This window comes from Oryx dammah, unplaced genomic scaffold (assembly GCF_014754425.2).
Source record: "Oryx dammah isolate SB20612 unplaced genomic scaffold, SCBI_Odam_1.1 HiC_scaffold_27, whole genome shotgun sequence".
In the NCBI taxonomy this organism is placed as follows: domain Eukaryota; kingdom Metazoa; phylum Chordata; class Mammalia; order Artiodactyla; family Bovidae; genus Oryx; species Oryx dammah.
The window spans coordinates 115618993-115691081 of record NW_024070211.1 but is presented as its reverse complement, the minus strand read 5'-3'; the positions used below and the strand labels follow the sequence as shown (position 1 = coordinate 115691081).

General features: G+C 39.8%; 1 long non-coding RNA gene across 1 annotated transcript; it reads right to left on the bottom strand.

Moving 5' to 3' along the window:
- Positions 1–17285: 17285 nt before the first annotated feature.
- On the bottom strand, positions 17286–23173 carry LOC120854512. The gene is made up of 3 exons (XR_005719002.1): positions 22926–23173; positions 20705–20867; positions 17286–17548 (listed from the first exon to the last, which is right to left on the bottom strand). It is a non-coding gene; the product is annotated as an uncharacterized LOC120854512 (long non-coding RNA).
- Between the last annotated feature and the right edge of the window lie 48916 nt (positions 23174–72089).

Below are 72089 nucleotides of genomic sequence, written 5' to 3'. Positions count from 1 at the left end.
CACTAGGCTCCTCTGTCCGTGGGAATCTCCAGGCAAGAATACTGGAATGGGTTGCCATGCCTTCCTCTAGGGGATCTTCCCAACCCAGGGACTGAACCCATATCTCATGTCTCCTGCATTGCTGGCAGGTTCTTTACCACTAGCACCACCTGGGAAGTCCTAAATGTATGGTGAAAGAGGAAGTTGCTCAGTCATGTCCAATTTTTTGCAACCCCTTTAGTCTATGGAATTCTCCAGACCAGAATACTGGAGCGGGTAGCCCTTCCCTTCTCCAGGGGATCTTCCCAACCCAGGGATCGAACCCAGATCTTCTGCATTGCAGGTGGATTCTTTACCAGCTGGGCCACAAGGAAACCCTAAATGTATGGTTCAGTTTGGTTCAGTTCAGTCGCTCAGTTGTGTCCGACTCTTTGCAACCCCATGAATTGCAGCATGCCAGACCTCCCTGTCCATCACCATCTCCTGGAGTTCACTCAGACTCACATCCATTGAGTCAGTGATGCCATCCAGCCATCTCATCCTCTGTCATCCCCTTCTCCTCAGGCCCCCAATCCCTCCCAGCATCAGAGTCTTTTCCAATGAATCAACTCTTTGCATGTATGGTAGTCCCGTGTAAATATAACTCACAATGAAAATGTAGAAATAAATCATGTAAAGCAGCTTGTCAAATGGAAAATTTTAGAGATGAGAGCAAAATGATCCTCCAAAGCAGAAATGGGTCAATATGCCTGCCACTGATAGTTGGCAGGAAAAGTTCTGTCTGGCACGTCTGTACCTTGTTTGGAGACATTTGGTAATCGAGACTCTTGAGAGTCCTTTGGACTGCAAGGAGATCCAACCAGTCCATTCTGAAGGAGATCAGCCCTGGGATTTCTTTGGAGGGAATGATGCTAAAGCTGAAGCTCCAGTGCTTTGGGCACCTCATGTGAAGAGTTGACTCATTGGAAAAGACTTTGATGCTGGGAGGGATTGGGGGCAGGAAAAGAAGGGGACGACAGAGGATGAGATGGCTGGATGGCATCACCGACTCGATGGACGTGAATCTGAGTGAACTCCGGGAGTTGGTGATGGACAGGGAGGCCTGGCGTGCTGCGATTCATGGGGTTGCAAAGAGTTGGACACGACTGAGCAACTGAACTGAACTGAACTGAATTGAACATTATTAATTCCTCACAGTTGACAGCCACAAAAGCACTGAGAATCTTAAAGCCACTAAGTGTATGATTACAATGCAAACAATAAACTTTTTTTAAGTGAAATGGCTAACACAAAGTCGAAATGCTGAGAAAAAAAAAATACCTTGTTCATAGGTAGGGAACGAAACTTGGACAGGAAGGATAATTCCGAAGGACAGCTTGTGGAGAGGTATGTGCCTCAGTGTAGATGAGTGCTGCTAAGAGATCGATGGAACAGGAGACATGTTTGTCTGGTCTGTTAGAGTGATTTTCCACCCTCACTGCATATTTGAATCACCCAAGGAACTTTTAGAAAACACAGATTCCAAAGGCACATCCTGATCAACTAAATCAGAAGCTCTAGTGGCACAGGCATCAGCAATTTTTAAAGCTCCCATTTAATCCCAGTGTGTAGTCAAGGTGGGCCATAGCAAAGGGGCTCCGGTTCTAGCATCAGAATCATCTGGAGGGCTTACAGAGTGATGGTTTGCTGGGCATACTCCCTCCAGAGTTCCTGGTTCACCAGCTGAGGGGCGAAGGCTAACAATGTGCATTCCTAACAGTTTTCCAGGTGCTGCTGCTGCTGCTGTTTAGAAGTCACACTTTGAGAATCACTACACTATTCTCTTCTTCCAGTCTTTTCATTAAAATTGGATCATGTGATGCTTATTTTTTTTTAATTTTCAGTGATAAATGGTAAGAATACACAATTTAAATTTTTCTTCAAGACCATGTGAGGCTTACAATCTTTGGATTCATCCTGTATGAAAGTTTGTTGGCTTTCATGTGGAATCTTGTCAAGTAAGCCCTAAAGCATTAAAAATCCAATTAAAGATGAAATGATGGGATTGTGGCTGCTTGATAGAGGGGAGATTGAACCATATGTGTGAGTGAAGAATACAAAGGAAAATATACATTTTGATGGTTGGATATCATAGCATCTTTTCAGGATATGTACACAGATATGTTTGATCTGATTAAGTAAAGTGGAATGTTTAGAAATAAGACATTTTGACTAATATTCCAATTAACTGTGTATAGATCAGAATTTGGGGGTGGGGTGAGAGGAGAAATCCTCATTTGGAATTTTTTGAAAGAGAAAAAAATGTGCTCATCCAATTTCTTATCTTTGAGATTCATAAAATAAAATTATTCTTTTAGAACTGTAAAACTTACATTTGGGTTAATTAAGGTCTAGTAAATGTGGAGATCAGCTTAGTTGTTACTTATTTAGTTTGCTTTTCAGCATAAGATTAATCTGCTAATTACCAAATAATGACTTCATTTTGGGGGCATAACAAAGATGAACAGGAAAGGTTACAACCATCTTAGTTATATAGAAAAGGCATGTGGATCCTTTTTATTATTTAAACATGTTTTCCTGTTTCATATGTTTAATGTAAAAATATCCTGTTGGTGTCAGTTTTTGCTTGAACACATTTTTCTTTTAAGAGTGTATTTTTCAGTAAAGCTGTGGGAGATTTTTCTTCTCTGGTATTTAAAGTAAGATAAAGTTAAGCTGATTTCTTTCCCTGACTATCCCCTTCCCCCTCCAAAGGCTTAATAACTGCAATCCTAAGATTTATGGTGAGTGAAAAAGAAAAATAAGTAAATTATCTGACTGAGGAGTCATTCTTCCTCTCTCTGGCCATACAGACTATTTTAAATGCTGCTAGCAGCAGTCTAATTAAAATAATTTCTGTCATAAGTCTGTGAAATATGCCGCCACAGCCCAGCTCAATGTTCTCGAGCAGGAATGACAAATCTCTGCTTAATTGGTACTTAATATGGTAGTGCAGGATTAGTAATTCTCCAGGATAAAAGGAGATAACAAATAGAAATCTCTTGCTTGGGGCAGGGAGCCTTGGAAGACAAACAGACCAAATAGTGCTTCCCCCCAAAACTGTTCCGATCAAGGGTTGTTATTTTGCCTATCACTTATGAAATAACAGATAATTAATGCACATTTTATGGCTAACTCTAAGTCCTAATTAAATACAACTATGTACAAAGAATGTGAACAGCCTGACTTCCAAAGACCAAAATAAATACTGGCAGAATTATAGTGACTGCTGCAGCCTTATTATCTTATCTTGAGGATAACCACCTTGGCAGAAGCATAAGCTACTTCTGAGGTACAGCCATTAAGCTGAGATTCATAATGAATTTTAGAAAAATTGGGAAAGATAGAAAAGTAGAAGGAGGAAAACTATTCATATTCTCATTGCTAATAAGTGGGATAAAAGTCGGGAGCACTCCTAGTAACTTGATGTATTTCCTTCCTCTGTGTGTGTGTGTGTTTTTTCCCAGTGCATACTTTTTATGCCTTACTTCTTCAAACTATTGCAGGCCATCTTATGCTTTGCTTTTTTCACTTAATATTAAATAGAAACATATACATATGTTTTTAATGAATGCTTTTAACATTCACTTTTAATGTCTGCACAGTTTTCTACCAAGTAGGTGATAGTAGCTATTACCTATCTTGTGTTGACTATCTGCCAGCGCTATCTTAAGGGCTTTATATGTATTGTCATTAAAGCAACAACAGTCCTATGATTCAAGTCCTTTCTTCATCTGCATTTTGTAGATGCAGCTACTGATGCACAGAATACTGTGTTATTTGGTTCAAGGCTACATCAAGTGGTTAGCAGAGGTAGGATTTGAACAAGGGCAATCTGACAACAAAAACAATGTTTTTAAAAAATGTAAAAGCCATTCTTAGCTTACTAACCATAGAAAGACAGGCCATGGGGCAGATTTGGCCCATAAGCCAACTCTAGCTCTAGATTAAAAGTGAGTTGAACTTCAGTTTGGACGAGTAGGAATTAAGGTAATTAATGTTAAAAACTTTTTGACATTGGGAGAAAACAAATGATTGATTTGATTGAATGAATTATTTTCAGTTCAATTTGTAATATTAATATTATAAATAAACTACGTGTGTGTACTTATTTATAACAGCAATTGAAATGACTAAAGTATTTATGTTTTCATCAAAACTGAAAACTGAGTCATTGGGATAAGTCAACTCAAGGCCAAAATGAATTTATTCTTGGTAAATCTCACAAAGTTGATAGAAAGTCACAAGTTGTGATTTAATCATCAATTTATGCCTTTTGAGGGGCCACATAAAATTCTGGTGTCTTCTGTTCATTTTTTTATGGCAGTGGTTCTCCAAGAGTTGCCCTGAAACCAGTGGCATTGTCCTATTAGAAATGCAAATTCTAGGACTTCATGGCATAAGTACTAAATCAAAAACTCAGGGTGGAGCATATTCAAGTTTGAGAACCACTGTTTTAGGGAAATCCAGTTGCAAACAGATCCTTTTTGAGAACAAAGCTCTGTGTATATGTGCGTGTGCGCATGTGCGTGTGTGCACAAGCGTGCTCATTATTTGTGTCTGAGTCTTTGCAGTCCTGTGGACTGTAGCCTGCCAGGCTCCTTCGTCCATGGGATTTTCCAGGCAAGAATACTGGAGTGGGTTGCCATTTCCTCCTCCACAAGATCTTCCTGACCCAGGGATTGAACCTATGTCTCCTGCATTGGCAAGTGGATTTTTTTTTTTTACCACTGTGCCACCTGGGAAGCCCCACCCATATGCACACCTATGCACAAACAAAACAAATTATCTGTGAGCTAACAATAGCCCATGATAACATACTAATAGCCCATAATACTATATTGGGAAAGATCCCCTGGAAGAAGGCACGGAAGTCTACTCCAGTATTCTTGCCTGGAGAATCCTATGGACAGGGGAGCCTGGTGGGCTACATGGGGTCACAGGGAGTCGGACACAACTGAAGTGACTGCAAGCATGATACTAGATTATGATACGTTATAGAAACACCACGTAGACAAGTCACAAAAATCAAAATGAGCAAATTTTAGAGTTGCGTACATATCTTATGCAGAGATATGAATAAATCGATGCTGTCATGCCTATCTTCTTATATGACACTGTATTGATTTTGTCACAGCTATTTCCTGGTTCATTACTTAAGCATGCTATTCTTTATATTAATAACATTAGGAGATTTAAGACTTAAATGTCTGAAAACTTCCTTTTAAATTGAATGTCCTCAATTATTGAGGATACTACACCTGAAAATTTAATTGACAAGTTTATTATAATAAAAAGCATCATTTTAAAATGTCATTCTCAAGATTTAGGTTCTGGGTAAGATGGAGAAAGCAGACTCCTCCCTAGCCTCCCTCTGAATGCAGCTATAAAACCTGGACAGAATGTGTGTAGTAGTTATTTGAGGATGCTGAGAAGTAAATAATAGCCAATTGGAGAAGAAAACCAAAATCCAAAGTACAACTGAACTTGTGTCATTTTACCATTAGTTTTTCTCTGTTTTATGGCCCTGGAGGGAGGCCCAGGACATGGCAGAGCCCAAATTTCTGACTGGGTGCCTCAAAAGGGGAGTCCCAGGAAACCAAAAAGCACCAGGGAGATTGTTGAGAGGGAGGGAGTTCATAACTGCAACCAAATAAAGTAATTTATTGACTCCAAGACTCTAAAAGTTGAATATAAGTAGATCTCATCCTAATCAACATATAAAAGACTTTGAAAAAGTAAACATATAGACTTATATTCAAATCTCAGACTTACCACTGGCTGGTGCACACATGGGACAGATCTTAATAGCACTGGGCCTTAAAAACTGAACTGTGAATGGGGACCATAATCCAGAAAAATCAGCCTGGAACTTGTAGCCTGAACATAATTTGGTCAATGTGCTTCTTGAAACAAAAATACCAATATGCTCAATAGGTTTTAAACAAGACTCAGAGTCTCATTCAGTTCAGTTCAGTTCAGTCATTCAGTCGTGTCTGACCCTTTTCGACCCCATGAATCGCAGCACGCCAGGCCTCCCTGTCTATCACCAACTCCCGGAGTTCACTCAGATTCACGTCCATCGAGTCAGTGATGCCATCCAGCCATCTCATCCTCTGTCGTCCCCTTCTCCTCCTGCCCCCAATCCCTCCCAGCATCAGAGTCTTTTCCAATGAGTCAGCTCTTCACATGAGGTGGCCAAAGTACTGGAGTTTCAGCTTTAGCATCAGTCCTTCCAAAGAGCACCCAGAACTGATCTCCTTCAGAATGGACTGGTTGGATCTCCTTGCAGTCCAAGGGACTCTCAAGAGTCTTCTCCAACACCACAGTTCAAAAGCATCAATTCTTCAGTGTTCAGCCTTCTTCACAGTCCAACTCTCACATCCATACGTGACCACAGGAAAAACCATAGCCTTGACTAGATGGACCTTAGTCGGCAAAGTAATGTCTCTGCTTTTGAATATGCTATCTAGGTTGGTCATAACTTTTCTTCCAAGGAGTAAGCGTCTTTTAATTTCATAGTACAATATTAAAAATTTTTCTGAATCCAATCTAAAATTACCATGGAAAGAACCAGGAAAACTCGATTCACATGGGAAAAAACAATCAACAAATATTAATGCCAAGATAACACATTCACATTATCTAATATGGACGTGAGTCTGAGTGAACTCCAGGAGTTGGTGACGGACAGGGAGGCCTGCATGCTGCAATTCATGGGGTCACAAAGAGTCGGACACGACTGAGCGACTGAACTGAACTGAATTGAATTTAAAGCGGCTATTATTTAAATGTTTCAACAAGCAATGACAAACTCTCTTAAAGCAAAGAGAAAAATAGAAAGCTTCAGAAGAAAAACAGAAAATTTTAAAAAGAACCCAATGAAAATTTTAGCACTAAAAGTATGGCAACTGAAATTTTAAAAACTCACTGGATGAACTCAATAGCAGAATGGTGTCACAGACAAAGGAAAGGGTCTATGAGTGTAAATTTGATCAATAGAAATTATACAAACCCAACAACAAAGAGAATTTAAGATTTAAAAAATTAACAGAGACATAAGTGTCAGTGATAAAATAATAAAAAGCAAATATTTGTGTCAATTGAGTCTCGGAAGAAGAGGATGGGGGTGGAGATACTAAAAACAACAACAGAAAGAATTGCAAAAATAATGACTGAAAACTCACCAAATTTGGTGAAAGACATAAACCTAAACACTCAAGAAGCTCAGTGAAAAAAAAAGAAAAAGAAGCTCCGTGAATTCTCAAAAGGACAAATTCAAAGAAATCTCATCCCAAGATATATAATAATCAAACTGCTGAAAACTCAAAGCAAAGAAAAATTCTTGAAAGTAGACAGAAAGACAGCATATTATCTATAAAAGAATAAGGATTCTCATTATTGCAGATTTTTCATCAAAAGCCATGGAGATGAGTGGGAAGTGGCACAATAATTTTCAAGCGCTGAAAGGAAAGAACTATCAACATAGAATTCTATATCTAGAGAAAATATCCTTTAGGATGAAGGTGAAATAAACATTCTTAGACAAAGGTATAGTAAGATAATTTATTGCCAAAGGAATAAATTTCCTTTCATTTTCAGAAAGAAAAGAAATGATATTAGAGGGAAACTTGAAACACCAGGAATGAAAGAAATATATCAGAAATGGAATGTATCTGGGTATGTAAGTAAAATAGACTGTTCTCCTCTTGAGTTCTTTAAAAAATGTTTGATGGTTGAAAGGAAAAATTATAACATTGTCTGACAGGCCTGTCAATGTGGGCATATGACAACTATAACGCCTAAGGGGGGAATATAAAAGGATCGATATGGTGGTAAGTTTTTTACATTCCACTTGAAATGGTAAAGTCGTGAGTCTAAGATTATGAAAAGTTGTGCCTATACTGTAACTCTTAGAGTAACTACTAAAAACCTATACAAAGAGATGTAGTTAAAAACATAATAAAGATGGGATACTAAAAAATGATTCAAATAATCCAAAGAAAGCAGAAAAGGGGAAACAGATGAATTAAACACTGATAATAAAAAATAAAATGATAGACCTAAACCTAACTATATCAATAATTACATTAAATGTAAATGGTCTGCACATACCAATCAAAAAACAGAGATTATCAGAAGGAAGTTTGTTTTTTTTTTTTTTTTAAATCATGCCCCTCCACTATGTGCTTTCTACAAGATACTCACTTCACACATAATGATAGAGCTAGATTAAAAGTAAAAAGATATGTCACATATAAATAGTAAATGGAAAAAGTAAAATAATAAATGGAAAACGCTACCAAAACACAAATTAAGATACCACTTCCATCTACTTTTCCTGGGAAAATAGCTGCCTTTCAAGAACCCTGACACTACAATATTAAGTAAACTCATTTGATTTACTTAAGTGAAATTGTTTTCAGTGATCATCAGCTCTGCTTAAGCTGTTTCTTATTTTCAAGTGGGCTAATTACAAGCTTAATTAGGAACTAATGAATCTTTCCTCTGTCATTTCAAAGGGAGACTCACACCTTTCATGGATGTTTCTGTGTAGTGAGAAACACCACAAAATACAAAGATTGATTTTAAATTCTAAGACAAAATCACCCTGAATATTCACGTATAAATGTTTAAATGAGGGAAACACAGAGTCCTCAAACTTGCATGTGGCTCTAAGTGTTTACTGAACATTCGTAAATACATCAGATTTGTACATGAGCTCCCAGATAGACATGCATATGCAGGCAGGTCACAGCTCCTTGGAAAACCACCCATGTTCTCTTCCTCAGTTATAGTATGTAACACATATGGTTCCTGTCAGCAGCACTCATTTAGAGAGATAAAAATCCTACAACAGCTAAGTTCAGCCTCTCTCCAGTGGCCTTTTCCTTTGATTTTCAAGATATCAAGTGACTATTCACTAAACCCTATAATTGCCAACCTTACCCAGTTCCACCTCTAATAGAAGAAGGAAAGAAATGGCCTGTTTAAAAAAATTTTGTTCCAATACATTGCGTAATTAACCTATCTTAATTCTTTCTGGTAGTAGCCTTCTTGTTAACATTTTGAAGAAAGAAAAGGCAGTTGAAAGATACTTGAGTTGATTAACTGCATATAAAAATTGAAAACTAGGGGCATATAACAATTTTTATTGTTAATATACAGTATTAATATATTTGGTATCTTAGTAATAAATGGCTGCAGAAGTTTCTTTCTTGAAAAAACTTTTGAAGATATGAAGCTAGCATCGTTTTCTTCAAAGCTGGCCTGAATTCAGCTTTAAACATTGTTTTCCTTCTTTTTTGTTCTTCCTGTCCTTAACTTTTCTTCTGCAATGTGAAAATACAAGGCAGATGTCTTCATCTCCCTGGAATGCTTTTAACCTTAATGAAGGGTTGTAATAAATCAGTACTTTTCAACCTGTTTTCTATCATCAACACATACATACTTTTTGAGATATTAGTCTCCACAGAGATTATTAGAAATAATTAGGACAAGTTAGAACTTAGTTATTATTTCGTTAATGGACATATCATTGCTATTTGTTAACTACCTCTAATATGCAGAAAGTTATCTTGTTCATATGTCTAGAAACTGCAGTTATTGGGCAAGATCTTTTCTAAGTCATTAATAATTTATTTTTATGCTAGAATATGTGTGGAATATGTATGCATATTTATGTGCACACACAGATATACATACTTCTAAAAGATCATTAAAGTTTAATTGGGTGATTTTTGAAAGTTACATGTATAGATCATATCAATTTATAAATAAACTAAGAAATGAAGAATCTTTTTTACTTTAAGACTTTCATGATTGCTATAAAATTAGAATGTGCCTTTTCTTGGCCAGATAAGGTATTGCATTATTTCACATTTTCTATTTTTCATTTATTCAGGAGCCACAAATGTCAATTTCTTCAATAAACAAAATTCAGCACTCTGAACTCCTCTCATTAATACACAGAAGAAAAATAACCTGCAAAACTGCAGTTTAAAAAGTGGGAGGTAGTATAAATAACATCATAAAATGTGACATCTTGGTGACCTATTTTAAATGGATGAAATTTGGTGATAGCAAAACAAATCACTACTTTCCAAGATCACATGAATTAAGATGCAGCTAGGATTACTGCTAAAACCCTCAGCTAACAATGACTGAATCTGAAAATGTGATAGATTTAAATAAGCTTCCCAGTGTACTAAGCTAAGATAAATTTAACTGATGGTGACATCCATAAGAAAATTTTATAAGGCAAACTTAACTACCTATCTTGATTCCCAAACGTTTAAAAAAAAGCTGTTCTGACTTCCAATGAATCAAACCTACTCATTCACCTTTCAAGAGGCTATAAAGTTTCATGCCTGAAACTCTGGTTCAGAAATTATGAGATTTAAGTTATGGGCTTCCTTCTCCATAGAGGAGAAGTAGGCCACCCAATTCTGTGCAAAGAATTCACCTAATTTTTCTGCCATTTTATGTTTTCCTCTCACTTGGGTGATCAGATCATACAAGCTTTTTTAATATATTTGAGTCCACAGGATGATGGAGTCTGAAGACTCAGCTTCCAATGTCAGCTCCACTACTTGGACGACATTAAGAAAATCACTTGCCTTGCCAAATCTCGGTTTTGTTATTTACAAAATGACGCTCAAGGTATTTTGAGCATGTGTGTGTGAGATTGCTTTGAACAGAACAGCAAAGTGATATTCAGCTTTCCAGGCAAGCTGTGCTGGATATTGTAGATCCTGTTGGTGGCTTGATCTTTGTTAACCTTATCCTTAGCATTGCTAACTGCTCTTTCACTTTCCAGTTCCTTCCAACACAGCATAATTCTGGTCACAATTCCAGGTGGAACTCTATGGGACCTCAAAATGAATCAGTTTGAGAAACGGGTCCAGAGAGGAAGCCAAGATCCCTCAAGAAAACAGGATTTGAATCTAGGTCTTTAAACCACTGGTGCAACCCTATTCCATTCTCTTTTATTCACGAATCCAGTCATTCCACATTTATTAAGCATTTATTATGTGCTGGGTACAGGACTACTCTAATTTCTCTTTCAAATAATAGCCTCTAAAAGCATTAGAACATCTTTCAGTGCTGCTGTCTATGGCTGAGTTAAGATTCTGGTTATGATTTAATCATTATTGAACAATTACTAAATCATAATACTTTTCTGTTGCTGTTATTATTGTCACTGTTACTAAGGAAGCCTTCCTTTAAGTGTATGCTTAGAAAGCTATCCAGGGTAGGGCTCAGATAAAAGCAGGTCTGCTCTGGGTGACACAAGAGTAAACCAGCCCCAGACCTCCTAAGACACTGCAGTCAAATGCCTGGAGTTTTAATCGTATTGGATTCTGAGAACCATGGCATTGCATGATACTCTTGCTTGGGTCTGACTTAGAGGTTTCATCTCAAGATAGAGTATGCAAGTATTTATTACTATTTCAAGAAGCCAGAGAAGCTTAGTTCCATCAAAAAAAAAAAAAAGGTTAAACTGCTTTCTTTTCATCATTTCTTGAATATAGTGGATGAGAATTTTGCATTTCCTTGTTTGAGAAGATGCTTCCTTTGGGTATCCATATTAAAAAAAAAAAAAAAAAGAAAACAAAACATGTTGCTTTGGGCTTCTCTGGTGGCCAGCAGTAAAGCATCCACCTGTGATGCAGGAGACATGGGTTCAAACCCTGAGTCGAGAAGATTCCCTGGAGAAGGAAACGGCAACCCATTCTAGTATACTTGCCCAGAGGATCCCATGGACAGAGGAGTCTGGTGGACCACAGTCCATGGGGTCTCAAACAGTCTGACATGACTGAGTAACTAACATTTCCACACTTTTCTTTGCATATCCATATGTTACATTGGTTCTGACTGGCTACAATTCTCAAATATGGAGGTCTGTTTCCTGTTCTGAGCCACTCTTTCCTCTTCTTTCAATAAATGATTTTGGTCTTTAGGAAAAAAAAAAAAAAAACTTGTAACTGCAGATGAGTGAAGTTGTTCATTGGCCTGGTTACAGTCTGTCATACCATGCCAATGATATTAACAAACTCATCCTCAGAGTGTATTTTGTAGCTCCAAAGTCTTCCTTTCTCTCAGGAGCATCAGTTTTGATAAAGTTCCCCCATCACTATAAATACACCATCAGTGAAGACTATTGAGTTGGAAACAACAGGGCTAATTATGGTGAGCAAGTCCAAATACTAAAAATACATGCTAATAAATCTTCTGATGGAGTCTGAAACAGCTGTATTTGTCTAGATTAAGAAGAGGTATATGACATGCAATAAACTGACTGTTTTGAATTAAGGAATTTTAGCAAAAGGTTACATTTAGAACACAGGATAACTTAGTGGCACCAATTTATTTTATAAAGAATAAATGTAACAGAAGAAAACCTTGTTTTGAGTAATTGAGTTTGGAATGCCCATCAAGCCAATCCAATTTTTGTGCATTTACACTCAACTCATAGGCTAAATGGCTTCTAGTTTTCTCTAGGATCAATGCGTGACATCTTCGGTTTACATATGCCTTGGACTAAGCCTATTTCTGTCAACCACTCTGGAGGTATACAGCCAACATATAGGTTCATGTTTGGGTTATGAAATATATTTTGCTGTAATCATATCTATTCGCTAGATGTTTTCTTATGAGAGATCCACTTTCTTCTTTGTCATCAGTGGACCACATCAGCTTCAACTGACTTAATCTCCAAGATTTTTCAAACTAAATTACCTACTTTGCTTGTTCATAAGAAGTAAAGAAAGGAAAATAGTATTTCTGCTCCATGTGAGTCTACAAGTAAATTATACAGAATTAAAGCGGTTGTCCCTGTGGTTTATTTTGTATACACAACTGGATACATAATAAAAAGAAGAGTTGGTGCTTTTAACCAACACTATTTTTATCCAAAATAAATTCATCTTATTTGAACAAGTGATTTTTTTTTTACTGTGTTTGAGGTAGATCCCTACAAGTTTATGTTTTCCTATTTTGTTCATATACAATATATGTGAGAAATAAAAATGATTGATCACTTATTTCCTAAAAATTAAAAGCTGGGATCTCTCTTTAAAGATGAAGTAGTTCTTTAATACAATAGTCCCCAGCCTTTTTGGGACCAGGGACTGGTTTCATGGAAGATAAGTTTTCCATGGACCAGGGGTGGAGGGGATAGTTTCAGGGTGACTCAAGTGCATTGCATTGAGTTAATAAATTATTAACATTATTTATTTCATCAGCTCCACCTCAGATCATCTGGCATTAATTAGATTCTGGAGGCTGGAGACCTCCACTTTAAGAGTTAAGGGCAGTTATCATTCTTCCAAGAGTCCAACTCAACTTATAAAGTCTTTCTCTGTCGTATTAAGGACTGTAATCATGCTAGCTTACTAGAGCAAGCTACTGTTGACCACAGGTGAGGAACTGGGGGAGATCTTGTACATTTACACTCAATCCATAGGCTAAATGGCTTCCAATTTTCTCTAGGATCAATGCGTGACATCTTGGGTTTACATATGCCTTGCCAAGGGGGAGACCCAAGACACCATGGAAAGGACACACTGAGCAGGGTAGAACTAAGAACTCAACAGGACTTTTTTTTTACTGGTTAGTTTCCTTTCTTACCCTCTAATATAGCATTCCAAATGCTGATAAATCATGAAAATGAATAGAAATAAGAAGCATAGCTTTTCCCCCTCGCTCCCAAGTGTTTGGGAAATATACTGCCTAATTGTTCTTCCAGAAAGGTACCAATTTACAGTCATACAATATGGCATTTCTGATCCTTCTTTTGTGTAGTTTTGGTGAGCTCTTTTTTTTTTTCACCAGCAAAGCAGAGCCTCTCTGTGTCCATGTGTCCAGTGAACAAAGGATGAGCTGAGACAGTTGATCAGTCACCTGTCCATTCATTTCCACCTCTACCTCAGGCTGCATATTTTGCTCTATTGCACTTTGGTAAGGGTGTCACAAAGGAGAGAGAAATGGTAGGGAGGAGGATGAGGAAAGATGCAAACACACTGTCTGAAACCTAAGTCTTTAGGATATAGTATCAAAAATATTTAATAAGATGGATTCTGTGATATATTAAGTGACAAGAGTAGGTTACATTAAAAAGTATGTGTGTATAAAATAAATATTGGAAGAATCACTACTAAAATGTTAACAGCATATATCTCTATATTGTGATATTCTGGGTTATTCATATATTTCCAGATGTTCTATAATAATTATTAATTACTTTAGATAATAAGAAAATATTTTTAAATATTGGAAAAAGAAAAGTGTCCTGAAGGAGATGAAATGATTTTGTAGAAATTGAATGAATGATTAATTATTTAGAAATCTGCATCATACCTTCACATTTTAAGTGCAATCCAAAATAAAACATGATTTCTTTGTAGAAAGCCATAATTGTTTCTTTAGGAAAACTGTCTTCAACTTGGCAATTTAGTAGCCTACCCATTCTCATGTTTTACTTTTATTCTTTTTTCCCCCCTAAACAAAGTTCAGATTTATAGCACCTGCTGTTGCTTTTAATGTAGTAGTTGTACCTAATTTCTGGAGCACAGTGAAATTCCACCATTCTCCGTTCCTCATTTTGCCTTCAGCAATAAGCAGTCTGGGAGACATAAAGCCAAGATATTTTCTAAGGGCAGGTAGCAGACACTTGTACTAAATATGAAATACCAAAGCCACCCTAAGCGAAAAGGGCGTTTACTAAAAAGGTTGCAAGTAAGCACCAGATAATTTTAAGCAGCTCAGACCCGGCAACTTTCAAAGTTGGAAATAAGCCCTTAAGTCAACGAGATCTTTGAAAAGTTATCAGGAACCATCCTCCACAAAGAACCACCAAATGTCCATCTGGAAAAGATGTGAATTTGACCTTTTTGAATGAACAGCATGAGATTTAAAAACACACACACACACAAGAATAATACAGAATTTTATTTTCTCTTGCCAAAACCTGGCAGGCATTGTAAAAAGCTGGTTCAAAGCATGGGCTGTGGAGCCCACACCTGAACACTAGCTATGTGAGCTCAGGAAAGCTCTTGATCCTACTGTGCCTCCGTTTCCTCAGCTGTTGAAGAGACACTCAAGTGCTCTAATCTCATAGGGTTAGATAAAGGGGAAATAAAGCAATTTCTTTACTTTGTAAATGTTTGACAGATGGAAAGCAAAATATAAGCATTACTTAAAAAAATCATTTCATTTTATAATTTTCATTTAGTTCAGTCCCATAACCAGTAAAGGGAAGCATCTTCTTACGACTTCCAAGAATTGCAAGAAATTAAAAAAACAAAAAGAATGGAAAAAAATTCTTTAGAAATGTTTAGAAAACAGAGGCATATTCCAAAAATCTATCTCAAATTCATAGATATGGACCCAGCTTATTTTTGGCTGCCATCCATAGCTTCCATTCATAATCGCAATTCATAAATTCTCAACTGCTCTTTGCTTCAAATTACATTCCTACATAGCTCTCTATCCTGGAATGTATATATATATGATACAGATAACTGACTGCCTCTGTAGAATGGAATAATGTGGGGCAGTCATATACAGTGCTTGAAAAAACTTCCCTTTAAAACAGAAAGGGCTTGTGTTTCCTTATTTTTTTAAAACCTACTCAATTAGCAATGCTTTCTCCATTTCCTGGTAATTGCACTGTAGTCACAGGGATGTATGTATCATGAACAATTCTGAAAAAGTTTCGATGTGGCAGAGAAATCCTACTTCATCTTAATCTCTATGTCCACCTTTTCTAATACTTCATCAAGTCACCATCACCTAAAGGAATAATTAACATCTTAGGATGTCCTGAGTTCTGCTCCACTGAGCACAGTATAATAGGTTGCTAACAATATTAGTGTGCAACCTGAATCACGTACTCTGTTAACCACCCTTGCCAAGAATCAAAAATGTAGCTGTGATATTGACATTATGCCCATTGCTCATTGTAAGTCCGTGCTATGACCACTAGATTCCAGATAATATTATTAGCATATATTATAATAGCAAAAAGAAACATTGGTTGGCCAAATAATACAATAAATAAATTTTTGAATGTGAAAAAAGTAAAATGCAATTTACCACAAACAAAACTAGCTTATGCAAAATATTAATGGGCCCATCAATCCGTTAACTAATTGTTCAAGTATTATAGACACTTAGGCACATAAGCTCCACTGAAATAATTCCAATTCTTTTCATTAAAAAAAAATGCTCCCATGACAGTTTACTAAGAAAACACCTCCACTGCAAACGTTCTAAAGAAAGAAATGGTATCAGGCTTTTTAAATTAATTAATATATCTTTGGATTATACTTTGGGAGTCGCTCGCGGCTCAGCTGGTAAAGAATCTGCCTGCAACGCAGAAGACCTGGGTTCGATCTCTGGGTTGGGAAGATCCTCTGGAGAAGGGCATGGCAACCCACTCCAGTATTCTTGCCTGGAGAACACCATGGACAGAGGAGCCTGGGAGGCTACAGTCTGTGGGGTCGCAAAGAGTCAGACACTTTGAGCAACTAATGCTTTCACTTTCACACTGCATTTTAAGAAGGAGACATGTATATTCAGTCAGTCAGTCAGTCAGTCAGTCAGGCAGTTCAGTCGCTCAGTCGTGTCCGACTCCTTGCGACCCCATGAATCATAGCATGCCAGGCCTCCCTGTCCATCACCAACTCCCGGAGTTCACTCAGACTCACGTCCATCGAGTCGGTGATGCCATCCAGCCATCTCATCCTCTGTCGTCCCCTTCTCCTCCTGCCCCCAATCCCTCCCAGCATCAGAGTCTTTTCCAATGAGTCAACTCTTTGCATGAGGTGGCCAAAGTACTGGAGTTTCAGCTTCAGCATCATTCCTTCCAAAGAAATCCCAGGGCTGATCTCCTTCAGAATGGACTGGTTGGATCTCCTTGCAGTCCAAGGGACTCTCAAGAGTCTTCTCCAACACCACAGTTCAAAAGCATCAATTCTTTGGTTCAATATAGCATAAAACAAATAATACTGAAATGAAAATCCTTACTGACCACACGAATACAATTATTTACTACTATTGTCAAAATCCTAATGGTGGAACTGAGGCAAAGGAACAAGAAGGAGCAAGAAGAAGAAGGTCTTAGAATTAGGCTCCATGAGGACAGGGGTGTTGGTTTGTGTTTTCTTTTCTGCTAGGTACAGAATACGTTTTCAACTTTTGTTGGATGAATGGTTGGATGAATTAAGAAAAATTAGACAATAATACCACAAACACCCTTTACATTACTTACAGTTGTGTGGTTGTGTGAGTGAACTGCAGATGAACACAGGCCCTGTGAGGAGGCAAAGCTCTTTGCCAAGTGTGTCCCAACAAGCCTTGTTCCTGTCGAGCACTATCATTTAGCAACCGACAGTGGCTGCTGCTGCTGCTAAGTCGCTTCAGTCGTGTCCGATTCTGTGAGACCCCATAGACGCCAGCCCACCAGGAGGAACTCCTTATTCCCTGGCTTTGTTTCTTATGGCACTTAGGATATCTTGGCCACTACCTAGGAATTACACACAAAGTAAAATTCTGATGCTTAGTGATGAATTTGTCAACAGGAAAAAAAAAATTATTGTTTATATAAATCACAAAATTGGACCAAGGCCTTGAAAAGGTTAAAGTTCCAGGATGAATGGCAACTGTCCAAGCAATTCTACATTCTTAAGTATACTTGAGAAAGATCGGATTCTAGTACAATATCACTATAAAATCCAAGTATTTGGGGTACTTTCTTGAAAGCTTTTGACAAAACAGTCTCTATCCCTGAGATCCATAAAAATATATATGTAAATATATAAAATGTCAACCATAAGTTTTATTGTTGTATGGTATGTTTTTTTTTTCACTTTTTCAATCTTTCACTTTTATTTTCCTTTATACTACTGATGTAAACATATTTAAACTTTATACATGTTGATATGTCTTATTTTTTGTCCTTTGCATTACTAATATTACTGTGCTATATTCCTGACAGTTCTGTTATTTCCTAATATTTTAAAGAGTATGGCCATGAGCATGAGCCTGAGCTGGTGATATGGTTTCATTTGTTCTTTGTAGCCTTACATCATTATTTGATACATAAATCAAAAACAGGACTTTGGTCTTCACACTAGATTGCAGGCACTATAACAGAACTAAAAAGGAAACACCAGATTTTCAGAATTTGAGTTATGGCAAATGTCATAACCCCACTCCAGGCAAGGTTTTTGTTTTTTTGCATGTGTTGCTTTTGTTTGTTTGTCTCTGGCTACAATGCTCCTACTGTATAAAGTTATTTAAAATATTATAAAATAGATTTAACAGATGACCTCCATTAAAATAGTTCACCAGCCATCACTGGAATCAAGGCTTAATATTTTGAAGGTTTTCTATTTTAATTCTTTGATACAATGATTTTTCAAGCATTTGCTACATGCCCTTCACATTACGCTAGGTCCTGTTAAAGATGCAAAAGAAATATATTATATAACTTACATCAGATGAAATAATTAACGAGCATTATAAGACCAAGAGTCAAGTGCTAAAATGTATACTGTGAGCTGTACATGGGAAACCAGGCAGATCAGGGGTGAGTGTAAGACCAGCTGGGAAATGATGGAGGGAGCTAGAGTTGAGAGGGTCCTGAAAACAGGAGAGAACACTGTATCTGAGGTACTGAACTGCATATGCAAAAAAGGTGGTAGTGGGAAAATCAAACAAAATAAATCAGAGTATAATTTCCTTTTTGGAAATTCCAAAATGACCTATTAGCTACCATTTATTAAATATTTGTTAAGTACCAGGCTGACTTGACTTATACCATTTAATTTAAAACTTAAAAACATAGCATAAGATTCTATTATTATTCCCATTTGCCAGATTAGGAAGCTGAGATTTAAGTGCAAGTTGGGCTTCCCTGGTGGCTCAGGTGGTAAAGAATCTGCCTGCAATGCAGAAAACTCGGGTTCAATCCCTGGTCGGGAAGATCCCCTGGAGAAGGGAATGGCAACCCTCTCCAGTGTTCTTGCCTGGAGAATTCCACGGACAGAGGAGCCTGGCAGGCTACAGTCCATGGAGTCACCAAGAGTCAGACACGACTGAGCAACTAACACACTTTAATCTGCCACATAGCTCGTAATCTGCCACATAGCTCGTAAGTAGGGAAATCAGAAGTGAACTAAGGCAATGCAACCCCTAAACCAGATTTTGTACGTTCCATTGATTCACAGGTTTCTAAATGCAATGGCGCAGGTAAGGGAGATAGACAGGCTTAGGCTAATGTTGGCGACAGGAGTTTCGCTGTGGGCAAACTAGCGACTTGCAACACTATTTTCAGGACTATGAAATACTTTACGTTCTGAAGACAATTTTCCATTTCCTAAAATAAGCACATGTTCAACAACGATGCAGTCGTGATATCTCTTTGATCATAGAATCTGCTGTTATCACAAAGTTCAAGGGAAGCATTCCAATTCTACCTAAGAAGTCGGCCAAAAAAAGTTGAACCCTGGGCAAGTCACTTAGCCTTTCCTGATTTCAGTTTCCTCATCTTAAATGAGGGAGAAGGACTTGGTGATCTCTAGGGTCCATTTTAAAATTCTGCAAGCGTTTTATACATGTCACTAACAATTTCAGACAAACTTTAGAGTTTCAGAAATGGAAATGTCAGCTGAATAATGAGTAGCAGATGCCACGTGGAAATTCTGTCATGATCGTTCTTAGAAAGTAAGCCTTCTTTGTTTCATTAGCAACACAGGAAGGCAAGTACTCCAAAGATTTCCTTTAACAACTTGGAAGTCTTTATACAAATAAAGACAAATATAACTTAGTTATAGTGCATGAAAAAATAGGAAATGTGTATTTAATATCAATTTTTTGTCATAAAAACACCATAGCCTCATACCTTAATTAATCTAAATATTCAAGAGGATGAAATACATTTTACAAAGAATGCTGGAGGCCAATGGTATCATTAGTTAATTGATCTCTTGCTAAGACAAGTGATGAATCAACCTAAAATATCTATTTCCTGACTGTTCACGTTTAAACAACATCATTTCCTAGGGAAAAACATGCAAATGAAACACCTCCTAATTTAACAGGAACAGTCTCAAAATACATCTACAGGTGAATTCCTAAGCAGGTGAATTCATACCATATAATGACTTTAATTTCCTAAACCCCAGCATTTTCATGTCCTATGATAAAAGTGACAAGTGAAAGGCTCATTTTTTTTTTCATTTGCTCTTTAGATTAACTTCATGATTTTATCTTTGTCTGTTTGTGATTGTTCTCACAAAGTAAGCTTTTCTCCACGTATGTTTTTCAGAGAGTTTTTAAGATTTTTTATTTAAGCTATAATTTACAAACAGTAAATAGCACAAAGCTCAAGTAAACATACAGCCCAATCATTTTTTAACATATTATATACCATGTTAACCACTGCCTAGATTAAGATATAAAACATTTTCATCACCTAGAGCGTTCCCTTGTGCACCTTTCTAGTCAATAACCCTCTTTGCACTGCAGCTAGAATTCTGATTTTTATTTCTATAGACTAGCTTTGCCTGTCCTTGAAATTCATCTCAATAGAATCACATATTATGGACTCTTTTGTATCTGGCTTCTTTCATATAATGCGACACATTTAGATTCATCTTTGCTGTGTGGGTATCGGTACCTCATTCCTTTTTATTGATGAGTGTAGGGAAAGAAGGCAGTTTGCTTATCCATTCACCTGTTGATGGACATTAGGGTTGCCTGGGCTGGACTGCCATGAGTAAAGCTGTGATGCACATCTTTGTGCAAGTCTTCTCATGGGCATATGCATTCCTAGGGTGTTCCTAGGAGTAGAATTGTAGAATTTGTAGTAGAATTTATCATAGGGTAGACAGGTAAATGGGCTTCCCTGGTGGTTCAGATGGTAAAGAATCTGCCTGCAACGCAGGAGAGCTGGGTTCAATCCCTGGGTTGGGAAGAACCCTGGAGTAGGGCATGGCAACCCACTCCAGTATTCTTGCCTGGAGAATCCTCATGGACAGAGGAGCCTGGCACGCTACAGTTCATGGGCTCACAAAGAGTCAGACATGACTGAGCGACTAAGCACAGGAAGGTGTTTAAGTTTCTATGTATTTTTATGAGCACCATCTGAGAGTTACCATATTAAACACCTATTGTCTAGGTGTACAAATTTGAGATCGGCAGGTAGGAAAAAAAATGGGATTTCCAGGCACAGTCTTAGTAACCTCCCGGATCCAGCATTCCAACAGGGACTATGCAGAATCTTCAGCAATTTTTCAGCAGTTACACAGAGATGGTATGGGCTTCCCAGGTGGTGGAGTGGTAAAGAATCTGCCTGCTAATGCAGGAGACATGGGTTCGATCCCTGGGTTGGGAAGGTGTACTTGAGGAGGAACTGGCAACCCACTCCAGTATCCTTGCTGGAAAATTTCCATGGACAGAGGAGCCTGGAAGGCTTCAGTCCATGAGGTCACAGAGTCAGACACAGCTGAGCACGTGAGCACACAGAGTCGGTGTACATTCCCACAGAAAGGTGGCGGTACCTCTCCCATCCTCCATAGGTGCTGGGGAGTCCTAGCACTAGGCAGACTGTTTTCTGGAGTCTAGATGATGGTTCAAAACTCAGATATCTTAGCAGGAGATGCTTCACAAAACAAACCCTACTATGTGAGAATCCTGAGCAATGCCGACCTGACATCTCCTTTACCTAGTTAGGTTTCCCTCTGTCCCTGAATCACATGGTAGACTTCAGCCTCAGAAAGTCTCAGTCATTTTAAAACCTATCTCCTGTTCAGGTAATCATCTTTCCTCTGATTTATAGTGGCTGGCCTGCAGGTGTTGAAAAGGTGGTCTTGATTTAGCCAGAGAGCAATAATCCCAGAAAGTGTATTTCCCCGGCTACCTCCCCCTCCCCCACTACCCACCATCAAAGCCAGCCAGCTCCTCACTCCCTCCAGCTGTGAATCTGTAATGTGCCTTGGGTCATATTTGTGTCATTGGTAGCAAACCCTTATAATTCTGCCCCCAAAATCCAAAAGAAAAAAATACCCACAGGGATCAAGGAGAGTGTCTCCTTACACAAATCTTTTTTCTGATAAGAGGTGACCCACAGCCAGAACCAGAGATTTATATATGCATTTTGACATAAATCTGCATCTGTAATTATGAGTCATAACGATCTTTATAGGCTGCACTAAATTGGTGAAGAAGAGTTACTGTTATTGACAAAGCATTGACCTGAACATTAGTGGAGGAAGAGCTAATCTTTTTTTTTTCCCCCCTGAGAAGAGAGACTCCTTTTTAAATTGTGAATCCCTTCCAACCCGGGCCTTTGTTAAACACCTTTACATCTGAAAATAAAGGTAACTGAACCTCCCAAACATATCCTATACCTTCACATAATTATAGATCTATAAAAATTTCACAACACATTCTGGAAGCTTTTTTGATCGTTTCCAAGACAGTGGTCAAGATTTGCAAGGTGACTGAGAGACTGATCTAGACCTTTTGAAAGCAAGTGGTCTGCAAGGTACACTCCCATCTCGCAAAGACCAAAGCCTATTTTTAGCCAGGCAGGCAGGCTGCTGCTCCAAGCCTGGCTTCACCATTAGCGTTAATAGAGCTCGGGGCGGCTGACTGCTGTGTAGGCGGCCCAGAAAATGTACTCTTTAGAGCAAGGGAAGGTTAAAGTGAGCTTTAAATCACAGCCTTATCATACTTGCATGTTATTGGCAAGTCTGCCTAAAAATAGAATCTCATTACTTTAATTCTACAGTATTCTTAGGTGTGCCAACCTTGATTATTAATAACAGCTTTTCACATTTATATAGCACTGTCTGCTTAAGGGAACTTCACAAATTATACACATAAAACTTTCCTACCTTAATGTAACCAGCGACGGGTTAGGAGGGCAGGAGATGGTGGTAAGCAGCGGCTTCCAGACTCCCTCCAGACAGGAGGCACCGAGAGGGTGGCACCAGGTGACTCTAAGCAAAGCCGCTCTTTGAAGTTGAGCCGCTTGAATTCTTTGAAAGCAGGCTGTGTCTTTCATCGAGTGTTTGCAGGGCACTGGAGACTACCGTTGTAACCTCAGGAATAACAGGCTTCCTGATATATCTAGCCAGGTGTTAGCTGGATTTTGGAAACAACAGGGGTGACAAAAATGGGTACCTTCTCCCAGACCCCAGCCAACCAGGTGGTTCTGAAGAGGCTTGCTGTGGGCTCCCAAGCCCAGCTATTTAGATTGGAAGAAGGATAGAACATTATGACTCAGAGATCGAACCCAGGTCTCCTACACTGCAGGCAAGTCCTTTACTGTCTGAGCCACCAGGGAAGCCCTATCTACATTTAGGCTTATACCAACTCCTCACCAAAGCTGTGCAGAAGAGTTAATAGAGTAAGAAGAGTATTTTCCAGATAAAGGCAATGTGGATGTGTTTAAGAATGCTTCTGGGCATAAAGCAGTGTTGTAGGCAAGATTCTGATTCAACCACATAGCTTAATAACTATAGGGGTGTGTGTGTCTGTGTGTGTCAGAAAAGGAGGTGATAGCTGCGTGGTGGCAACAGGTATTCAGACAGTCTACAATTCAGTGGCTCAAACGTAGGAACAGGATGCTAATACCGCTACAGTCAGCACATTTTAGTGTCAGCGCACGTCATCTACAGAAGAAGCCTAAGTTAAGACTTCCAGCATAACAAACAGTTACGGAGTGCCTTCTCAGAGTCAAGCACTGTTATGTAAAAAAAAAATGGGGATGAAAATACCAAACAAGACATAGTCTCTACCCTCCAGCAGCATAGCTGGGGAGCAGATAAGTAAAAGAGAATTTCAATCAGTGGGGAAAGCACTTGGATGAGAACAGAGTATACAGGCATTTATGGGAACCCAGAGGAAAGGAAAATAACCAGGTCTTGAATAGTCAGGGAGTGCTTTCTGGGAAGAAGCACATTTCAGGAGGAGCAAGGAGAGGGAGCCAGAGAGGAGGGAGGAGAAAGTCCCTAGAGGCAAAGGTATCCACAGGTACAGAGCCCTCCAGACAAGAAAGCGACACAATCCTAGAACTGAAAATGAATCAGTAGGCCTGGAGTGTGTCTCATGAGGGGCAAATAGTGGCCACTGGAGGAAAGAGAAGGTTCCTGAAAGGCTGTATGTGCCACACTAGGGAGCCTGGACTTTCTCCTGAGATAGATGAGACTTTACAAAATAGTATTTTAATGGAATAGGACTGCTTCTATTTTGAAATATAACAGATAAGATATTTCAGCTCATTCTATGTCCCACCTGTACTTTTTTTTTTTTTGAGCTGCACCTCATGGTTTATGGGATCTTGGTTCCCCAACCAGGGATTGAACCCACACCTTCAGCAGGGAAAACACAAAGTCTTAACTATTGGACCACCAGGAAAAACTCCCCCCCCACCTGTACTTTTGAAGCTAGCCTTCCTCCTCTCTAGCCCCTTAATTTCCCTTCTCTTACCTCCATAAAGACTGTCTCAGGATAACTACATCTCAGCATCACATCAAAATAATCACACTGGGTCTTCCTATGAAGTCAGAAGTAATCAGTCTCAGAGGTGACTCTTACAAAATGTCAGAGTCTTGTTCTCTTTAAGTGCTCTTTAAGGCATGGGAAGAGAGACAAAGGGGACCTGCACACAAGAAAAGGCATTTCCCACACATCAACCTTGATAAATATGCTTGTTCAGGAAAGCAAGGTGAACTGGAAAGCTGATCTGGAAAAGAATGCACATGTTTGTGCTTCCGAGATGGAGAGATGCTACATGAAAGGCTGGCCTGTTGGCCCTGGGAACTCCTCTCATGGCACCTGAGCGTGTGTACAATGTTTGCAGGCAGTTTCTATCCTGCAAAGCTTCAAGAGGACGTGCTGGCCCCAAGGATCCCGGATTGTGGTGGCATCAACTCCTCTGAAGGCTTCTGGGAAAAGGTCAGTTCAACTGCCTTTCTTCTCTGTCCCTTCCTTCCTTGCTCGATCCCCTGGGAGACTCTCACCACACCCACCCCCCACCCCAGTCCCGTGCTTCTCGTGGATTTTGGAGAACATACTGTGATTGCTGGTGTAGATATAAACAGGAAAAATAAGGCTGACTATTATGGGCTGAACGTTCCCCTTGGAAATTTTGTTTTCAGATGCTAGTTAAGTTTTCTCAGCTGTTCAGTTGAGGGGGATTGAGACCTGGGTTTAATCCTTGGGTTGGGAAGATACCCTGGAGAAGGGAAAGGCTACCCACTCCAGTATTCTGCCTGGAGAATTCCATGGACTGTATTGTCTACGGGTTTGACACGACTGAGTGACTTTCACTTTCACTTGGTAAAATTCTGTTCACATGGTACATTGTCAAGGAAAGCAATTTGACTATATATATATGTATATATATATATATATATATATCTCAGGATCCATAAAAATGTTCACTTTTAAAAAACCAATCATGTAGCTTCTTTCTAGGAATCTCTTGTGAGGAAATCATCCAGAATGTAGGGAGGGCGGATATGAATATAAATAGATTAACCACAGTGCTTTTAAAATATTTTACAATTGACAACAACCTAAATATCTACTCATAAAATTCTGGTTAAATTCATATTTAGTATATCTAATCAATGGAATATTGGTAACTCAATTCTGAGGATCCACTGGGGATTTTCAGTAGGATTCTGCAGCGACTTTCACCAAGGAGGAAGGTTTAAAAGAACAAACTTAATGGACTCTTTCTAATACAACTTCCTTCTGAAAGGGGTTATTTTCAAAATGACCAGTCAATTCTACTTTTTCAAAGATGAGCATAATGGGTGGGTGGTTCTTTGAGTGTAGCTACCAAACCCCAGCCTCTTGAGAAACCTGTATGCAGGTCAGGAAGCAACAGTCAGAACTGGACATGGAACAACAGACTGGTTCCAAAAAGGAAAATGAGTACGTCAAGGCTGTGTATTGTCACCTTGCTTATTTAACTTATATGCAGAGTACATCATGAGAAACACTGGGCTGAATGAAGCACAGGTAGGAATCAAGATTGTGGGAGAAATATCAATAACCTCAAATATGCAGATGACACCCCCTTTATGGCAGAAAGTGAAGAAGAACTAAAGAGCCTCTTGATGAAAGTGAAAGAGGAAAATGAAAAAGTTGGCTTAAAGCTCAACATTCAGAAAACTAAGATCATGGCATCCAGTCCCATCACTCTATGGCAAATAGATGGGGAAACAGTGGAAACAGTGACAGACTTTATATTGGGGGGCTCCAAAATCACTGCAGATGGTGACTGCAGCCATGAAATTAAAAGACACTTACTCCTTGGAAGGAAAGTTATGACCAACCTAGACAGCATATTAAAAAGCAGAGACATTTCTTTGCCAACAAAGGTCCATCTAGTCAAGGCTATGGTTTTTCCAGTGGTCATGTATGGATGCGAGAGTTGGACTATAAAGAAGGCTGAGTGCCAAAGAATTGATGCTTTGAACTGTGGTGTTGGAGAAGACTCTTGAAAGTCACTTGGACTGCAAGGAGATCAAACCAGTCCATCCTAAAGGAGATCAGTCCTGAGTGTTCATTGGAAGGACTGACATTGAAGCTGAAACTCCAATACTTTGGCCACCTAATGGGAAGAACTGACTCATCTGAAAAGACCCTGATGCTGGGAAAGACTGAAGGCTGTAGAAGGGGATGACAGAGGATGAGATGGCTGGATGGCATCACCGACTCAATGGACATAAGTTTGAGTGAACTCCAGAAGCTGGCGATTGACAGGGAGGCCTGGCGAGCTGCGGTTCATGGGGTCGCAAAGAGTCGGACACAACTGAGCAACTGAACTGAACTGAACTGAACTGAACTGAACACAGCATTGCCTCTAGAAATGATAATCCAATTTTAAAAATAAATAAATAAAAAGCAATTTTACAGAAACTATTGGTGCTATACAGACCAGTTCCAGAAGAATCATTAGCCTAATATAGCCTTTTAGAAATTAAAATTCCTTTTCTGCTGTCACTTTAGTGCCATTCCTTGCCAAGCTGAAGACAAAAGTGCACAGTATTTTTGGTTGGTGGGGTTCTTCACTATCAGTCTTCACTATGGGGAGAGACTTCTGCAGTGATGGACACCAGACAACTCTGCCTTGGGGAATCACGTTTGACTTTATAAACACAGAGAAAGGGAAGCAGAAGGCTGAGACTATAGAACATGAGTTTATTTGCTATGGGAAAGTATTCCTCACAAACGGATGTATTAGCACATCAACTGTCATCTGATGAAATTACACGAGACAAATATTGGTTTCCTTGGAGTAAGAGCATTGTTCTTAAAAACAGTCTTTTCACATAACATATGGAACTCCCCCTTGATGAACATAAGCAGTTAGTCACTCAGTCGTGTCCAACTCTTTGTGACCCCTTGGACTGTAGGCCACCAGGCTCCTCCGTCCATGGGATTTCCCAGGCAAGAATACTGGAGTGGGTTGCCATTGCCTTCTCCAGAGGATCTTCCAGACCCAGGGATTGAACCCGGGTCTCCTGCTTTGCAGGCAGATTCTTTACCAAATGAGCCCCTGGGGAAGCCCTGATAAACATGATGTACACCTTTTATTACATTTAAACTTATTCTTTAAAAGCCTTATGAGCTGAGTCCCCTTTTCCTTGCTCACGCCCAGTTCCTGCTCCATCGTACCTTCAGGTGGGGTCAGCCTGGCTTTCCACCAGGTGTTCATATAGCCCCCTGGTAGAGTCAGAGCCCAGAGAGAGGAGGAAGCAGCCAGGCTTCCCACGCTTCTGGAAGCAGCTCCCACCGAGCCAGTCTGAAGCCCTGAGTGAGCTGATCCTCTTGTCAAGAGGGAAAGCCAGGGTGAGGGAGCCCTTGCTTTGTTCTTGACAATCATAAAGGCTCAACCTATTAAATGGAGGATGTGCTTATGCCTTTCTATACCATTTCTCAGCTGGACAGACTCTCTTGAACTGAACTGGAAATAAGCATGTGTTTGCGTCTCCTTGTCATTTCTGCTGTTTTAAGAGGTGTTTATAAAACAGGTAAAGTTCAGCTTCTTGGCCTCTCTGGTCTAGAATGTGAAAACTATGGAAGAAGGCCAACATTCTGAGGCCCAAGGAAAACTGCCTCCCCACTCCGTGCATGAACGAAGAAGCACAGAATAAAAGCACAAAATCACTGTACCATCTCTCAGAAAGCTTGCTCTGAGATGCTTGATGAGCTATTTGTGTCTCTTCATGGATTTTTTTTTCTTTTTCTCTTTTAGAAAATGAGATGAGACACTTTTTATTTTCCCTTCCTTAGGAGTCTTAGAGGTTGTTTAATCTCAAGTGAATTTAATTCACATTTTCCTGGCAGTGTTAGCAGTATTAGCTATAGGCTCAAACCATTTTACTCACTGCATCGTCCCACCAGTCAGCAAGTAGGGATCTAATTAGCTCTTTGCTTTAATGGCAATAGTTAAATTTGCATTATTAATTTAAATATTACAGACTCTGTGGACTTGAGCACATAGCTGACATAAAGACGTAAAATGAATAATAAGGTGCCAAAAAACACCAGAGTCATTATTCCCATCATGTTCAAACTTCTAGCTATAATGATATCAATTAAAACTCTAATCCTAGCAAGAAGCTTTGCTGGTTCTCTTTTATTATAAAAGCTGCATTTATATTTAAATGCTGGGCTGGAGTAGTCAAGTCATACCTTGCAAAATAGAGGGGTCACATGTATCACGGGACATAATTACAGTTCTAATTATAATTTTTTTATTTTTTAAAACATCCAAATGGTAAAAATGTAGTAAGTTCTTCAACATTCTGTTCTGTATCTGACTCTTGCTCTTCCTTCTTCCTGAAGTGCTGCGATCACTCTGCAGTGTCAAAACCTGTTTAGGTTGCAAGACAGATGGGACTTTCAAAATGAAATGTACCTATGACTGTTTGCTACTATATATATAAAATGTCTCATTTAGTCTCATCTGTGATTTTCCAAGAGGAAAATGTTTCCAGGAGCAATTTATCTCAGTCCTGCAGGTTTGTATCACTGAATGACCATCTGAAAAAGAGGACCAGCATCTTTTCTTAAAGGGAAACTGCCTAAGTGTGTTCCACGGAGATGTTTCGATGCAGTAGCTGAACTGCATGAATTTGTTTTTAAATGAATGAAATACAAAATATGAAATAACTGAAAATATGACTTCAAATTTTTCATTTGGCATGTGAACCTTTCATTTGACTTCATAAAATATTTCACACCACTGTCCATGAGAACAACTGGTAGAAAACATAAAATTAATAGACAAAGACATTTTTCATTTTTGTGCCAGTCTGAGCTTTCTGGCCTCCTCATTATCTAACCAGCTCTCTGCCGAGTAAACCAGTTTAGCGCTTCTTTGGCACAAACTCCCTCCCGTGCTGAAGCACCCTCCTTTGTCAGTGCTGCAAGCCTCCCCTTCCCCGGCAAACACTCCTTCAATCTCCTGACTCTAATCCCTCCTTTGTGGCCATTATTATTATTATTATATTATATCTTTGACTGGCCATTATTATTATTATTATATCTTTGACTGAAGATTCTAATTTCCCGTCTCAAATAGATTCCTTGTGGTCAGGCTCTGTGTGGATTATACTGAGTGCTTGGGAGGGATTCAGTAATGTGACTGAGTCAGAAATAGCTAAGGCGGAAGGATGCAATGGGTCACCCAGCACAGATGAAATCTCTCTGCCTTTGAGCATGTAAAACGCATCATTTCAATTTTTCAAGACTAACAATATTTTCACTATTTATTTTGATCAAAAGACCTAGGTTTAACTCTACACTGATCACTCATCAGTGTGGTGGCCAGGGTCTAGTCCTGTCCGCTCTCCAAGGTTCAGCTTCCTGAGCAGCAAACAATGGGCAAGAGTGACTTCCCGGTGAGGATTACATAAATGAGAGCCTTGTGATTTTTCTGGTAAAAGAGGAGGTCTGAATAACAAAGCATGCAACACCCCTCTGTCAACTGGAAATTACAAATAAAAGTGTGAAGGATTATGACTGCTAAGAAATGCAATGAAACTGTGTTTGATTCAGTGCAACCTGGTGGCAAGGAATAAGGATTCAGTCTTCAAAGGGGACAGACAGTCCTGGACAAACATCTAGACTTTTTGACAAATGGGTTAGCCGTCAGTCCTATCTTAGTTTAGGGTAATAGCTAAGGGTACCGACTCTGAATCCGAACCCTTGTGTTCAACGTTTAGAATAATAAAAATAGTGTCTGCCTTGTAGGATTCTTGTAAGGATAATTTACAGAAGGTCCTTAGCCCAGTGATTGCCTTTTGGTGAGCCTTCAGTAAGTGTTCAGTCGCTCAGTCACGTCCGACTTTTTGCGACCCTGTGAACCACAGCACACCAGGCCATTATCAAAGAATCAAATTGCATGAAATTCAAATCCAGCTCATCCATATGTGCAGATATGCTTCATACTGTTTATAAAGTCACTCCATGTATTTTCATGACACCAAGAGATAAGAACTGTCTCGTCTGTTTTTCAATGGACTGATACAAGGTGCCCACAGAGGCCCTAACATGGCACTGAATGAATGGATAAAAACATTCAGGTTAGCGTCCAGAATAGGCACTTCAAAATGAACGGATGAGATGTGTTGACAGGAGCCAGAAGAAAGTCTAAAGTCCTTCATTTACACATTAGATGACTGAACCGGTGTCTACTAGACTCTTCTAGAATACTAAGGGCACCATCTGGAGCTGAGCAGAAACTTTAGGTCACACATCAGGAAAGTCCGTGATAATGGACTAACGATAATAAAAGCAAACATTTAGAGATGCTTTACAGTGTGCCGAGCACCAGGCCAGGAGGCTCACGTGCATTATCACACTTACTCTCCCCATTATACTCTGTGTGTGCATGCGTGCTAAGTCTTTTCAGTCATGTCTGACTCTGCAACCCCATGGACTGAGTAGCCCACCAGGTCCCTCTGTGCATGGGATTCTCCAGGCAAGAATACTGGAGTGGGTGGCCATGCCCTCCCCCAGGGGATCTTCCTGACCCAGGGATCAAACTTGAGTCTCTTACATCTCCTACTTTGGCAGGAAGGTTCTTTAACACTAGCACCACTTGGAAAGCCCACCATAACACTCTAACTTGCTTTTATTCTTATTCCCATTTTATGGAGGATGTCACTGAAACTTACTGAGGTGAAATTAATTTTACCAAACAGTGAACAGTGGTGGCACATTGTTGATTTCAGATCACTGGGCTCTCAAGTATATATTTCTGACATTATATAATACTGCCCCTGTGGAAATGCTTAGGGACAGGGCATCTCAGCTTTTGGAACTCTGGAGACCATGCTAAATCAACTAAAATTTTGAGTTGCTCAAATTTCGAGACTTACCTGGAAGTAGATCTCAACTAAAGTGAGTCTCCAGTTGTTAACTCAGGACCCATTTTGAGCCAAAGTCAGCCCCAAATCCTATGAAGCAAGCTTCCACAGAATTAAAAAGTTGACACAGCCCAAAGGGACAAAAGGCCCCTCTCTGTCCTTTATCCTTGTCCTCTGTCATTGTCCATGTTTTGATCATGTTAAAACTCATAGGGGCAGAGAATACTTAGCAAATTAATAGAAGAAAAGTCCTGGCTTTCCTAGCTCATAAAAGGTTGATGCCTTCCAGCCATGCTACTGAAAAGAATGGGATTTATGCTGCAACTTTCTTCCCAGATGGAAAAGTGCTTTAAAAATAATGGATCTAATGCAATTCATTGGTAGTGAGTAAATTTGTCACCGTGGATGCTGTATTAACTCTCTAAGGCCGATTCAATTGGGGATTCAATAAATCAGCTCTTTCAGGGTATCTCCTGATGCCCCACTGGTTAGAAAGAGTCCTAGATAAATAACAATTTGATCTTTCCCATTCTTTAATCCTTGAAATATGCTTTTAAGAAATGTGGAAAGGCTTTATGCCTCCATTTTCCTTCTAGAGAAGCTGAGGGATCTGTGCAATAAAGAAGGAAGCAGGAGACCTCAGATCATGACCATTTCAACTCCAGTGTCGTGAATATCTTCTAGCTTATTCTTGGATCGTGTTTTTAAAAGTCATCAGCAAAACCATGCTTGAGAACATTTCCCCAACTCGGTCACCTTAGGTGAAATTGGAACTACCGCCTTAAGTATTTTGCTCTTCTGAGCTTGTTTTATTCTCACCCTTGGCTGTTCTGAAGGGTTTCATTCTTCGAAGGGGCACCGCTTCTCTGTGCATTACTTACTGGATGCTCCCTTCACACTAAGCTGAAGGTCACTGTTTATTGAGCCAAAGTTGGCACTGAAAATGGAAATGAATGAGAAAGGATGTGTATTTGAATTCACATCATGTTATTTATGCCCATGGGTCCATGGCATTGAGCACGTATAAAGATTTTTCTATTTATTTATTAATGTGAACTCCAGGGGTCCTTCAAGAAATGAACAAACAGGCACTTCCCTGGTGGTTCAGTGGCTACGACTCCACACTCCTAATGCAGGGGGCTGAGGTTCAATCCCTGGTCAGGGAACTAGACCTCATGTGCTGTAACTGAGAGTTTGCATGCTGCAACTAAAGCTCCCAGATGCTATAAACAGGACCTGGCATAGCCAAATAAATAAATATTTTTTAAAAAAGAAGTGAATATAGCACAAAATTGAATTTTGGCAAAGAAACTTGTATTGGAGAGCAATGCGGGATATCATGCTACAGTGTTGTTCTCTAAACAGAATTCCCTTGCAAAGGAAAAACTGACGCATCTGGCCTTCCTCAGCTGTTTCGTGGGTTAAACACTGACTGTGGGGAAAAAACAAACTCTGAACTCTAAGGGAAGCCATTCCTTATAACTCGATGGGTAATGATTCTGTAGTCGTGTCGTTTAGAAGTCCATGTAATGCTCTTTAATTCTGGTGTATCTGATGTAGGATTTGAAATGTCTTGAGGGATTTGCTGGAAGCCTTGTTTTATTTTGTTTTAAACAAACACTTTTATTTTGCTGTAAATATGGAAGGTGGATCAGAATTGATAGGGTATTTTTTTATACCTTAAATAAGAAGGCCCACTTTTAATATGATCCTGATTTTGGCAACCATGTCTCTTTACTAGTAGTCAGTATTGTTATAATTCACTAAGTATTTTATTCTCACACTGTCACCATACATCACTCAGTATTTCTGGACTTTTTCAGAATCTCCCCTGTAGGTAATTTGCCTTCTTTGGTTACCTGATGGATGGCCTTGTATGAAAAAAAATATTAAAATTCTTCAGAGAACAATGTACATAATTATTGTGAATTCTGCATTAAAGTGGTCTATAAACTTATTGCAAGTACAGATATTTGGTTCATTTTCTTTTTCTAACTTGCCTTTTTCCATGTTGCAAAGCACGTTAAAGTGCTGTTTATCTTGCTGTAGACCGTGTTATTTGTGAAAAGTCTGCATGGAGAAAGAAAACACAGACCGTGTTGTTTGAAGAATCATTAAGGAGATATTATTTCAGATCATAATGTGATTAGAGTCCTTTAGAGGAAAATGTGAGTGTTTATATTTTCAGCTTTTACATAGGAATGTAACTGTGGCTGATTAAGGGAATAGTCAGCTAATTTAAAATGTTTAAATTTAGTGTTAAACCAGATAATATATCTGAAATTACAAAAACTAAAACAACTTTAACTCTGGCTCAAAAGCAGTTCTTTAATCTAGGGTCAGATAAACACTGTTTATAATAAATAACATTCTAATTTGTAGAACTAAATCTTAAAAGGAGTCGAAGGCAAAAGAAAATTCCTTACAAATCTGCCATGTTCAAAGTATCCACTTCAAAAGAGAACTTTTTTATCTTCAATTTATTCTGACAAAAATTCTCTTGGGCTTTTATTTCAAAAGATGAAAAATGAGCCATGGCAGTCAATGGTGCACGGTGACTATTTATCTGTTTACACCTATCCATGTGATTGCTAGAAAAAACCAGATTAGACTTTGAATGTGATATGAAGAATGTATGCTGTTTCACAAGCCCATATTCCTCAGAGCAGAAATAGGTTAAAAACTCAAAACTAAGTTTTAGAAGTCATACATTTTATTTTGAGGAACAATAATTCAAGGCCTGATTTTTTTTCAGGTAAAATATATATGCTCAATTTTAAAATAAACATATACAGCAAGTCAATTCATGGTTTATAATTTTCCCAACCAAAAACTCATGAAGCTAATTATTTAATAATGTTCATGTTATAGTCTATGTGACAGGGGCCTATCTGAAAAATACCTAAACATCTACATTTGATTAACTGAAGAATATTGTAAATGCACTAGAGAAACCTTTTATATATTGACTTCTTTGGCAAATACCTTTACAAAGAAAAGGGAGTCTTATACAATTATTAATAGCTCTGAATCATTCTCATTCTTAGCTCCTGATTTTCATAGATTGGGCTTTCTTTTAAGAGAGTGTGCACCTGTAGGAAATTTTATACAGCAAGCAACCACACTGCCATAATCAGAAACCAAATTCATTTTCGGAGGAAAGTAGGAAATACACAACGGCATACGTGCCTCTTTTACGACCACATCTGCACAGCTCAGGGAAAAGTTTGCAGATATGTCTGCTGATCACATTACAAGGCTGTTATGAGAGAATAAAGTTGCACCTTTGATGGGCTATTGCAGCTGGGTTAGAGGTCCCCAGTCATTAGAAGTTTTGCATGTCATAGCGCAGAGCAGATTGGAGGCTCAGATATACTTTATACAACTAGCTGAATTTTGGTCATTTCCATCAAATATCAGTGGACCCGTTAAACAAAGATGAACAACACACAGACACACACACACCTCAATACACCCCGGCAATAAAGATGACTTTAGGTAATTTCTGATTTTCACCTCCAGGAGAGAAAGTCCATTGTACTCACACAGTGCCTCCAGGACACCAGCTGAGAACAAAGCTGCTTTCAGAAGCAGTAAGTGGTTTCACTCTATTAATGTCCAGGTGAAATGTGAAGCCATCATCGCATCACTAATGTGGCAGCAGACATTCCCCGGCCAACCCCAGGTAGCCCCAGTGTCTGCGAACGTGGGACTGGCAAAGGCAGACCTCAGAAACCCTTTTAATTTTCTGCTAGTGTCACTGAATGCTAACCACAACCCCCAAAGTCATCTTTTACATTTCAAAAGAAGATGAAATTGAACGCCACATAAAAGATCACAGGAAACATTTAAAGAAAACAATTTGCAGGATTTAACTGAAGGGTTTTGGAGAGGTGTTTGTGTTCCAGATGTTACGGGTGGCATGTGATCAGAGAAAGCTTGGAATATGAGGGGGAAGGCTATTGATGTAAAAAAATGAATAATTCCAGCTTCCTGTCACAACACAGGGGGGGAGTAGGAATCATCCCTAGTGTCCGCTGTCTCCTGAGGACTTCTCATAGTACAGCGGGCCTACCTGGGTGGTCTCCAGCTGGCATTGTGCCCTATAAAGGTAATTTCACTTGTGAGCAGTAGAAGTGACTCCTAGACACACCAAGCTACCAAAACACGGAGATAAATAGCCAGGCTGAAACCAGAATCCACAATATGAGGCAAAATAACCACAGCCACCTAATTTTGAAAAGATATTGGAAAATGCTGCACGTGTTCTTGTTTAATATTTTGTCAATGATTCCAAATCCATATTCCCCAGAACTGTCATTTCTTTTACGATAAAGAACCTACCTTAAATAAGTGGAAATTCATAGTTTTCCAGATTGCAATGAATGTCTCCCAGTAAGTCTGATTTTTTTTAATGAGCTATGTTACTTTAAAAACAGTTAAGATTTGAATTCTAGGTAAAAATTTTAAAATCCAAAACGAATAAAGTAAAATCAATATTGATTATTAGGAGTAAAAGTGCTAAATGAGACTATAAAACCTTTTAAGAACTAAGAGCAGAAAATTTCCAGTAAAACTACGATATACGATAAATTACTACTAAATAACCAGAATATTTGCATGGAATTTAATATGAGTACCTCAGCCTCCCTCCCCTCCTTTTTTTAAAGTAGGGTATTACTGGTTCAGTCAGAAAGACTTTTCCAGTAATATTACAAGACCAGCGTCACTTTGGCAAGTTACCTTCTCAACTTACATTTCATTACGTTCTAAAGAAACCTACTTTTAAAATTTCTAATGCTTTTAAAAATTCATTTTAAAATATCACTTGTTTTTTGGCCCTCAGGTCTTTCAGAGCTTAATGCATACCATCGTCACACCAAAGTGAAAGCAAAACCATTTTATTAAGAGACTATATTTTAATGTTGAACACAATATTCTGACAGCAGATATTCTTAAAGACAAGTTAAAAAGAATAAAAAAGGTTCTATTCTTTACCGTGTTCTTATAAGATCTGACCCAACTTTTCAATAAATTGTCTTGAATGGGCAAACGCCAGCAAGATCCAAATCCCCCATAAAAACTGCTTTAATCAGAGTAGAGCCTGGTGGTGATTTCAGGTCAAAGAACCCTAACATTAAATCTGTATGTCGGCATTTAAACACGTTTAAGAACTTTTCATTCCAGAACACTCTGAGGGCTCCATCTAGACTGAAATCCACTGTCTGGAGCAGCATTGAAATGCTCTGCAATATATTATTGTTCCCTTTAGCGAGAAGAAGAATTCTGGTACTTCTTGACAGCTGCTTCTCTGCCTTTCCCCCTTGTTTAGTCCCATCTTTTCTATTTGATCTAACTACTTACTTCTGGGGGAAAAAAAATCTATAGCCAATACAGATTTCTGACTTTCTAGCCATATTTGAGGTTTTATTCATTCACTTAAAGAAAACAAGAGGGAAATGGAAACATTTTTAAACCTAACAATACTCATGCCCCTCATAATTGCTGTTGACTGGGTCCCCTGCCCCCGTCTTAGGGGTGACACGGAGTGACAGTGCTGTTCAAAATTCCTGAAGGACCCAGAAATAGTGTGGGCAGTGCCCTGAACTGACATCAAGCAGGTCTGACTCACCCAGTTGATCCCTCTTTGTGCTTGGAGAGTCCACCCAAACCACAGACTGAGAAAGACTCACGAAAACCATACCTGGGTATATACTGCAAAGAGTATTTCTTCCAATGGCTCATTCTACAAATGAGAAAACTGAGGCCCAGGAAAGCGAAGAGGTAACAGGATCAGGACTAGAGTTCTGGCCCCTGATTCCCATCCCATGAGTCTTGGGACACGTGACAGTTTCTTTGAGCACCTGCAGTTTTGCTGGTTGGTTACTTCTGAGAAAACTTTTGATGGAAACTTTTTAAATGACCTTAACCATTTAGGCATTCTGGGCAGTGTGCAACCACCCAGAGCTCCCAAGCAGAGTTTCTGAACACACAGGGAGGTAAACCCCAATAATGTTAGGACTGATGCTTCAGACTTACTAGGATCTGTGTTTGATCCCCCAAATCCCTCAGTCATGTTGCCAGTACATTACAACTCATAATTGTCAAGTTTTCTGCAACAAACATGTATTACCTTTATAACAGAATAGTTATTGTTGTGAAAATCTTTTGACATCACTTTATAAAGTACTAACTGCTTTTCATGTAGTTATTCATCGTACCTTCACAAAGACTGTGACATAGAGTCAGTGTCCTTATTTTACAGATGAGGAAACTGAGACTCAGGGATAAAGTGATTTGCTGATCCTCAACTGCTATGAGGTGGCAGAACAGGAAGCTGAAACCCAAGTCCTCTGATTCTAAATGTTTCTCCTGTTCCATCACAGTCCTCCTGGATGTGAACTCTCCTCTGTCCATGGGATTCTCCAGGCAAGAGTACTAGAGTGGGTTGCCGTTTCCTTCTCTAGGGGATCTTCCTGACTCAGGGATCGAACCCGAGTCTCTTAGGTCTCCTGCGTTGGCAAGCGGGTTCTTTACCACTGGCGCCACCTGGGAAGCCCATGAGCTTTCAAATGTCTTTCTTCATAAGTTTTCATGAGCATCTTGATAAACTCAGGTCTCCGAGAAGCCCAGATGTTTTTTTCCAACTACTGCCTGGCTTCTAGTTCCCTTTTTTGTTTCTTGTTTTAATCTCTTTTGCATTTAATTTTGAGAGAACAAGATACTGACGAGCTTGACTGTGGCCTGGGGGCACTTCAGGGTTGTGAGCTAGGAAGTCCACACTTAGGGAAGCTGAGTGAGGCGGTACCAAAAAGGTACACGCACACAGCTGGGAACACATCTTTCCAGAGACTTATGTGCTTTAAGTGCACACTTAAAAAAAAAAAAAAAGCTTCCTGTGAATTAATTATAACTTCACATTACTATGTGTGTTTACTGACTAAAACTGTCCAAGAAAAAAATAAGAACAACATCAACAACAGAAAAACCCAAGGAATTTAGTAGTTTACTTACTACTAACTTAACATTCACCACAGTGCAGGTAGCATCCCTCAGCTCATATAGCTGAAATGCTCTTCTCTGGGAGATGTCTTAGAATGCACAGCAGATTAAGATCAGGACTGATGTCTGAGCTCTTGGGACAAAAATGAGAGCTGGGGTGTCCAGGAACTGAAGTAAGCTTCCTCTCATTCCTCAAGGAAAGAATTCCTTTCTGTCATCCACAACCTTAGCAAAGAAAGAGGGTTGCATGATGGGATCTGTCTGGAGGTCCTTAGGTGACTATCTGGGAGCACTGGTCATCACTATTATTACTGACATTCAGCTAGATCAAGGCCATGGCTCCAACTAGGAAAAAATAAAAGATTCCATTGTCTGGTTATGTGAATGGCTGCCATCCTGGATGCCTGCAGCGAAGCTCTACTGTAAAAATGTATGATTCTCTAGTTTTCCTGGCTAGATTTCTAGGAAGAATAGTGAAGCTACAATACACATGCCTGTGTATGTCTTTGCACGTGCACTTATTCATACACATAAGAGTAAACATTCCTTGGATGTGGAATGCTGGCTTAGGGATCAACTCTGCCCTAGATTATATAAAAATAATAGTAGGACAATCATTTAAACCACAGTTTTCCTTTCTAGCTTAATTTTATTTTGTTTATTAAGCTTTTTATGTACACGTTATTGTTTCTGTTTTGTTTTGTTCTTCTAATTATTCACACTTCTTAGCACATTTCTACTATTGTTTTCACTTCAGGCTGAGGACAAATTTGGTAACTTCAAACCTTTAAAGTAGAATCTAGCGTACTGAGTTAATTTCTTCTTTAAGAGGATAAATGTGAAAGCACTTTACGGATTGTAAAGCAATATACAAGTGCAAGATGATATGATCACGAATTTAATCCAACTGATTTTCTATATTCATTCATGAAACAAATATTCACTTAGTATCTGTATGAAGCAGTACAACGTCAAGGGTTTTGTAGTGTCAGAATTGCCTGAGACTCGTATATTTTGGTTTGGAATTGTGAACAGAAAGCTATCCAATAAGTAATGTGCCTTTGAAATGATTCCTAGATAAAAAGGATAACATACAAAGCCTTTCCATTTTAAGTTTGCAAACAACTGAATTTAACTAAGATTTTGAATGCACACGATTTTGTTCAAAGCAGAAGTAACTTCTTAGCCTCATGAGCCACAAGAAATTTTGCCTGGCAATCAAAGGCTGGCTCTACACCATGCAAAGTAATGTAGCTATTTGTAAGTGTTTCCTTAATTTTATCATTGCAGAAAGCAAACGAGAAAATCTTATGCCCTTAAGAGCATTTTTCTTCTTTTCTGCTTTATTTATTGTTGCTGTTAAGTGGGTGGGTATTTTGAGAGGAAGGGGAGGATGAATAATTATTTTGGTGAACTAACTACATTGAGCAAATGAACTGATTTCACAGGCTGGAGGTACTTTAAATGTTCTTTGGTTTTTGATGCCCTTAAATTATATTAGATTCTGTTATTTGAATTTCATTGTCAGAAAGATGTTTTATCTAATTTTATTGGATTGAATAACTTCTGCCTAACTTTATCAAACATTGAGTTTCTTTGTATATTAATAGTAAAAAACAGAAGGCAAAGAGATGGTGGGCAGAGACAGAGTTGTTCTCCAATAAGCTTATACTCAGGAACAATATGGAGAAGGAAATAGCAACCCACTCCAGTACTCATGCCTGGAAAATCCTATGGACAGAGGAGCCTAGTGGGCTGCCGTCTATGGGGTTGCACAGAGTCGGACACTACTGAAGCGACTTAGCAGCAGCAGCAACAAGAACAATAGACACAGGCTTATTTCACAGTTTTTGCTTGTGTTCTATATAATGTGCTTTTTGTTTCTCATGGAACAAAAAAGGATATGTATTTCTTTTCTTTTTTAATAACAGACTATGGACAGGAGTTTCAAGCTCCTTGAGGGCAGCAAGGTTATTTTATCTCTCCAGCACATGGCCTGGGTCTGTCCATGTTTGTTAATTAAACAAATGAGTGAAGAATGAAGAAATGAACTGTCTATACAAATGAGAGAAGCATGGCCTTCTAAACACGACGTAAAGAATAATTAGTGCAGGATTTTCCTGTGTTTTGTTATACAGCACAGTGCTTGACCCATACTATACCTTCACTGAATATTTGGTGTGTGCAAATCGTACTCACAAATGCTAACAACCTTTGTAAGCAAAAAAGAAAAAAGATCTTAGTCATCCAGTCACCCACACTCACTCAATTTACAGATTAAGAACACTGAAGCTCGGAGAGTATCCAATAAATTACAGTCTCCAGAGCATGGCTCGTGGTCTTCTCCACCTTACATACCAGAAAACTGATCCAGAATGTTTAAATGATTTGTTTAGGACCATCTGGCTAGTTAGCATCAGAACATCAAATTGCAGCCCAGGTACCTAATTCCTTATAAAGAATTTTTGTTGACACCTCAGTATGCCAGGATAACTATGTGCTGTGCTTAGTCGCTCAGTTGTGTCCGACTCTGCGACCCCATGGACTGTAGCCCACCAGGCTCCTCTGTCCATGGGATTCTCCAGGCAAGAATACTGGGGTGGACTGCCATACCCTCCTCCAGGGGATCTTCCCAACGTAGGGATCAAACCCAGGTCTCCTGCATTGCAGGTGGATTCTTTAACGTCTGAGCCACCAGGGAAGCCCAGGCTAACTATAACTTTAGAAATTTTTGTGCCCGGGATGGAAGGTGGGAGCTTCTGGAAACAAGGGGAGCCATCCTGGATACCACTCCTGCAATATGGAATTGGAAATTCAGTCAGAAGCTGGGTCTCTGCAAGCATTACTCTGAATCAGAGCAGTTGTACATATTTATGAGTGAATAAATTAGGATAATACCAGCAGCACTCTCAAAACTAGGGAATAAGGCTCCAGCCAGTCTGAAGAGACATTCGGCTGGACTTTAAACACAGTGTCAAGCATACAGAAAGGCAGTCTGTGCAGTGGTCATGAGCAGGGAGAACCTGCTAACGTTGCTCACTGTGCAGCCTTGGTTTCTCAAAGGGAGGTCTGTGCGATGTTTTCAGAGGCAGGCTGCAAAATGAGAGGACTTCTTTTCAAGAGATATGATGTAGGGACTCTTTCCTCAAATTAAATTTATTCGATTTGAAGGACTTCAGCCTTAGATTGTGGTTCTCTCATTTTATAGTTAGAGTTTCCCTTTTTCTGTGAAACAAAGATGCAAGGAAAACTGCATGTGTTCAGTGTCTTTATTGGACTGAGGGTGGCAGGGGATTGGTAATTCTATGTTAGTCCTCAAATTATTTTTGGAAAACATTTTGGTTCATGAAATGCCGGCCAGTGGACCACTTAGAACTTGGCCGTGAAAGTATACGGAACCTGTAACCACAAATCACAGTGCTTCCACTCTCATATAGAAAAGGTGTTGATACCAGTCCCTCCTCTGCTCCCAGTGTCTGCAACGTTCTGGATATGGCACTGACCAAAGGTGAAGTTTTCCTGGTGTATTTCCAATTCATTCCCACACTCACCTGGGCTACACTGCAAATCAAGTTGTCACTACTAGATGCCTTGTTGGATTCTCCTTCCTTGGAGAGACTTCAGAATCGCTGGGTCCCCGCATCCACATAGCGTCCCAGTGCACTTGGGGTTAGGAGAAGCAGAAGTGGTACTTGTTTCAAATGGCAGCAGAAGCTTCTGCCAACTTCGCTGTACTGTCCTGTTTTTCATGGTGGGATGCTAATTTCAAACCAGAGAGTCTATTTAGTCAAGAAATGAAATTCCTTGTGTGACACCGGGGCTGTTTAAGATCAGAGCGACACAGTCTACTCTGATCACACACACATGGGGCTCTGAAGTTAGTAAAGAAAGAATTATGCCAATTCTGGGCTCCCCAGCTGTCTGAGAGTTCAAAAGCTTAGATCGTCATGTGCTTTTTGCTATTATTTGTGCTGAGAAGATCTTTTCATCTTTTTTTTTTTAAGTTGGTCAGAGCAAATGGGTGGTACTTTTCCTTAAAACAACTTGAACAAAAACTAGAAACAAGATAACATCTGCCACAAATGAAAACTCTATTGTACTTGTTCACTAAAAACTCTCCCAGTGACAGAAAAACCAGTCAGCTAAAACCTGTCAGCTTCCCTCTTTGGGGAAATACCACAAGGCTGGACAAATGATGACACTGAGCTTTGAGCCAATATTGAGCTAATCCAATGTAATGTATTGTTATACAGCAAACTCAATGAGAACTTTGGTTTAGCGGAGAAATTATGTAATGTCAGAGAGCGCCAGACTTGCTTAGCTACATGTCTAAGAATGCTTCAAATGGCCTTTCCAAACCAGAGGAACAATTCACTGACCTGGTTTTCCCAATTTGGAACAGTAGTGAATAATGAAAACTTATTTCCCAAAGCTTCCACTTTGATCTTCTATAGCAACCACAAAACGTAGAATTCAGGGGGGGAAAAAAATCACATGTTCAGAAGAATGTAGAATACCCGGATGTTGTAAATTCAGTTCCAGGGTCACTGGCTGATATCAGAACACATCTGTCGCACCAGACGCCGCCGCCAGCTCATGAACACAAAGGAAAAACAAACGGCCGGCACCTCAGCCATTTATAAGGATTCATTCATTCTGATGAACAAACCTAAGGTGGCAGGGGGGCGGGGTGGTATGTACATGGATGCTGACATCAGATGGCATGCTGAAAAGAAAGTTCTGGACCCCGGAGGCAATGAAATTGGAATTTTGGTCCAAATTCTGTCATTAACTAGCAATAAGACTTAGGCAAGTGATATTGTCTCTTTGGGTTTTACTCAGTTTCACTATATATAAAACAGAAATTAGACTAGACCATCTCCAAATTCCCAGGCATCTCTGAGTTACTCATTCAGTCGTGTCTGATTCTTTGTGACCCCATGGGCTGTAGTGCACCAGGCTGCTCTCTCCATGGAATTCTCCAGGCAAGAATACTGGAGTGGGTTGCCACTCCCTTCTCTAGGGGATCTTTCTGACCCACGGATCGAACCTGGGTCTCCTGCAGTAGCAGGCAGATTCTTTGCAGTCTGAGCCACCAGGGAAGCCCACTTTAGGTGGTGGTGGTTTAGTCGCTCAGTCCTGTCCGCCTCTTGCGATCCCGTGGACTGTAGCCTGCCAGGCTCCTCTATCCATGGGATTCTCCAGGCAAGAATACTGGAGTAGGTTGCCATCTCCTTCTAACACTGTCTAATTCAAGCTGTTTATCAAATATCAAGAGAGGACTGCTAAGGGCTGGCAGGGTTTTCAAGATAAATTTATATCATCACCCTCAGGGCATCATGACAATCTTCTGCAGTAGACCACAGCCCCAGGATTTCAGGACATAGACTGAAATGTCTAAATCCAGGTTTTGCCTCGAATGGTGTGACTCTAGTTCAGGAGATAGGACACATGCCTGAACTGTAACACAGGGTAACCCATGCTAAGTACCAAATGTCCACCACAGATAGCATACAGAATTCAAAGCCAGGAAGTCTTTGCCAAGGTTTGGGGCAGAAAGAATCATTTCCAAGGAAGAGGCAGAGCTTTAACCTAATCTCTGAAGGTAAGAAGCTGGATAAGGTAACATCTCAGGATCCTTGGAATTCTAAGATTAGAATTAACAACAATTAATGTTAATATTAAAGAAAAGCTCTCTAATAGGTATAATAAAGGCCTCCAATGGGCTTCCCGGGTGGTGCTAGTGGTAAAGAACCCACTTGCCAGTGCAGGAGATGTAAGAGATGCAGGTTCAATCCCTGGGTCAGAAGGAGGGCATGGCAACCCACTCCAGTATTCTTACCTGGAGAATCTCCATGGACAGAGGAGCCTGGCAGGTATACAGTCCATGGGGTCGCAAAGAGTCAGACATGACTGAAGAGACAGTATGCATGCAGGCAGGCCTCTAATAGGTGTAACTACTAATACCATGGAAATTAGCCAAATTTATAAGATTGTTTTTCCAGCACAGATATTTCAATGATAGTTAATTAAAAATTACTTTGTTTAATCATGTCATACAAGCTAACTACCTTATATGTGACTAAACAATTACCTAATTCTGGCTTAAGACATTGTTTTGAAATAAATTGAAGATGACTCTCAAAAATGATTTCTGCCAAACTTCTAGGATTTCCACTAGTACTTCCCGTAATTACCTCCTCACCTTAAAACCATTATTTAGCAACAGTAAAGAATTCTTCTCTTGCTATACCACTGAGCCTTTCATTTTTAAACTGGTGGACAGGGAGAAGAGAGTCAATTTAACTGTTCAGCCCTTATCAAGTGGCTTTTTTATGTTGGGCAACTTTGCTCAAAGCAAGGAGAAACAAAGGCACAAACTCAAGTTTCCCCATGGCAAGTGGGGAAGAGATAGTGTATTGTTTTTTGTTGTTTTTTTTTTTTGGTGTCCCGCAAACCTTATAGTGCCCAGGAGAGAAGGGAGCTCCCACTGGCAATCCTCAGGGTGCAATTCAAAGTATATCAAATTTAGGATCAGAAACAGACAAGAGGCTAATTTCACATAATCAGGCCATTCTGGGTTCGCTCTGATAATGGTTGAAATGGGAAAGACTAAAAAAATTTAAAAAGCTGAAGCAAAATGGGAAAACACTTACTTAAAATTAATGTCACACCTCATTTTCAATTAGTCTCTTGTGAACTTTGCCTCATTCCTATACCCTTACTTGTGTATGCTGAAACCTGTAGACAGCCATAAAATTAGTTTACATAAAAGCACTAATTAACATAGGCCACTTGAGGATAACAAACCAATCTTTTCATCTATTTTTAAATTCTTATTGTGAATCTTTAAAATATGCCTCATTTTAAAGCATCACTGACTCAATTTTAAAACATTGCCAGAACCTGCTTTGCTAATCTGCAAACTCGATAATTCTACCCCAAACCTCAGCGCACTCAGCAACAATTTAATAGCAAATATCTCTAGTGGGACCTCATATTACTATGATTCTATTACTTTTTATATTACCAAAAAAAGTGCTAGCACACTCTAAAGTATTATAAATAGTTCAGACCAGGCAATGCTTGTCAAAATATGTGAAAGTTTATTTTTTGCACTCACAAACCTGGGATTTTTATCTTATATATTTATAATCTATAATGTGCCTCCCATAATTAGTATAAAATGTAGATTACTAATCAAATTCCTAGTTTCTGGGTATTTTATTTTTGTTAATATGATTACTAAGGGTGATAAGTTGTGTGGTTAATAACCCAATCATGCTACTAAATGCAAATTCTAAACATATCTTAAAATAATTGCATAGATGCCAAAAATTGGCCTCTTTAATTGTATTTTTCTTAGACTGCTAAGCAGCCCATTCTGTGATTGAGGGCATTTGTATTTATGCTTTTTGAGGATTTTTAGTTTGAGATTTAAAAGACAGATATAAATCTGGATACTTATTTAATAATTGTTGTAATACATTTCAAATGACATAAAAGAAGTATATGTTCCCCTGTTAACCAGTAATACTTCATATCTTGACAGAGGTCCCTGTAAAATTGTTCATCTTTTGAAATGTTCAAGATTTTTTTGACACTATTATTAGTACCACTATATAGTACCAGTATATGGAAGTATATCAATCTGTAAACACAGAGATAATTCCACATAGAAGAGACTTCACAATGCTTGTTGCTTTTCAGCAATTTCATGCTAGCTCAATTTTTAAATTGATCCTGCTCATTTATTCTATGACCACTCTGCTATATATTTATTTGTAATAAATGCTATTCACATCAGTAAATAAATGCACATCAGTCCTTAACAAATGATTCCCATTCTTTATGAGAGATGAATTGCAAAGTGCCGTCTTGATTATAAAGCATATCCACTATGATATTTGCACCAAACATGTAAATGCCAGCAATACAGACACATTGATATCCTCCAGCCTGCATCCCCAAGCTCTATAAAGTGTCTCTAAGGGCTACAGGGTGATGATCTTTTATCCCACCCACCCCCACCCCGCCTCTCCTCCACCCTTCACTGTTTCTCTAGCAGGTTCTATCCCTTTAAATTCTCTCTCAACATTAATATCATTTGCCCTTGCTTAAGCATTTATAACGAGCTATAACTATCACAGGAACCAAAATACTCCAGCTCATTCTCTCCCTGTAGGCAGATCTGACGAGCCAGCCAAATCTTAAGGAACAGGCTTCTTGATGAAATCTGAACCAAACAAAGGAAATTTCACATTTAACACACTAAGTGCCTCCTGAGCCATGGCTCGCTCTTGCTCTTGGAATGGCATTTTCCACCTTTCCAGTGAGGGAAGCATAAAACTGCGCTGGGTTTCCTTTGGCAAACCTGCAGCCCTACTCCCTTACCATTTTGGTGGTAAAATGGGGACCGGGTCCTGGAGTAAGACCGATTTCACAGCAGAGGCAAGATGGCAAGAGTGTTCTCTGATCCACTACTCAGTTGCCTGGCAGTGATAAAGGTCAACACCCCTTTGGGGAGCTGACAAGTAGAATCACCTTCTCTTACCAATTTCTTATTCAAACACTTCAAACTCAGAGCCCACTACTGTTTCAAAATGTGTTTGTGCCATGGGCATGGTAGTCGATATGCTTAATTCCCAGCTGCTTCGAATCATCGAGAGTTCAGCTTCTTCTTTTACAGACACAGAAAACAAGCTCCAGAGAGGTTAAACAATTTTTCCAAAATATTGTAGCTGAGCTAGAAGCTCTTGCCTTTCTTTATAGGCGTTTTATCTTATTATTCTTTTTTAAATTTTTTGGATGAGCCTTAGCATTCAGCACCAACTTTACTGGTTTCCCAGTGATTACGTAAACTAGACCATAAGTGACCATTGCAATGAGACCGTTGGGGCAGAGAACAGAGCGGTGTGTCCAGCTATGACTTCAGAAGTTGCCTTTAGGTTCTTGTTAATGAAAATATCTGCAGCCTGAATAAAACTTCATAATAAAAATAAAACTGTTTCACTTATGGTAAGCCTTCTCATAGTGAGGGGCTCCGGAGAAGGCAATGGCACCCACTCCAGTACTCTTGCCTGGCAAATCCCTTGGACAGAGGAGCCTGGTGGGCTGCAGTCCATGGGTCGCTAGGAGTCAGACACGACTGAGTGACTTTACTTTCACTTTTCACTTTGATGCATTGGAGAAGGAAATGGCAACCCACTCCAGTGTTCTTGCCTGGAGAATCCCAGGGATGGGGGAGCCTGGTGGGCTGCCGTCTATGGGGTCGCACAGAGCCGGACACGACTGAAGCGACTTAGCAGCAGCAGCAGCAGTGAGGGACTCTAAATTCTGACTGCGAAACCAAGGATAAGTCATGTCAATTGAGATCCTTGTTTGTGGCCCATAGTCAAGAGGCAGCACGTGGAGTAACACACACAGCCCAGTTCTCTCCAAGCCCGCTCGCTTGTCTGTGCCTCAAAGCCTCACAGCCTCTGACAGTTTCTCCAGCTTCTCTCTCCTCCCTGTGAAACTCCTCTGAAACGTCTCCCTACTGTCCCAGGTGTGTTCTGTCTTCTTTAAGCCTCCCCAACCATTTTTATTGTATAAAATAAATATTCTTCTGTGGGCTTCTCAAATCTGCAGCTCTTCTTTTAGCTTTGTGTGTGAGATATGTAATGCTACCTATGTCATCTCGAGCATAAAGAATATTTTAAAATATTCTCTAGCTTCTATAACTGAAGCTGATGTCAGTCGTGCCAATAGCTAGAATACATGCTTGGTTGTCATGGCAGATGCAGAACATGACTAGAGGATTATATTCTGCTGTCCTGGTCATCAGTGTCCACCTCCCTTACCCCCTCCCCCCTGCCCAGTTAAACAGAGGACATCAAAAGTCATTTCTTCACACAAGTGACATCAGGAATAGTGGAAGAAAGGCATGTAGTTCCCACAGTGAAAGAGATTAGAATCTACTGTTCATGTCAGAGGATATTTATGAACTCAGAGTCTTCCTAAATACACCACGTATATACTTCTACATGAATGAGCTTTGCTGTCAAAAGCCCAGGATGGCAATATGATGGGACGACAAACGGTCACCTTTAGATGTTTCTTCTTAACCGTGACTGCACCTCTCAATTTTCTTGATCGCCGTCACCCTAAAGCCTCACATGGGTCTGCTCCTTTGAATTCCTTGAGGCTGAACCAGTCAAATGTTAGGTCTAGACCAGCCTGTGAGGAAGTTGCTCAGGAGCTAAGTGTCAAAGCCAGAAATTTTAAAGAAAGAAAGAAAGAAAACATTTTGGTTATAAAAGGCACTTGGCTTTCTGCCTTTGGCCAATTTCCCCATTCATTAGTAACCTCTGAGACTTCTTCATTTCTCTTCCTGTTATTTTTCTGTTTTTCAGAAATGACATCCCTTCTGACAAAAGAACTCAAAAAAACTGGTGATCTGAAGGTTGTTTTAGGTTCTGAGGACATCACTCAGCCTCATGGACGCTCTCCCACACTGATACGGGCTCACCAAGAGGAGACTCAAAGTGTTCTGACTACAGTCTACAACAACAGGCGAGGATCATACATTTTAGTAAGGCTTCATTATGAAGTATTTAAAACCAAGATAAAGTCCCCAAATCTTAACTCTGCAGAAAATCAAAATCCAGAGATCCAAGTTATTGAGGTTCTGAAAAGATCTTAGAGACCATCTCATACCGCTTTATTTTAGGGCTAAGGAAACTGATGAACAAAAGGGCAAGAATCACTAGCTCTCTGAGATTTTTAGAGACTAAAATGAGAAAGACAAAGAATTAATTGGTGTCATTTTTTTAAAGTAACCTTTGCATAGATCTTTTTATATAAACCTCTGGTTATCATATAATATTAATGCTATAGAACTATTTAGGAAAATAACCATACTAAGTTACAGAGAATATCTCTGTATTCTACTAATAATGACGTTTCTTAAATACTGATTTGTAGGGACCAGTGGCCCCCCTAATGAAGGTTCCTGTGCCCTCAGCAACTCCAAAGCTGGATGGAACAAGTAAGAGCTGAGGAGAACTGAGAGCCGCCCTTGTCGTTTCTGAAGGTGCTTTCTGGAGTAAACAGCAAAATCCTAGGAAATAAACAACCTGGGTTCTAGTCTTAGATCTGCCACTGGGCAGCTTGGTCTCAGGCAAGAGATCTAGTCTCTCTTGGTCCTGACTTTTCATCTGTAAATTAAAAGCTTAAGATATTCCTTAGCACTTCCTTCTAGCTCTGAAATTTCTGAGTTCCTTATGCTGAGCCTGAGTGCAACCACATGGTCTCCGTGTGTGTGCTCAAGGCAGATGTGGGTCCAAACAGTGCGACCAGCTTAGAGTTAAGTGGGCGTAAGAAGGTTAAAGATTTAAGCACATTGGAGTAGCAGCTGAACAAAGGAGGACCTCAGCTCCTGCATATTCTATACAGCCGTTGTATACATAGGAGAGGTAGAGAGAAAGGAGTGTGTTTTTTCCAGGGGAAATCAAGAGAAACCGGAGTATTTTTTTTGACACCAAAGATTAGAGATCGGTGATGGGCAGACTGCCCTGAAAGGAGACCAAATATATAACTTAAGCAGTATGCATGACTAGAAAGTTCTGGTCAGTAAGGTCATGCCTCTGTTCCTGCAACCAGCATGGTCTGCAATTTTCAAACTTCTTTTAGCTCTGGAATCCTTTTGTGGCAGCTTCCACCACTTAAAGAACCAATTGTCATTTTCTCCATCCCCGCTTCCTGCCCCTCTACACCAAATCTCAAGTAAGCATGAGCCTTAGACAGTCACACTTTGTCTTCAGATCCAAAGTTGAAGACTCCTATTCAGATGTTAAACACAAATGCCAGAACCAACACTCGGATGGTCCTTTGAGTGTCTTGCCAGGGCTACCTACACAGACTGGACAACCAGCTTTGGAAAGGGAACGGCCCTGATTTAAGTGTAGGTAAATCAATGCTCCATTCTTATTCTACTTGTATCAACACAGATGTAGCAGAGAATGGGAAATGAGATCCAATTGCAATGAGGAGGAAGGATGAAGATGAAACTCCTCACTGTCTCCTAACTCATTCTTGAAAGACAGCCTGGAGGAGCAGATTCCAACCAGAGAAACCCAGCTGGAACACCGAGGCAGCAGCCAGGAGATGGCAGGGCCGTTTTGTGTGTTTTCTGTTTACTTGCTCAGTTTTTAATGAAAGAAATGTATTTTTGTTCTTTGTGTGTTTTTGAAGTGTCTTAGCATTAAAAACAGATACTTTTATTGTTAGAAAAATAAACTATGAGTATTTTAATAGCAGTTCAAAAACTGAATTTGATATACTACTCCTAAGAATCGCTTCCCTGATGGCTCAGCTGTAAAGAATCCACCTGCAATGTAGGAGACACAAGAGATGCGGGTTTGATCCCTGGAGAAGGGAATGGCAACCCACTCCAGTATTCTTGTCTGGAAATTTCCATGGATAGAGGAGCCTAGTGGGGTACAGTCCATGGGGTCACAAAGAGTCAGACACGACTAATCACACACGCACACACTCCTAAGAATATACACATTTCTTTTAAAGCATGATATATAAAGTAATACATACACATGTGTGAATATATATTATAAAGTAACCAGGAGAGAAAAAATAGTGAATATTGATTTTTTTCCCCCTAGTGAGCTATTACCTGGGAATCACAGCCAAGGTAGGACTATTTAGACCACTTTATCATTAACCTTCCTCTGTATGTAAATTCACAGACATCAGACTGTAAAATATGCTTGCTGCAATGCCAAAGGAAACTGAATTCTGATATAAGCCCTATATTTTGAAAATGAATGATTCTGTCTTTTTCCTAAAGTACTCCAAAACTTCTTTCAACCGCCTGTTCTACCGTTTGGTCATACTTACAGATAATAAAGTCTTCCTGTGTCTGAAAACAGACTCTCCTGGTGCTGTCCACTGAAACTCCCTTTCTTCTGCTCCATCCAGGGAGAAGAAAGAAGGTTGACTTGTGTTCTCTACAGCTCCACCTCACTGCTCAGAGCTTATTAATTTTGTCTCTCTTCAGCCTTCTCTTCTCCAGGATAAATAACCCACCTCCTTCCCTGTGTACACAGCCTCCAATCCCTGTCATCGTTTCCTTCTTTCTATGCATGAATTCTATGCCATTTTCATACATATGTTTCAAGTTACAGACCTAAAGTGTAATGTTCAAATAAGAGCCTGAACTTCGATGAATTTATACAAAGATTAGTTCCTGGCTACAAATGATGCTTGTCTTAACAGGGTTCAGGATAATATTGCTGTCTCAAGGCCATTACTAGGTTAACGGCTTGTGTATTTCTGGAACGCCAGATCTTCTACAGCCAAGTTCATGTCAAAATATAGTCTCTATCTAGCCCTTTCTCCCCAAAGGAAGTCACTGTTAATAAATTTAGATTTTAGTTCTTCCAGCAGTTTCTACATGAGCTCTAAATAAATTATATGTTTACATCTACCTTTTTTTATTATCAACCTTAAACACTCAGTAGCTATTGACTTCTCTACATGATGAAAGATTTCACTCATTTATATTTTTTCCTTCTCTATCTTCTCCCCAGTTTAATTCACGAATTTTTAGTTCTTCAGTTAGGTAGATGGATAACTTATCTGCATGTATAACATAGTTATCTCTCTATTTCTAGATCTAGCAGCTTTAGAGAATATTTATTTACATTAGCACACCTCTCTACCTCCAGACTTCTGTCAGGGTATAGCTTTTATGCTGTTAAGGGTTATAATATTTACATTGTTTCATAAATATTATTAATTCTGATATTATCATAGAAATAGTATTTGTTACAGATGCAAGAAAACAGAAATTAATCTATGTCACCAAACTCATGCTATGCAAAATAGAGTATTCTAAGCATCACAGTCAAATGAATTCTCTTTTCTTAAACTCCACCAAACACTCAAAATCATGCCACATCTTAGTTTACTTCTTGTTTGAATCCTGGATTTTGAGGCAGTTCTATGCATACTATTACTGGTTGCAAGCAGTGGAAGCGATTAACTTAACAAATGTATTAGAAGGATATAGGTAACTCTCAAAACCAAAGGAAAAGCTAGGAATGAATCAGGTACAGATTTTCAGGATATTAGACTATAAAACTAGAAAGAGATACTGCTCATTCTTAAAAATGAGCCCCTGACTGGCCTATTTTGGATCACAAGCTAGGATGGGGTGGGGAGGGAACTTGATTGACACCCCCATCAAGGTTTCATGCAATGGTGAAGGGTAGTTCTCAAAAACAAAATCAAGTGGCTGTCACCAGATCAAGCTGAGTAGACCTAACAACAGTGTTTATCACATACAATATATACAATAGTGCTTGTCACATTTTAATTAGTAAATAATTTGGGTAGTTACCTGTTTGACATGGTCCTTTCCCACTAGACCTTGTTCCACAAGGAGAGGTTACATATATTATTTATTTTCTTAATCCACATGCCTAGACAGCATATGGCACATAGAACACTTATTAAATATTTGTTGAATACTGTTTCTAAAAAAAGAAGTCCCAAGGATCTTTGGGATATACTTCATAGACTACCTGTATTCGTTTAGTTTACTAGCAAATATTTTCAGATGGCTGAATTGCAATATTAAAGAAGGGGTTACTTTTTCCAATGGTATAATATCATGGAGGAATGCACCTTAAGTTTTCTGTTACAACTATTGCCTTTTGAAAGAAAAGTACCTCTCAAAACTTCCCAATAGTGGCAGAATCCCATGATCTTACATGTTGCCCAAACAACTAATGTTTTAATTGTTCAGTTTCAACTGAAGAACTTATCCAAAGAACTGGCTGGCAATTTGAATGTTAATTTTTCATTCAGGATCTCACAACCTGTGGATCTCTGCAGCCAGGATTAGACACAGTAATATTTAAATATCTCCTTTGTAAAGGAATGAATGAATGAATTCACCCAAGGAATGAATCCTTTTCCCCCCTCTTCTCTATGCCACTTCAACCACTTCATCACCACTGAGGGAGAGTTATTTGTGGAGGCACAGTAGGAAAGAATCTGCCTGCTAATGCAAGAGACACAGGTTAGATCCATGGGTGAGGAAGATCCCTGAGAGTAGGAAAGACAAACCACTCCAATATTCTTGCCTGGAAAGTTCCATGGACAGAGGAGCCTGGCAGGCTACAGCCCGTGTCTCACAAAGTCAAACACAACTGGGCAGGCATGCACATTTGTTTGTTTATGTACCTGCCTCTCCATCTAAACTACAAGTCCTATAAAAGAAGAAAGCGTATTGCCAGTGCCTACCAAATAGGAAGCATTTATTAAATATTTATTGAATCTAAGGGCTTCCTCGATAGCTCAGCGGGTAAAGAATCTGCCTGCAATGCAGAAGACACAGATTTGGGTTCCATTCCTGGGTCGAGAGGATCCCCTGGGTCCCCTGGCAACCCACTCCAGTATTGTGGCCTGGAAAAACGCCATGGAGCTTGGTGGACTACAGTCCATAAGGGTTGGAAAGAGTTGGACATGACTGAGCAACTAGGCACACAGGGAACCATCTTGCAGGCTGCGTGATTCAGCAAAAATACCAAAAACACTGAATCTCAATAATCAGTCTAAATAGTCTTTGATAAAGAAGTCTAATGAGTCCAGGCTCTAAGGAGAGAAGATTTTATCTTCATCTAAAATACTGGATGTCCTTCAGCAGATGAATGGATAAGAAAGCTGTGGTACATATACACAATGGAGTATTACTCAGCCGTTAAAAAGTATACATTTGAATCAGTTCTGATGAGATGGATGAAACTGGAGTTGATTATACAGAGTGAAGTAAGCCAGAAAGAAAAACACCAATACAGTATACTAACACATATATATGGAATTTAGAAAGATGGCAATGATGACCCTGTATGCAGGACAGCAAAAAAGACACAGATGTGTATAGCGGACTTTTGGACTCAGAGGGAGAGGGAGAGGATGAGATGATTTGGGAGAATGGCATTGAAACATGTATAATATCATGTAAGAATCGAATCGCCAGTCTATGTCCGATGCAGGATACGGCATGCTTGGGGCTGGTACACGGGGATGACCCAGAGAGATGTTGTGGGGAGGCGGGTGGGAGGGGGGTTCATGTTTGGGAATGCATATACACCCGTGGTGGATTCATGTCAATGTATGGCAAAACCAATATAGAATTGTAAATTAAAATAAAAAAATAAATAAATAAATAAAAATAAAAAATAAAATAATAAGATCAGAAAAAGAAAAGAAGGAATGGAGAGAGGGAAGGAAGGAGGGAGGGAAGGAAGGAAGCAGAGAGTTAGTGCTCTAAGCTGTAGAGACATTTTAAGTTATTTTTCAAGTGAACCTATTTATGGCTTGATTATAGGGCTTTAATATCTTTAAATCATATGGTAACAAATGAAACAATTAAGAATTCAGAAATGATCCTTTCCAGAGTTTTCATTCTTATATCAATCAAGGAGAATGTTAATGGGGAGGTTTCAGTGGGAGTCAGTAATTCCTTACCAATATCAGAAATTTAGTTTCACTTTCAGAGGCTGTTGGTGGCCACACTTGCGAAATCAAAACTGTAATTCATCTCCAGACAATAACTAATTATTACTAATTACTAAGAAATAAGTCAACAAAGATATTTTCCTGTTTACATTCTTATCAGATTGTATCAGAACCATCTGTTTTCAAGTTTGTTGTTGCCGGGGTTTTTTTAATCCCCAGGGATAAATGCTCCACATTGTTCTCAGAATATATGCATGCAAAACCGCTGCTTGCAGCACAGCTGCAACATCCACTGAAACATTTGGGGAGGGAAAAAACACATATTCTTCTGGGAAAGAAAATGAAAAGTAGACGATCTCACTGAATTTACTCTGTCTTCAAACAAGGATATGTGGGGGTCTGTGCCATTTCTAACCACCATCTCCTCATTCGGATGGGTGACTATTGATTTTGCTAAAAGTACATAATGTGGAATTTTAGACACTAAAATAACTCCAACCTAGAAAATACAGTAAAAGTCTCCACTAACACAGAAAGATTCTACAAATTTAGAACAATATGCGATCTCTTTGTTCTGTTGTTCATCAGTGCCTATCTCCTGTGATGCAAGCAATAAATTTCCCTTCTTTGAAGAGAAGGATAATTTCTCTATTGCCAAGGAAGCAAGAGTGGGAGATTTAAACTGTGGTACTGAGAGAGTTGCGGCCTGGCTTTGTGCGAGCAATTAACCTTTGGTGTCTCAGTGACTTCATCTGTAAAATAGGGATAAGGGCTTTGCACAGGTGTGTGATGCCTGGACTAATTAGCATAATTATCATTATTGATGGGAAACTAATGTTGGTCACTGATTTCGCATCTCATGTTAACACCCAGGAATCACTTTTATCTCCTCTACATTGAGCCATTTTTTGAGGAGTCTGTAAAAAAAAAAAAAAAAAAAGATAAATGATGACAACAGCCAAAACCAGAGGTTGGCACAACACAGTTAAAACGAACCATCTCCATATAGGTGCAGAGCCTTCATGGATTATCTTTTGATCTTCTGTATTTATCAGTTAGATGTTTTTTAAACTTAGACTGAGCATGTAAACCATGAAAATACAAGGAAACTTTTCAAGGCCCACACTGAATTGGTAAATTGCACTGCCGCAAAAGGCTTTCCAGTTCATTGGCAGGTAATTTATGACAGTATTAGAGTGGTTTAGGCTTGAGCCATACAAAGTAATCAAAGTCAAGTAAAAGTATGCACTGAAGACATTGCTCATTGAACGTCTAATACTGGTAGCTCAGCTTGTAAAGAATCTGCATGCAATGCAGCAGATCCCAGTTAGATTCCTGGCTCTGGAAGATCCCCTGGAGAAGGGATAGGCTACCCACTCCAGTATTCTTGGGCTTCCCTGGTGGGTCAGATGGTAAAGAATATGCCTGCAATGTGGGAGACCTGGGTTTGATCCCTGGATTGAGAAGATCCCCTGGAAGAGAGGATGGCAACCCACTTCAGTATTCTTGCCTGGAGAATCCTCTTGGACAGAGGATCCTGGCAGGCTACAGTCCATGGGGTCACGAAGAGTCAGGCACAACTGAGCAACTAAGCACAGCACAGCACCCTCACTTTCCTGTACATATCTGCCCTGCAAGAACCGCAGCTCAAGTAGCCAGGGGACAAGGACAGACAACAGAAGTACAGGAGATGCCAACTTCACCAGAGTGGGAGCATCAGCGCTGGGCACAGTAGGGCATCCTTACATCAGAGCACAGGCCATGACCCATGAGTCAATGAGAGAGACAGAGGCCAGAGAATGAGGACTCTCCCCTTGCTCATCTAGGACTCTTAAGTGCTCTATTTCCTAAGTCAGGGTGAAATATCTGCTTTAAAAAAATTGTACACGTGGCTATACTTAAAATGGATAACCAACAAGGACCTCCTGTATAGCACATGGAACTCTGTTCAATGTTATGTGGCAGACTGGATGGGAGGGGAATTTGGAGGAGAATGGATACATGTATAGGTAGGGCTGGGTCCCTTCACTGTTCACCTGAAACTATCACAACATTATTAATAGGTTATACCCCAATACAAAAGAAGTTTGTTGTTGTTGTTGTTTTAAGTTACCTTCACATGTTGGCAAAAATGGCAATGAACCATAAAGGGAAACATAAAAGCTGGAAGCACCCCTATCATCGGTACTCAGTACTGTAACCTCTGCCTCCTAGAGCGGAGACGTGATTCTTGCAGATTCAAAACCTCCCCAGGGCTTCTCATACTCGGAGATTTTTCTCCCAGGAGTTCACTCTTTTCTTGAACTGAGTAGACATCAAGCCCTCAATATCTAATGCTTCCCCAGAAATTAGCTTCTTGATAAGTCATCAGCACTACGGACTCTGCTTCTTTCCTCCATACTTGTCTCAGAATTACAGGCAGCAGCTTCCAAATGGAAACAGAGCGTTCATATGAATCCCACCTCTTACACGAAATGCAACAATTAGCATTCTACCAGAATTAAAACTGCTAACACAACTTCTCTCTGTCCTACACCATTAAACTTGATTAGAAATCCCTTCACGATTAACATTCATCTCTCTGTATCGTGCTTGAAGGTTAATAATATCCACCATCTCCTGAGAGAGGGGGAGGGGAGGTAGATGTGCCAAGGAGAAAGGCCGCCGGGAGAGGCAATTCCCCCTTCCGTCCACTAGAGGGGGTGCTCCGCGGGGCCGGCGGGAGGAAGGCAGAGACACCGACACAGCATCCCGTCCTGCTGGCCTGCTCTTTAGTTGGTAAGAAGCAACATTAGTATTCATCGTTCTCTACTTCTCATCTCTGTCGATTTTAACTTCTCATAAAGCCCCTTCAGAAATGCCGGATGGCCGTGCTGGCTTGGGGGCGGGGGTGTGTGAAATCAACCAGCATCTTAAAACAATATCCTGTCTAATTCTTCTAAATCAACACTGCGTGAGATAAATACATAACCTGTATGAACAGATCCTAAGTTTAAAACCCCCGTAGATTCTGTAGCAACATGTGTACACTGCAGATGTAGCTATGGAGGGGGCAGTTGGGTGTAAGTCCTCGGGGAGAACACCTCCATTGTATATAACGCATAAAGAAATGTCCCCAGCCCTTAGCACACCGGCTGTTTCTGCTTACGGGGCTGAGTTATCCATGAAATGCAGTAGGACATTTTGTATTAAGTAGAGTACTTGACGGACTTTTTTAGACCTACTCTCCTATGCAGGTTTGTATAATTAAGGAAGAAACAGACGTTTTAGCAATGAAAGGCAAACCTTCAATTTTCTCCTCGTCAAAATATGTTATGTTCTAAGAAAGAAGGGGTGGGGCAAGCGCCTGTTTGAGGTGGACCCCACCTAGATGGCAAGGCAAAATATAATACCTTTTTCTATCTGTAATAGTGTTCAGTGCAGCGAACTCTTTTTCTTGTTACAGTACAGTAAATGGGGTGTTTAATTTGGGATTCAATGTAGTCCAGTGTCAAGGTGCAGCGGTTTTATTACAGAAATACAGTTTTATTGGAGGCTGAAGATTTAATTTCCACCTTACGTCGAGAGCCATAAACGGTGTGCCTATTTTACATTTTGCATAGCATTTGGTACGTGTAGTTCCTCGTCTAATTTTAGAGTTTGAAAAGGTGGAAGAGTCACAATATGTAGATTCAAATTCTTCAACATTTCAGCCAGAAATGCCATTTTAAAATGAGCAATTTTCTGTTTTTTAGTCATGGATTTGAAATTACTCCTTTCCCTCCCGATTGAATTCTGTACCACATGCTCTCCAGTCCTTCCTAATGAGGTGAGCCACAAAGTTACCCAAGGAACACCCTTGGGTTGGAACAAATGCTTTCTTTGTTTAAATTTGTCTACTGGTTGGTATTGTACTTAAAAGTAAGATGATCGGGTGATATGGATAGTTTGCCTTCTATTCTGCTTCCTATCTGTCAGGGTCGCACGTGATGTATGTTCTGATGGATGCATTTGGAATAAAATAACTTGTAAATATGTTAGAAGGATTGAATTTGAAAGAAATAATAAAGTGTTAACTGTAAAGCTATATCAACATTGAAATCCAAATTTGGGAGAAATGTTATTTTCTGCATCAAATATATTTATTGACACACACACACACATACACACAAACACACACATACACCTCACGTAGATGCTGCCTTTCCATCTCTTCGCCCTTTACAGCATTGGTTCTCATCAACATTTCATACCTTCCCTTTACCACCAGGTGGAGCCCTTTGTTTATGGACATCTGTCCATTTCCTTTTTCTCGAAGATGCTACCAGATAAATAGCTCCGGAGTTAAAATACTGTTGCAAACACGAAAATTTAACACCCACAGATAAAAAAGTAAGGCTTTTTTCAGACATTGGTATAATAAACCTTGCCGTAAGAGTCCTCTTGCTACTAGATTTAATAGCTTTACACACTCCTATTTACAATTTCTCCACCAAACAGAGAAATAGTACTGTTGTGTGTGCCATAAACAGTGTTGCTACAGGTCCATTTTATGTAGCACCATTGTTTTTATAATCTCAATGTTTGGAAATTTCAGTCAAATGGCAAAAAAAAAAAAAGAGAGAAAGCTATACCCCTCTGTTTTTCTCAGGCTTAAAAATATACACCTCATTGAGAAGAAAATGTTTTCCTTCAGACAAAAGAGAGTGGTGATTCAGCTGTAGGCAATACAGGGCAATGTCAAATTCTTCTCTCAGTCAAATTATCTCTCTTCGATTTGAGGTCCAGTAAAAGGTAAGTCAAAATCTATCTTACCTTTGGTTCTATTTAGGAGCTAGTTCATAATGGATACTAGAAGCAAAGCTTAATTATTATATTGCTCAATTATTTGAATATTTTTATTTTAAGAAATTAATCAAAGATCTTTTCATGAACAAAAGGCAGAAAAAGGTAAGAAAAATTTTAAAGCCTGATTTGCATGTGCAAATAACTGTGGAATGAGCTCACCTAAACTTGCTTGCCAATGACCTCAACCTTGATCTGGAAAGATCATTTATTCACAAGTAAAACATTCATATTCTCTATGCTCACACTGTCTTGGATCTTTTCTCGAGGTAGCTTAGTAACTGCGGTGTTAGTCTATGCATAATATCTGCCTTTACCAACACCATGGAGTTATGTGTTTAACTGAAATATCATTTCTGTTACATTTTTAAAATTTTAACCAGGATTTACTCTCTTTGTATCGAATGTATCTAAAATTTTGCTTGAGCATCTGCAGAGCAGTAAGTAGAGGAAGATCTGTGTATGCTTTATTGAATCCGTGCCTGAGCGTGGGAAATCTGGCTTTTCTCTCTTACACGAACTGGTTCTGCGATCCGAGATGGGAGGCTGTCTGCAAAGAAGCCCGCATACAACAAAACGCTGGAACCACCATTTTGCTATCCGCTCGCACACAATGAAATGGTGGCATAGAAAATAGCACATTGTGCCCACGAGAGTTGCCTATGAAAGTATTCTATTCTCTGATCCAAATATTGAGCTTTTAAAAACGTTATTACTAAGGGGCTAAAGATATTCATCTTCTTTAAACATATAAAACCTGTGTGGGAGGGTGGGTGGATGTCATACTGGAAGCATCTGCTGTGTACATTCAACTGAACGATGGAAAGAACTCGTCAAAAATGCACACTTATTTAGCAAACTGAAATAAAAGCCCAGATCCTGAGAACTGCTTCTGACAGCTCACAAAAGCTGTAACGGTGAATTTGGCCTTGATGCCTCCCTTCATTTTAGCGTTCACGGCATGCAAATGACAGTGAGGAGATTTAAGGGCGTTTTTTCCCTTAAAAAAAAATGTCCTGTAAAAATTAAAAACAGGCCCACATTTAACTCTCACCTGGAACACCCCACACTCTTATTTTTTTAGAGGAGCAAAAAGCAAAACAAAACAAGGACCCAGGGTCCCTTCCTCTTCCACTTCTGCTCTTATTTTTAATCATTAAAAAGGCTGCTTTGGCTGCATTTAAGTGTGGAAATTCTCATTTTTCTGCAATGCTTCAGATTTCCATAGACTCCTTGGAGACACAGTGAGGAGCTAACCACACAGGGGAAATAGGGATTTTCGTGGTTAAAAAAACTGCAGTGTGTTTGGTAATTTTCCACAAGGAGTCAAAGTTACGAGTAGCTTTTTTCTTTTAAACATAATAACTTGAGCACTTAGTGTAGAGTTGCAGGTTTGAAATTTTTAAACTCATTGAAAGGTCTTACAAAATTTAACTTGTCTTCTTTTAATAAATATTTCCAGTATTTTCAAGTGTATAATAGGTAGGTCACACACACAGAGACAGAATTATAAAAGCCTACTGTCTATCAATAGAACATAGCCCTGGAGGACCCACCAGCAGGTTATGTAATATGTGACATAGACCACCAGGGGCTGAACTGAAACCACTAATACTTTTTTCATGGGATCATTAGTTACAGTGAAACAAGGTACCTAAGTGAAAAGATGAAGAGTTTGACCTGGCTTGTTAATTTGCATGCCTTCACTTTCATTCTTTTTTGCATTGAATTAAATATGAATATTCAATTTTATCATTTAAACATTGTCACCCAGATATAGCACACTACTTTTCATATTTTTAACAATTCATCATGTAGTATATTGTGATTACTATTTACAGCTGGTTTTCAATAAATACAAAAACTCTTGTGAAAAAAATGCAATTTAAATGTAAAGCTAAAGGGAAGTTATTAGTTAATTTTTTCCCCCTGCTGTACTTTAGGAGGTAAAATCAATTATTTTGTTTTGATATTTAGATCTTAAATTTAAATCTGCCTCCAACCAAGATGAGTGGGTCTGGGGCTCACAGAGCCAGCTTGCCTGGGTTCTTGACCTTGTGTTGACAAGGGGAAGAGCATGTTCCCTCTAAAAGAGCTACTTTACAGTTTTGGAGATGTGTCTAGACTTTTATGTGAACTACGATCGGTTGCCCTATGTACCTTAAATCAATCCAATCCAATAAATTCAGGATTGTGGTTGAGAAATAAATGTCATGTCAGTAACCATCAACAAGATATCAGAAGAAAGAGTATGTAATCGTTTAGTCCAAAAATTAAGTTTCATGTTTTTAATTGGCGTCATATCCTGTCTTAAGTCTATGGTGCTTAAATCAAAGGCCACCACATTAACCTGGAAAGGAAACATAGTAACAACCCCTTTCATCCCCTGGCTCAAATATTTCTTTGCTCAACTCTCATTTTTGTTAAAAACACTTTCAGGCAAAGACCACAGGAAACAGTAAACATGGTAACACCATGAAAATAATTTTCTGATGCGCTGTCCCCTCCGTGTTCGAAGGGTGAGCTGTACAAGGTGCAGAGGAAACTGCTGTATCATTAAACCCTATGCCGACGAAAACAGCCAGTCTTCCAGCAAACGGGGTACCCCTACTCATTTCATAAATCTTGTTTCCAACTAGACTGAAGCCAGGACTTGACTCTCGCTCACATCAAGAAACTGGTGAATCACGGTAATACGTTCAAAGGGAATCGGGAGTAGCCAACAACTACTTCAGGGGCAGGGATGCAGCCAGATGTCTGGCTGGGCTGCTCTAATAACCATCATGACTGCAGATGGCCTTGGGTCCTCTCCATCCAAACAGGGAAAGATATACGGATAGACACCAATACCACTGATCATCAGTGCAAAGCGAAAACCATGATCAAGATTTCACATGTTGAGTTGGCCAACTTCTCCCCTATCTTCCCTCTCTCCCCCCTTTCCTGCCCCCTCTTTCCAAACAAGAAATTGTTAGTGGTTGAGGGCCCAACAGGAAATGTTTACACACGGTGCCAAATGCTAATCCTTCACTGAGGATATATTTAAAGGTTTATATTTAAAGGTTTCAGTTATGGAGGCAAAAGGGATTCCAATAGAAATTTTTTAGGGAATATGGAGATTTAATAATTTGGCTAAGTGTATATTACATTCATTGGACTTCCTCTTTAATTAAGGATTACTTAAAAGAGCACATTTCAAAGAGAGTGGAAAATTTTTTAAATTATCACTTATGCAATAACCAGCATGAAACTTTAAATATATGTTTGGAATGTGGGAGGGGGGATATAAGTAAATTCTCTTAGTAGGTTATATAACATTCCTTAACCTATCTAGACACATGTATTTCTTCATATCCACATATTCCATATTGTATTGTCCTGTAATATTTTTTAGAACTGGATTTGGCATGCATTTGTGATTCATAAACCACAGATATCAAGCCCTTCTAATCTGAATGTGGATAAAGGATTCTGGGGAAAACTCAGTAAAATTGACTGTTTAAAACCAGCTTGAATTTTAAATTTAATTAATTGAATTAAATTAATGGTATTATGTATTTGCAAATTTAATAGAACCATATTCAACATATTTATTATTTTAGTATCAGTGGATTTTTCAGTGCCATGAACTGTTTTGCAGTTTTCCTAGCATCTCTTAGAGTAACTGAAAATTACATCCTTTCAAGCAAACTCCCCTTTTATGAAATGTTCACAAACACATTTAGATTCAATATTTCGAATACATTTCCCTTTTGTGACCTTCTTCTCTAGGGTTCCTATAGTGGTCCTAAACCCATTTTGAGGTCTCTGCTTTCTCAATAAATATGTCAAAACCAGAGGTCTTTCAAAGAAGCTGCTGGGAACACAGAGGCCCTTTCTGCACGGCCAGTCTGACAAGGTCCTGGGTCTCCATTCCAAACCGGCTTCGTGTGGACACACACAGCTTCCAAACAGAGAAGCATCTCGTGCGCTTTCCTGGAAACAACACTTTCAGAAAAGATGCTGACCAGGAAGAAACAGCAGGGGTGACAGAAGTGGTCAGAGTGCTTGCAACATCTTAACAAGCACTAATTAAATGCCTTGCTTTTAAAATACTGCTTAAGAAAGCCAAATACAATAACTTCTTACATGTGGTTTTAGGAACTAACAAGACCTGTAGGAAATGGTGTGGTCATTAGATCAGTGTCTCCAAAGTCTCCTACAGCCATTAGTGACTAGGTGCTGTGCACTTTAGGGAGAAATTATGAGAATCTGTCTTATGTGAAGCTGATTATTTTTTTTTCCCCCTCATTTGTCTCTGAAGGGAATTTTGCATCTGTTTCAATGCACTACGCAGTTATTGAAACGGCCAGTCAATTGAATATAAAAAGAGCATTAGCAGCCTTGAAATCTATTTTTCTGATGAGGTACAAAGCCAGGCTGAAAAAGAATTGTGAATACCAAGAGGTCAGGAACTGTGTTTTATCATATTGATACCCTCCAGTTTCAATACACAGTGGGCATTTGATAATCATTTGATTATTTACTGAACAAATAATCTTTCGGTGATTATGCTATTCCAGACATAGGCTAAGTTTTAGAGATACAGTAGTCAAGAAGACAGACAAGGCATCTTTTGGAATATATAGACTGTGTGAAAATATTTAAGGACTGGATTGGTGGATAGGCAAATGAATCTAAAAGAAAAGTGTCTCTTGGATACAGATCTGATATTACTTTAGGATGAGATCCATGGGCTGAATTTATGCAAAGAAATGTAAAGCCAGATCCCCAGCTGAGATGACTCAAGACTGGCAGTCTGAGCTCCTGGGGATGGAGCAGCCAGAGTTAAGTGAGTTTGCCAGGATCCTAGAACCTGTTCAAGGTCACTATTAGCCACTAGCATTCTTGGGAGAATATGAAGAAGTGCTTCTTCTAATAAAGTAAAATACAGGCCTAATACTTAAAAAAAATTTTTTTTACTTTGAAGTATGACTGAAAGACTAAAGGATAGGTATATGTCTGTTTGACTCTGTTATTAAGAAGAGACCTCTTGTTTCCAGGTATTGGTATGATACCTCTTGGGAAGATACATCTTACTGGCCCCAAACTGCCTTTCACTCGGGCTGATTTCTTGAGCTCCTTGCTGGCTTTTTAAAAAAATAATCCTGTTCCCATTTGCCTTTTATGCAGGTGGTTAATATTGCTGTTCTACCCCCTATCTGTACTCTGATGCAAACTGGGCTTCAGCAGCAAAATGACTATGAGAACAAACAGGTCATGGAGGCTTGGTGAAGGGGCTGGAGATGGTCAAGCCTGCTCTTTCTAGAGCAGCTGGCTGAGTGCTTTGGGCTGGAAAGCACACTGAATTGGGGGCTGTGTCACAGGAGCCTCAGGTAAGGCTGTGGTTGGGACAATGACTCAGTCTAGCCACGCCACTGCAGAGGCCGATGAGAGGACGTCAGAGTGGGGAAAAAAGCTTGCTAACCTGGATGTTTTCCATAAAAGAACTAGTTGACTGAATTTTTCTTTTCCAGTTGGTTGCTTTGCAGTTTAATGCAAAGGAATTTCTGAATGACTGGGTTGAGAATCTAGCACCTAACCCCACAGAAACCCTTGTCCCACATCACTCCTATTTATCACCACTACTCACCAACCACCACCACAACCCTTCACAAAGGAAGAATCCTCACTGGATGTGATGCGATTCATTTCATACATTTACTCAACAAATGTGGACCAAGAAGCCCTTCAGGTGGAATAGCTCTAGATGAGCAAGTTGGTAGGGGAGAAAAAGACTGCCGAAGGAGGTATAAGGGTAAAAATCATTAAAGTTGTAGCATCAGGTATATAACCTTCAGCCTTGGGAGACTCCAGATGCTAAAGGAAGCAAATCTGCTTTTCTCTAGTGCCACAGGCTAGGACAGACTGTTTTTGGTAATGCAGCTGATGAAGATGATGAGCTGATGATGGAGGTGACGGTGGTGACCAGCCAGAAGGTGATCAGTGGAGCTGCCAACAATTCCTTATATTTCGTTTATTATTTAATTGGCACACAAACCTGTTAAGTAGGAAACTGAGACTCGAAGAGGTTAAGTAACACCTAGTATTCAATAAATGGTAGAATGTGGATTCCGGCTTCAGTCATCTGCTTCCAAAGCGCCTGGGACCATATGGCCTCTCGCATGGTCTAAAGGCTTATATTTGTGAGGCCATTTAATTTTCAAGTCAAAATCTAGATGATTTTCATTCACACATGTGAGAGTTGCATGACTATTTTTGAAACCAGATCTGGAAGCCCATTAAGATGGTCTTTTAAATACCTATTTAAATGCAACAGTCACAAGTGCGGTTCAAATATGAGTAATATTTGACGGGCTCCAAATCTCATTCTTTGTATTCTCTTTTATATCAGACCTCCTCAAGAGGTGCCACAGATACCATGCTTCAGATCCAAAAGGTGTTGTTCTCGAGGGCATTATGCTATGTGAAATAAGTCAGAGAAAGACAATACTGTATGATCTCACTTATACATGGGATCTAAAAAAATAACAAACTCAAAACAGAGGTCAGATTTGCACTTGCCAGAGACAGGGGCAGTGGGTGAGGGGATTGGGTGAAAATGGTCAAAAGTTACAGTTACTTGCAGTTGTAAGATCCATAAGCTCTAGGGACGCAACATATAGCATGGTGACTACAGTTAGACTCTTGAGAGTCCCTTGGACTGCAAGGAGATCCAACCAGTCCATTCTGAAGGAGATCAGCCCTGGGATTTCTTTGGAAAGAATGGTGCTAAAGCTGAAACTCCAGTACTTTGGCCCCCTCATTCGAAGAGTTGACTCACTGGAAAAGACTTTGATGCTGGGAGGGATTGGGGGCAGGAGGAGAAGGGGATGACAGAGGATGAGATGGCTGGATGGCATCACCAACTCGATGGATGTGAGTCTGAGTGAACTCTGGGAGTTGGTGATGGACAGGGAGGCCTGGCGTGCTGCGATTCATGGGGTCGCAAAGAGTCGGACATGACTGAGCGACTGAACTGACCTGAACTGATTGTATATTCAGACATAGCTAAGAGAGTAGATCTTAAAAGTTCTCATCACAAGGGAAACAAATTGTAATTATATGAGGTGATGAATGTTAACTAATCTTTGTTTTTTGGGTAATCGTTTTGCAGTATGCAAATTTGCAAACATGCAATTTGCATTATATTGCATAATTTGAATATAGACAATGTTATTTGTCGATTCTATCTCAATAAAACTGGGGAGGGGGAGGTTGCCGTTTCCTCTCTGGACAGTACAGCACTGTCCCAAAGCTGGCCCTGTGGCCACTGTGGCAGTCGTGGAGTCCACACACGTGACGCTTAGCAAGGAATGTCCTCAGAGGTCCGGACCCCGGCAGCGATTGAGGGAGAATGGGGAGGAAAGGCAAAGCGAGCAAAGCACAGGGCGAAAGAGAGAGAGAGAACCCTGCTCTCCTGTCTTCCTCTCCAGTCCCCAGAGCCAGCACCACAGTCACCTCATAAACAGCCATTTGTCACTGCCTCCCAGCTGGCCTCCTCCACCAGAGGCTGGCCTTGTCCCAAGCCCCTCAGCAGAGAGCTGCTTCCAGAAGGGAGTGAACGAGGTGTGTGGAGACAGAAGACCCAGAAGTCTCGGCTTCTGAAACATCTGAACTCGGGCAAGCCATGAGCCTCTCTGGGTCCTTCTCTTCCTTCCTCTGAGAAATAACGAGCAGGTGCCCTGCATCAAGTTCCAAACAGCTAATGAGATCATGTATTTTCAATAGCTTCACTGAGTTGTAATTGGCATATAAATAAACTGCATGTATTTGAGAAATAATGCATTTGAGAGAGCACGTGTATGGAATCTAGAAAGGTGGTACCGATGATTCTACATGCAGGGCAGCAAGGAGACACAGACGTAAAGAACAGACTTCCGCACTCAGTGGGAGAAGGGGCGAGTAGGATGGTTTGAGCATTGGAACATACACATTACCATATGTAAAACAGAGGACCAGTGCGAGTTTGATGTATGAAGCAGGGCACCCAAAGCTGGTGTTCTGTGATAACCTGAAGGGATAAGGTGGGGAAGGAGGGAGGGATAGGGGTTCAGGACGTAGGGGGACATATGTATACCTGTGACTGACTCATATTGATGTATGGCAAAAACCATCACAATATTGTAAAGCAATTATCCTCTAATTAAAATAAATTTTTTTTTTTAAAAAAAAAAGGAAGAGCACTTATAAACCACAAAACTTTCTTCTCTACCAGGCTCAGAATCTCCCAGTAGCACCCTAATTTTTTAACGCCCTTGAGCACTGAGGCTGCACCTTCTACCAATCACTGACCTAGGCACTAGGGGTATTTCTATGAGCAAGAAAGACAAGGTTCACTGTCCTCCACCCCACCCACCCCCAAGAGAGCTCTCCCAGGTCGATGTTACTCTCCTGTCAGAGTCATCCTTCCCTAAGCAAGCCCCCCAGCCCCAGTTCTCTCTCCCAGGACATCTCATTCTATTCCTATTAACTAATGATCCTATCCCTCTTTTTCCCTGCAGCACTTGTAGGCTGTTTCCTGTAATTTTATTTATTTGTGTATTTATGTATGTATTTATTGGTTTTGTTTTGACCTCACTGCCCAGCATGGCATGTGGGGTCTTAGTTCCCTGACCAAGGATCGACCCTGCAACCTCTGCAGTGGAATCAGAATCTTAACCCTTGGACTGCCAAGGAAGTCTCCTGTTTCATGTAATTTCATGTTGCAAAATTCTTACAGATGTAAGCATCATGCAGAGATCTACCTTTGCCGTATCCTCATAACCCAGAATAGACATATGAAATAGTTCTTGATTAGAGTCTATCAGAAAGGCAGGGCATGTGTGAGAAACTTGCTGAGGTGACAGAGCCCTCATTGCCCCTCCGTGTCACCTGCAACCATGGGCTGGTCAATCCTACTGGGAGGGTGGCACTAGCAAGGACAGACTGACTCACAGCTTGTCCAAAGCTGACCCCAGGGGAAGCCACGCTCAAGGACATCTTCCTGCCTCCAGCAAAAGCAAGTGTCTCCTAGCAACCAGATTCCAGTGGCTTCCTGTCCTCACAGCCTGCCCTGGGGGCTCACTGCTTTGTTGCCTTGAGGTTTGCATTTGGGCATTGCTGATCATTGCATTCATTCTCGATTCCGGAATTGTAGGAATAAGATCTGATCTGCCGGCTAGCTGACTAATCTAGAGCTGAGAACCATCTCATTCATAACATGTTTTCAGCAATCACATAATTTTCAGGGAGCAGAATGTGTGCGTTTAGCTTAAAATGGGTGCATACATTTTTTTCAAGATTTTATTTATATCAGAGCAGTTGGTTTGAAAGCTGCATAAGAAGGAAAAGTGTATATCCTTTCCATCAAATAATCAAAAAGTACTCAGACCTTTTCAAAAAAGATGCACTATCATTCAAAACTGGTTATAGCAATAAACTTTAACACGGCAAATTCACAGATGCAGAAAGAAAGGCATGTCAAATTTGAAGAAAATGACTCACGGTCCTTAAAAGTTTTGATGGCTTAAAATTATATCTGCTGCCAAATGGCTGGAGCATCATCAGTTCTTTCTTTTCAGAGATTTTCAACTTCAGTTCTGTTGTCCATCGTGCTACATTTTTATGTCAGTGAAATTAAATTCAGCAACTGATGCTGCTTTTCTAGTTTTCTCTTGTTCTTATCAAATATTCAGCAAGGCACAATATAGTACTTGTCTATTTTTTTTTTTTTAATTCATTCAGACTTCATGGCGAAGAGCTCAAAATGAACTCTAAATACAGTCTGTATTCCCCAGACTCTGTAAATGTGAGTTAAAATTCTGATGACTTTTATCTTTCAAAAAGGAGAAGCCCAAGACAGAACGGTGAGTTGAGTGCTCAGAGGACTGGTCAACCCAGAACCTTGCCCAGCTCCCCCATCAGTGCTTGGTCCTACATCCCCCCCGGTGAATCCGGACTGGTGAGGCTGCAAGCCTCTCCGTTGGGGCAGGGAGCTGGGGCTGTGTGGAGTCATGAGCCCCTTGGAGGCGCCTCATTTCCTCCCCTTTCCCTCCCCTTCTCCCAGCAGTGAAGTCACAAGTCAAAGTTGAATTCTAATTGTTTTGGTGGTGGTAGAATCTCACCAACCCAAGACTGAGTCTTTTCTTCTCAAGAAAAGTATACTGCTTATCAGCTTTCGTCTTTTCATCATCCACTTTTGAAATTTAGATTTGGATGTATTTTTTACTAAGGGGGTGTTGACTATTTCCTACAGTGTCTCTCTCTCTTGTGGGTCTTTGATGGCCTCTTTTGGGATTCTGCACACATGTGTTTAAAGGTACCATCATGCAGTCATGTAGTTAAAGCAGACCACGCCTGCACCACCTTTGCCTGCCATTAAGTGACCTTGTATGTGGATCGAGGCTTTCCTTATTGTCTCAGTTTGTTCTTTACCCCCTGAAATGGTCTGGAAACCTGTCAACTGGCTCGGGAGAATGACTGTCTTTAAAGTCTGTGAAGAACTCTTGGTGAAAAGGAAAAAGTGCTCTGCCACCCACTTGTCTGAATTCTGCTTTTTAAGTCTTTAATCACCTGCCAGAAGCCTGGCGGGCTACAGTCAATAGGGTTGCAAAGAGTCGGACACTCCTAAAGCAACTGAACACACACACACACACACACACACATGCAATTCCATTCACCTGTTGTTTTAATACTTAAGGTAAACTCATCTTAATCATGATTTTCCAACGGGGGGAAAAAGTAATCCTGACTTCTCCTTGGCTTTTTTCAAACATCCACTTGTAGTCATGGGAGGAACTGAGGTAGGCAAGGCCCTGGGAGGCAGGCCTGTGTCTCGCTCCCCTGAGTCTGGCAGGCATTCAAATCACTGTACAAGATGCTGATGACTCAAGACTTAACAGGTCTAGGTCCCAGCCTTCATTATTTCCATTTTCATGATGGTTTACACTATAAATCATAAATGACCACATTGATTAGGAGCTCTATAAAACCAAACAGATTGGGAGGCAGTGTAGAACAGAGGTTGATTAACTGCATAAATTTTATATTCCCGGAGACCTGGGTTAAGTTTCCAGATCTGTCATTTACTAGCTGTGTGACCTTGGGAAAGTCACTTGACTTCTCTGAGCTTCATATTTCTTACCTGTAAAAGATGAATTATGATAACTACCTATTTGAAGGCCAGTGTGAGGATGACATGGGATCATGTATCAAAGAGTTTAGCACAGTGTCTGTAACTACAGTTAACTGAATAACAAATGATGATAAGGGTGCTTTGATATGTGTTCCTAAATTAGATTATCGTATTGGTTATCTGTTCCTTCTCTACAAAGCACTGCACTGAATATGGGGACCTTTCTCCTCAAATTTAAGCTCCTTCTTTCCTCGGAAACCTTATGCCTCAATTGCTAATTGAGAGACAAACCCATACAAAACTAACCGAGCAGATAGACACACCTTTTCCTGGAGTGCCAGCCGTTCTCGGTGAAGTCAAGCACACAGCTGGTGCTGACACTGACTTAGTTACTGCCCCTGGGTCATACCTGAGCAGCCTGAGCAGCAGAAATAAGAGTCCGCACTCACCTGACAGATATTCAGTGACATCTACTTTGGGCCAGCACGTGCTAGGTAATGGATAAGTTAGTCTCCCTAGGGTTAAAGTAGCATTCAGGATCTTTTTAATGTATTTCATATAAACTAACTCTTTTAACCCTTCAAAAACACTAGGAGGGAGGTACTGTCATTAGTCCCATTTTACAGATGAAGAAACTAAACACAAGGAGGTTAAACAACTTGTCTAAGGCCACACAGGGAGTATGCAACAGAGTGAAACCAGACCTGAGCAGTGTGGTTCTAGGGTCTGTCCCCTGGACCCGCACACCTTCCTGCTTTCTGACAGCATGTGAGACTGCTTTCTGACACATTGGTCATGTGAGGCGACCATTTCCTGATTTCCTGCCTCTAGCTTGGTTCCTTTACTCCTCTTTTCAAAGATGGATTCCCTAGGTGAGGGGATTGGGGCTCTACTCTTTACTTTCAGCTTTGGACACTTCAGTAGGGCTGTAAAATCCCTGTGCACACTAGCAAGGCTCTCCACTGACCAAGACACATGTCATCAGTTATCATATTTAAGGCAATCTCCTGCTCTTTTGAATAAGAGTTACAAAACACACTTTGATGCATTCAAAATATCTATCTTAGCAGAAGTTTACTTCATAATCTAATAAAACATATTTCTAACTTGAAGGCTATTACAGTCTTTGAAATGTTATTTAAATTGTCCTAGACAGA